Below are 71,744 nucleotides of genomic sequence, written 5' to 3' on the forward strand. Positions count from 1 at the left end.
TTTACTGTGATGTTGATTTTTGGGGGGTGGGGTGGGGTACTGGGGTTTGCATTCAGAGCCTTGCACTTGCTAAGCAGGCACTGTACCACTTAAGCCCCATCCCCAGACCTTTTGCCTTTAGTTATTTTTTGCATAAGGTCTCATGTTTTTGCCTGGACTCATCTGGTCTGCTGTGCTGCTGTTTTTGCCTTTTTGTTTTGGGATCACGGGTATGCACCACCACACCCAGCTGACTGATTGAGACTCAATCTTGCTTACTTCTTATCTAGGCTGGCCCTGACCCATAATCCTCCTAATTTCCATCTCTCGAGTACAGTAGCTTGAACTACAGGCATAAGCCAACACACCCAGCCCGAAGATGGTTTTTAATCAAGGAGATGGGCTCAGAGATGGGAACCAACTCCCCTCAGCCTGCTTTTATAGTGATTCCTTGCTCCCGATAACCAACATCACACTTTCCTGGCCTAGAACAGCTAGGAGAGTTGGCCTTTGTCTGTTCGGTGGGTTGGCTGGTGGTTCTTGCTCTGTTCGTGCCTGAGCTCACCGATGTGGCTGTACCCAGCTGGCTGTGTGCTGGGAAAGCTGAGCATCTGTCTCCGTGTGTCCTTTCATCTCTGGCATCCTTTGAAGAGGGAGAAGGTAACAGTGCTTTTAGGAGTTCTGTTGGTCAAAGCAACCCACAAGACTGACCCAGATTCAAGGAGCAGGACGTGGACTCTACCCTTGATGAGAGGGGCTGTCCCCTCTCAAAGGAGACTGAGCTGAATTGTTATGGTCACCTTGGGAAAGCTGTCGCAGTCAGAGAGTGCTGGAAGTAGCCTAACTGAGTTTAGGAGTCAATAAAGAGGACCAAGTGACCAAGGCCATCCCATCCTACAATATCAGGCGGCTCCAGGAACTGTAAGGGTCTGCAATAGATTTGTCTCTTGCTCAAAATCCTCTGAGGGCTACCTGGAGTTCCTACTTCATCTGGAACTCAGGTGATAGAGCAGTCTCCCCAGGGAACATCGTCTGAATGGTGCCAGTTCCACGGTAGAGGGGAAAGAAACATGGTAGACACTCATTGGCCCCAAAGCCTCTGCAGGAAAGAGGCACAAATCATTTCCACCAGTCACCAGACACATCATCCTTCTTTCTGGGAGGGGCATGAAATATACCTGGGCTGCCAGCCCACTTGTCACTAAGCCCATTTTCCTCTTCAGCTTTTCTCAAAAGCTATCCTTCACTGGACCAAATTCATCTTATCTATCTCCAACATTGCTCCAAGGGCTGATGGCTCACCTCTTCCCTCTGTCCAGAGAGCCCTCCAGAGAGACAAAGGTCACCAGAGCTGAAGCCATCTCTGCATCCCCTGCTGAAAATCTTGTCCTAGCCCTGCCATTGGTCCCAGGATTGAGCCCAGACTCACACCGTGTCCTCGGGAAACCTGGATCTGCTCTGGCTGACCTCACAACCTTGGCTCCTTGGGCCTTCTTGACTCACCTTGGTCTGTAGCCCAGCCTTGGAGCCAGCTCACATGCTCTCCCTGTCCTCCTCTGTACCTTTCTCTGCGCTGTTCCTCGGCTGACTGGCAGTGCCCTTCCTCTCTCTTCCATGTTGGGAAATACTACTTCATAGTCATGCCGTGCCTATAAGCACCACTGTCCCTCAGCATCCCGGGGGTTATTCCCAGCACCCCCGCACACATACCTCAAAATCCATGGATGTCCAGCCCCTCCTATGGAATGGCAGATAACTTACCCAATCTTCCTTAAATCATGTAGATGACTCATAGTTCCTATAAGTGTAAATGCTATATGAATATTTCTACTGTGCTATTTATGAAATAACTAGAAAGCAGGACCCCCAAAATGTCATGGATGGGGAAACTGAGGCTCACTTGCCTCATGATAACCATACGGACCTCTGTGAAGGGAGCCTGGCTGGTAGGATGACCAGAGCATAAGCCTTACACAGGGGAGGTGGGTGGTCGTATGGGGTGCCCCCATGTGCTCCAGTAAATCTGATCAATTTCCCATCCCCCCTCCCACACACTTTTAATTTGCAGTTGGCTGGATCCTCAGATGCAGAAAATATAGATATGGAGACCTGACTGTGATCCTCTCTCTGAAGACAATTTCCTTTTTTGCCTTGTCAGGGCAACCAACTTTCCCTTTTCCTAAACATCTTCACTGTAGTGTTTATTCATTTCCTGACTCAATGAACGTTAATTGAACAGGGAACAATACAGACAAGGTCTCTGCTCCTTTGCTGCTTACAGTCTGATGAGGTAAAACAGGTAATAATAAATGAAATAAATTTAAACAGTGATATATGCCATTGTGATCTAAAAGGATGCTATGAAAACCACCGTGGCAAAGAGGTGACTGCTTCAGATAAAATGGCCAGAAAGGTGTCTCTGAAGAGGTGATGTTGGGTTGGGGCAGCCATGGGACGAAGGAAGAGAATTCCCAGAAGAGGGAACAGACTGATGCAAATGGCCTGTGGTATGCCTTCCCAGGAAGAGAGAGAAAGCCACTGTGGTTCCAGCTCATGGAAAAAGGCAGAGAGTGGTGATTGATGAGGTCAGAGAGGTGGAGCTTACAGATCCTGGAGAGGCTTCAAGACAGTGATAAGCAGCCTAGATTTTATTCTAAGTATAGCAAGAAGTCATGGGAGGGTGGGAAGAGGGGAGTAAAGACGTGATCTGATTTCGTCTCTTTAGAGATTACCAGGGCTGCTTTATGAGTTGCAGGTGAACAAGAGAGAAGTCCAGAGGACTGGACTTGGAGTCTGGAAAAGGGCTGTTTCCACCCAAGTGAACTTTCCAGATCACCAACCCCCCCATGGCCACAGAGAACCTAACCCTGACCCTATATCCTTGCACTGCAGGAGCCAGACTTCAGCCCTTGGTTGGTTACAACACCCCTTGAGATGGCAGGACCCTTGAGGCAGAATTTCAGTTCTGCCAAAAGCAAACAAAAATAAATTAGTCCTTGTCTGCCTGCTAGCCTGAGTCCAGTGGCTCGGTCCTGAGTACCCAAGATGACAGATGCCACCTGACCTCTGGATCTAGCACTCTCGCCCCCTCAGGTTGGGCCAGAGGCCAGTATAGGGTCACAGATGGGAGTCCGCTTGCAGGTAGCCAATGTTCACGGGGTGGAAAATGGATCTCAGGTTAGGGGGCTGCCCAATGGGGAGGGGCTGTCAGGGAGGAGGGCGTGGGCAGGAGCAGAAGGAAAAGTGACAGAAGGAGGGGCAATGGGAAGAAAGGGAGGAGGGAGAGGAGGGAAAGGAGGGAGGGAGGAGGGAGGAAGGAGGGAGAGAGGGTAGGCAGGAAGGAAGGAGGGAGGGAAGAGGGGGAGAAAGGAAGAAAGGAAAGAAGGGAAGGAAGGAGGAAAGAAAGAGAGAGAAAGAAAGAATGAACGAGAAAAGAACGAAAGAAAGAAAGAGAAAAGGAAGTGTCAGAGAGAAGGAAAGCCAGAGGAAGGAAAAGAGCAAGTGAGGGAGAGTGGGGTGAGGGAGAGTGGAGGTGAGGCAGAGGGAGAGGGGTGGGGGAGAGTGGGGTGGAGGTGAGGGAGAGTGGGGTGAGGGAGAGTGGGGGGCACGTGAGTGCAGGACTGGGTGGGGAGAGGGAGGGAAAGAGAGGAAGAGGAAGAGGAAGAGGAGAGAGAGAAGCGGGGTGGGGGTGGGGAGAGGAGAGAGGGAATCTTGGAGGGCCAGCTCGGCTGGAGCGAGGAGGAGCGCGCCGGGGGCGGAGACGAGGAAGTGGGCGCGGGGCGCGGGGCGCGGGGCGCTCATCCCCGCGGCGAGCACAGCCGGCGCGGGCGCGGGCGCGGACGCGGACCGAGGCGACAGGAGCGCAGCCACCGCTCGCGCAGCAGCCGCACCAGGTAACACGGCCGCGCCTCCCAGGGCGCCTTGGCTCAGGATGGGGACGCGGGGTGGATGCAGGCGCTGCGGGGCCGCCTCGGGTTGCTGCTCCCGGATTCCCAGTGGCCGTCGTAGCCCCGATCTCCAGTTCGAGCTCCGGTCCCGCCACTCCCTGGCTGTGCCTGACCTTGATAAGTGCCTCCGCCCGGGAGCCTCAGTTTTCTAGTCTGTGACCCTCAGACGTCCTGCGCGCCTGGAGGGGACGTGGCGAGCAAGGATGCAGTGGGTGTGGGGTCGGTTTTAGGTTCCCTCAGCCTGAGAGGGATAAATGAGTCCACTTGGGCTGAAGCTGGCTCTGTTTTGTCCCCGGGGCTAGGCAGTGGTATTTTCCAGGGGTGATGGATCTGTGTTGCTTGGAGCGACTTTCTGCTCAAGAGACACCCAGGGGCTGCTCAGAAGGGGACCTTCTAGTTTCTCAGGAACCAAGGGAGTGGCCTTAATCCTGGGCTCCAGGATGGCGGTGTGGGACTCCTCTGGGCATCTGGACAGGGATTCACCTGGAGGATGAGTGGGTAAGTGGCCTGTGCTCTGCATCCCACTTTGGCCTCTGAGAAGGGCGGTGACCTTGAACCTGTGAGCCTCAGTTTTCTTCTCAGTGTAAAGGTCCATGCAGGTGGGAGCTGTGGTGTCTCCCAGTGGCAGCTGTCATCCTCTAACTTAGGTGGCCAGAGAGTCCTGGCCTTGGCTGTCTCTGGGGAACTCATTTGTATGTGGGGATCCTTTACCAGAAAAAGCCAATGCGTGGAGCTGGGTGGTGTCCCAGCTAAGCATGAAGCTAGCAAGTCCCAGGGAATTGGCGGTCCCAGGAGTCCCACCCCTCACCCCAAACATATCTGGAGACTGCTGCTGATTCTCTGACTTGACATCTCTCAGGTGGTAGTTTTTGTAAAGTCTCAGGGATTTTTTTTTTTTTCGGTACTGGAACTTAAACTCAGGGCTTACACCTTGAGCCACTCCACCAGCCCCCTTTTTTTGTGAGGAATTTTGTCCAAATAGGGGCTCCCCGAACTATTTGCCCAGGCTGACTTTGAATCAAAATCCTTCTGATCTCTGCCTCCTGAATAGCTAGGATTACAGGTGTGAGCCACGGTTCGGTGCCTGGTTTCAGGTTTCTTATAACAGGAAGTCAGGAACTTCTGCCCACTGTGAGTTCCCTGCTTCTGAAGATTATTACATGCCTTGACATCTCTGAGCCTGGGAAAGAAGGAGAATTGGAAATAGTGGGGAAATAACATTCCTGGGCACTGCGCAGTGCAGGCTGGTACTAGCCTGTTGGGTGTGTGGTATTGGCTACCATCCTCACAGTCCTGAAAAGCCACTCCCATTATACAGATGAGGAAACCGAGCGCTACCAAGATGAGTGGTTTCCAATGGCTTCACTGGTAGGAAGGCCTACTGTGGGATCGGACCCAGGTCTGGCTGACTCTAGGGTGTTTCTGATGGTACCACACTGGCCTCAAAATGCAATTGTGTAAAATGCATACTCCAGGGCCTGGCACCTGGCATGTGCCCACTCCATTTGCATTGGTTTCTTGTTCCCTGTGTGATGGTTGGGAAGGGCTGCTCTAGGGTGAGCCTGCATGTTGGTAGTGGGGTTCAGGTACCTGCGCCCAGGTCACTGCTCATTATCACATAGGAAGCTGAAAGCTTGTGGACTCACCCTGTGCCCCAGCTTCTTTCTTTCCTTATTGCACTGTTCCTGTTAACCTCATCTCTATTTAGTCTCAGCCTGGACTGATTCTCTTGGGTTCACTGGCAGGCGCTTCTCTCTCGATCTGTCCTAGGCTGATGACTAACGGACCCACCCAGACAAGTGTCCCTGGGGAAAATAGGTCAGCTGTGCTCCTTTTCCACCAATGCTCCAGAGAAGAAAAAACAGGATTAAGTTCCAATCCCAAGGATTTAGTGCATCCTTGGGAAAGAAACCCCTGATAATGGGGGAATGGGTATGTGGCCAGCCAGACAGTTTCCATTGCCAAAAATGTCTCAAAAGAAGAGTCCATCCATATGAAATGATGGGGAGATAAACAAAGTCTCTTTCAATTGCCAAGATATCCAACAGCCAGTGCCTAAATGGGCAATAATAACTAACCATGTGGCTAATAAACATGGAGACTTTTAAATGAGCAGAACAGGCGTTACGAGTTGCACATGTGCAGCGTGGTCCCAGATTTATGGGAAGGACATAGGCAAATGAAGGGTAACGATATTTGCCTGTGGGTGATCGAATTGGGGAACTTGGTTCCCAGGGCTTCCCACTTGTGAAGCAATGGGTATATCCTTTGATAATCAGCAGATGTGAACCTGTCTGGCTTCCAGGGCACAAAGCGGGGTGCTGAATGAAAGAAGTCCATGGATGTTCTGTGAATGTGCACCCAGTCTCTGAGGGCCTCCGGGTCCATGATGGAGACAGTGTCTCCGAGAAGTAGTGCTTGCCAGATTGAATCTTTCACTGTCTTCTTGTCTCCTCTCTCCTCCTCTTCCATTCTGACCCATCCTTTATCTCACTGTCAGTTTGAGAATATAGATCTGAGAATGTTGCTCCTGCTTTGAAAGTTCGCATTCCCAAATGGGTCAAGTTCAAAGTTCTTAGATTGGCAGGAGTGGTGTATGATGATGTAGTCTCCGCCCCTCTTCCCCTCCAGGTACTTATTCTACCCACCCTCCATCTATGGCCGTGTGATGGTGCCCACCTCCCAGGTGTGGCACTGCAGTTTCTCCTGCCTGCGTGCCCTCCTTTGATTAGCAGCCTTCTTCCTCCTGGTCCTTCATGATTCTCTACTCACTTAGTTCTTCTGTACTTCATACCACGGAAAGAGGAGGTGCCTGAAGATGGGCACCATGGAAGCTACTCTTCCTGCCTCTTCCACACCAGCCCCTAGGGCAGGGCTGGCACATCCCTGCTTGTCAATGACAGGGCACCTGTGTGTGAGGCCTGGCAGGTTACTTAGAAGAAAAAAAGAATTTTAAATGAGTAACATCAACAACACACATGACATTCGTTGTGTTCTTATTGTGTGCTTATGGCAACTCTGTGAAGTAGGTTCTATCAGTGTCCTCATTTTCAGAGAGGAAACAAAAGTCAGATACATTCACACAGGATTCAAACTCATACTACCTGAATCCAGAGCCTGTGTTCCTGCCACAGTCAGGGAAGGTGGGCAGATTCAACTGCCAGCTCCCTAGTACCCACCACAGAGCCCTGGGTAAGGCAGTGTGTCCCTGCTCTGTGCAGGTGTAATGGCTCCACGGTGACCTTGAAATTGGATGCTGAGGACCCAATGGTGCAGAAGGTGCTGTCTCTACAGAGAGCCTACAGACAGTAGGGTGAACAGAGAATGGTGTGTGAACAGTATCCTCAGTGCCTGGATGGGGGTGCTTAGGAAAGTGGGAGCCTCAGGGCCGAAGGGTGAATGTGCCCAGAGGACATATTCCAAATGGTTCTGGGAGGATGAGCTGGGATTCAGCAGATGGCTCTCAACTGGGGACGATTTTCTCCCCAGAGGACATTTGTCTGTTTGGAGATATTTTCGATTGTCACAACTCAGGGATAGGTAGAAGTCAGGGATGATGCTTCACACTGTACAAGGCCCTGACAGCCCCCACAGCAAAGAAGAGCCCGTCCACAGTGTCCCTGGTGTGGAGGCTCAGAATCCCTGGGTTAGAAGAGCAGGTCTCTCCTGTGTGCTGGGCTCTCAGAGCCTGTGATGGCTGTGTTGGCTAGCTGGCCTCCCTTGCAGCAACCAGCATCATCTTTTCTTTTAACCATAAAATTTTATACTATAAGGCAGGGCATGGCGGTGCATGTCAGTAATCTTAGCACTCGCAAAGTTGAGGCAGGAAGAGTGGGAGGTTGAGTTAAGCTTGGTTTATATAGCAAGACTTGGTCTCAAAAAAACTTTTTATACCATAAAATTTACCCACTTAAAGTATACAAGTCACCTGGCATGGTGGTATACATCCATAATCCCAGTTACTCAGGAGGTAGAGATTAGGAGGGTTATGGTTCAAGGTCAGCCCAGGCGAAAAGTTACCAAGACCCTACCTGCAACCAGTAAGCTGGGAATGGTGGTACATGCCTGTGATCCCAGCTATGCAGGAGGTGTAGATCTTGGTACAAGATGGGCCATGAGCAAAGAGTGAATAGTCACCTAAAGCAGAAAGGGCTAGAGGTGTGGCTCAAGTGGTAGAGCCTAACAAACATAAGACCCAGAGTTCAAATGCCAGTGTCACCCGGTGCTGGTGGCTCACGCCTGTAATCCTAGCTACTCCGGGCAGAGATCAAGAGGATCACAATTGAGGCCAGCCCAGGCAAATACTTTGAGAGACCCTATCTTGAAAATACCCAACACCAAACAGGGCTGGTGGAGTGGGTCAAGTGGTAGCACTCCTGCCTAGCAAGCGTGAGGCCCTGAGTTCAAACCCCAATACCATCAAAACAAAAAACAAAAAACCCCCACCAGTATTGCCAAAACAAACAAACTATACAAGTAAATGGCTTTAATATATTCACAGAAGTGTTCAACCACATACTATAAAATTCACCAACCTTAACTGTCCAGGTCACTGGTTTTAATAAAGTCACAGAGTTAAGCAAATAATACCACCAACTTCAGACCATTCTTTATCCCCAAAAGAAACCATATCTATCTGCAGTCAACCCCATCCACTCCCCCTCCCACCCAACCACTGTTTTCCATTTATATAGACCTGCCTATTCTGAACATTTCATAAGAACGAGATCATACAATAGGTGACTTTTTTTGGCTTCTTAGTCCTAGCATAGTGTTTTCAAGGTCCATCCGTGTTGATACCGCATGCCTTTTTTAGAGCTGACTAATATTCCATGACACAGGTAAATCAGTACCATCTGTTATTCATCCATTCATCAGTTAATGGGAATTTGGGCTATTTCTACTTTGGAGTTTCTAGGAGTAATGTTGCTGTGATCATTTGTGGACAGGCCCTTCTGAGGACAAACTCTCACTTCTCTCGAATATGCATGGCCAGGGGTGAAACGGCGATCATGTAGGAATGCTCTGTTTAACCCTTCCAGAAACTGCCAGACTCTTCCAAAGAAACTACTTTCCTGACAGCAGTGTGCAAGGGTTTCCAGTTTCTCCACATTTTTGCCAACACTTCTCATTGTCTACTGGATGGCAGCCATCTTGGTGGTTTCAATTTGCATTTCCCTGATGGCTGATTGAATCTCGTCTGGGTATTTGCCATCCAGTGTCTGTTTTGGAGAGCTGGCTATTCAGGTCAGAGTCATCTGTGAGGACTTCGTTACATCATTTCCTCAGTTGGACTGAAATGCAATCTCCACAGATATTCTCATAGCCATCCCCATCAGGTGCTGCCTGCAGCCTTGGCTGCTCCTCTTGTTCTGCTCTGCCCAGCTGGCCTCCAGGCAGCAAGCACCTTTCTTCTCCAGTCTTTTGTACTTTGTTTCCCTCTGTCCCCTTGCCCTTCACCCACAGCTCCGGGGCAGCCTCAGAGAGGCCCTCTGCCTCCCAATCGGAAGGCCTCCCTCAGACCTTCCCCTTGCATATCTCAAGGTTTCCTTTGATCATTTTTTCCTACCTGATAAGATCTTGATAAACTGGGCTCCAGGTGTGACTTCCCCTTTCTCTTGCTGTGTGACCTTGGGCAAGCCACTTTCTGATTCTGAGCTTCAGTTGCCCCAGCTGGAAACCACAGGGGCCCGTGACTGATCTTAAAGGGTCTTTCCAGTTCTGCCTTTGTTTGATGCCGTGTGACAGCTCAGTTAGGGGGGAGCAGGCCTGGGACCATCACAGTAAGAGAAGGGTGGCTAGAGCTAAGTGGTCAGATTGGAGCATGAAGCACGGCCAATGGTGTCAGTGCCATGGGGACAGTCTCCAGGAGCATGTGGTAGTTCTGACCTGGTTCCCAGCCTCCAGGAAGAGCAGGGGAGCATCATAAACACCTCCAGCTCCAGCAAGGACTGGATACCTTGGCCACTCAGCACCAGAGTTGCCCCTTTCTCCCAGTAGAATAATCTACCCTCCACACCCTCTCTCTGAGCATCAGAGCTGTACTTTCATTCATTTAGTCATTCAACAAACAATCCCCGAGACCCTGCTTGTGCTGAAGACCCAGAGATAGATAAATCTGACAGCTGTACTTGATGCTGCTACAGGACAATGCACACTTCTTGGTACTCTTGTACCCACTGCCCAGGGGAGCCACCATCTGGATCCTCAGAGCTGGATTTGGAGGGGAGGGGAAGCTGCAGGTAGACAAAAGGTGGCTGGGTGTTTCCAGATGAAGAAAAAGCAGGTGGCAGAGACACAGGGCAGCATGAACCTCCAGGTGTGTTCAGGGCATTGGAAAGCTTAGGTTTTATCTGAGGCTCCAACAGTGGGATGAGGTAACAGAGAAGTCTGCGTGATGGAGACTAAAAAGCCCCCACTGTCAAGTTGAGATTTGGGCTTTGTCCTGTGGAGTATGGGAGTCACACAAGGACTCAGAGCCCCTGGATAGAGGCGATCACGTTTGCATATTCTGAAATGCCTTCTCCAGACAGTGCAGAGGGTGAGGTGGAGAAGACAGCAGGAGACCAGGAGCCAGTCAGGATGCCCTGACTCTTGTCCTTCACCTTGGGCAAGGTGAAAGTGAGAACACCATAGCCGGAGAGAAGGGAATAGATTCCAGCTCTGCTTGGAAGGTTGGAACACCCGTAGGGGGTGTGCACTGAAGTACAGGAGTGTGAGTAGCGGATGACAGGAGCAGCTGGTGCCAGCCTCCTGAGAGTCCCTGCTACCACAGAGGAGGCACCAGACCTGGCATTTGAGCGTGGCATTTTCTAGGTGGCTAGAGATGTGACATAGGGACACAGGAGAGGTGGTCCAGACCCTGGATGTGCAAAAAAGCAAAGGATAGACAATGCGAAGAGTTAAAGAAAGAATGAGACTTTCTGGGTTCCTAGAGGACAGAGGGCATGTTGGGAAGAGTGGAGGTAAACTGAGGCTGGAGAAGGTGTAAGGGACAGCAGCACTTGACCGAGGTGGGCCATTAGAGCAGCAGTCCTGGCTTCGAGACCACTGCCTGCCACTTTGAGATGCAGAGCATTCGGTACCCAGGGCTCGGGTTAGACAGCTCTGCCTCACCTCCTGACCATGCCCCAGTGCCAGAGATGGGTGTGTGACAGCCAGATTCCCCACCAGGAAGGAGTCAGTGCCCCAAACAACTGGCAATAAGTTTGATACCAATCTGAAGTGAAATTCTCAAAGGGATACTGAATCTGGGGAGAGTAGTTCAAAAAGGGAGAAGCCTACCCTGGGAATCACCTGGCAGCTGACTGTTACAGAGCCCAGACGTGTTTTTCTTTTTAAAAAACCAGGCCATCACTTACAGATTACATTTTTTGGGTTTTGGCAGTACTAGGGTTTGAACTCAAGAGTCTCACGCTTACCAGGCAAGTGTTCTACCACTTGAGCCACTCCATCAGCCCTAAGCCAACATTTTATTTTGTTTATTTTATTATTATTGTTGTGCTGGGAGTCCATTGTGCGTTTACAAAAGTTGTTATAATATACCATTGAATTCACCCCCTCCATTATTCTCCTTTATCTCCCCTCCCCCATTCCTAGAATAGTTTCAACAGACCTCATTTTTCCATTTTCACACATGAGTACATAATATTCCCACCATATTCACCCTCCTTCACCCTTTCATTATATCCTCCCCCCTCCCACTAGTATCAACCCCCCAGACAAGACCTGCTTTGCCTTCTTATTCTCTGTTTTTGTAAAAAAGAGAGAGAAAAAGAAGGAAGGAAGGAAGGAAGGAAGGAAGAAGGCATTTTTGTTTGTTTAAGATGGCTATGCAGGGTGTCTCATTGTGATGTTTCCATGTATATGTGTATTATAACCCAAATTGGTTCATGTCCTCTATTTTTCTCCTTTCTACTTTACTCCCCTTCTTATGGTGATTTCAAAATGTGTAAAAGTCTAAATTCATTCTTGGGTAGAGAGTACACCAACCATCTTCACCTTCTTAACATCCTTCCTTTACCCTCCCTCTCACCTGTGACCTCCCCTCAGTGCGACCTGTTTTCATAATAGTGCTACATTTGTGTTGGCCTGTACTTCACTTAGGAGAGAAAGCATGCAGCCTTTGGCTCTCTGCCAACATTTTAAATGAAGAGATTCATTAGAAAGTGAGAGTGGCTTGTTTTAAAGCCAGAAGATTTCCTTTCATATCCAGATCTCCAGCTTCCCTTGGAAACTGTGCTGATGGGTGACTCTGATAGTGACCACAGCTGCTTAGTGTCCACTCCTCTGGGTGGATGTAACACCACACACACACTGTCCCCCCCACACACACAGAGCAAGTGTGGATGTCCCCCATTCATGCACAGCCTGCCACATTTCACTGTCTGCATGGGCTGCTGTCCTACAATGGGACCTGGGACCTCAGCACCAGCCTCGCTCGTCCTGTTCTCTGCTCTGGCACCTGGGTCTGGATCAGAAAGAGCTATTGTCCTGCAGTCCCCAAACTGTGTCCCAGTGAGCACCAGTCTCGGGAGGCTCTAAGGGGAGGGAATGGGTTTTCAAAAGCCCTGCCATCCACAAACTCTTGCTTGCAGAGCACACTGAAGGGTCCAGTAGAATCTAAAGTGGGACCCCAGTACACAGGACATGCCCCTGAGCTCCAGCCAAGGCTCTGTGGTGAAGCAGCACCTGGAACAAACAACCCACCAGGAAAGTGCTGCCTTTAACCTTTTTTACTTTTGGAGTAGGTAAGTCCTTTGTGCTTCACAAACTCAAGACACACATAGAAAGACCTTGCTCTACTCTGGCCCCAACTGCCCAGTTCTCCTCTTCACAAACAGAGGCAATCACTTTTGTCAGTCTGTCCTGGTACCCTCCCAGATTTTCTTTATGAAAACACAAACAAAAGTATACAGTAGTTCTCCCTTATCCACCAGAGATACGTGCCACAACCCCAATGGGTGCCAGACTCTGACTCCTCTATGCAATGTGTTTTTCCTATCCATTCATACCTATCAAAAACTTTAGTTTATTAACAATTAATAATAAGATAAAACAGTAATAATAACAGATTGAAATAAAGTTGCCAGCATCACTACTCTTATGCTTTGAGGCCATTATCAACTAAACAAGCACTGTGGCACCACAACAGTTGATCAGATACCCAAGATGGCTACTGAGTAGCTAGTGGGCTGGTAGCATATACAGTGTGGATACATTGGGCAAAGGGCTTATTCATGTCCTGACAGGACAGGGTAGGACAAAAAAGATTTCATCATGAAACTCAGAATGGCATGCAATTGGTTTTTTAGCACATTGTTTGGTTTTAAGATAGTCTGTGTAGCCCAGGCTGGCTTTGAACTCATCACACCCAGCTTGGCAGGAATTGTTTATTTCTTTGAGGTGGGCATGGTGAGTCATGCTTGTAATCCCAGCACTTGTTTGGCTGAAGAAAGAGGATTGTGCTGCATAGTGAGACCTTGTCTCAAAGAACCAAAAGCACTTGTTTATGACTTCTATTTCCACCTCATATTTTCAGACTGAGGTTGATCACAGATCACGCTGCAGATAAGGGAAGTACTGTATTTTATTTATATTTTTATCATATGTCTATTTGTACATATTCTTATTTTTGCCCCCAAGGAAAATATTATGCTCACTGTTCTGTACCTTGCATGTTGTTTCAGTCACTGTAGTATTAACTCTCAATGTAGAAAATTTTGAATAAGGAAATGTGCACAGAACACAGTAATAGCCAGTGTCAGCATCTGTCAAAAACTATGATCGTCATCCAACCTTTCTTTCTAGGCATAAACTTAAGATGTTGTTTTCCAGCTATAGGTTAACAAGGTAGAGGTTCATGGCTACAGTCATTCTCTCCACATGATTTGAGTACTGCTAATTTTTAAACTTGGATATAGGCATTTCTCTGTATTATTTCTAGTTTCCAAAATATGATGATAACAGCTATAGCTTTTCCATTATGATGTCATTCACTCAACGGTTCTTCTAGATTTGAATATCTAAAGGACATTTGCAACATTCAACCACTGTAGAGAACACATCACCCCACGGGTCCTTTCATCCTTGGACTTGGGCTAAGTGAGCATTTTCAGAAAGCCACATCGCTAGGCCAGAAGCAAAGCAGCCATATTTTGGTCCCCTGGGGCAGGATTGGGCCAGGTGTGGCATAGGACACAGATGCCGCTGAGACACAACTAGTGGAGGGGAGGTGGGGAGATCCTGGAAGGAGGAGTGACAGTGCAGAACACACACAAGTGTGTGGAGGAGGCAGGGGCCCCATCTGGGCCAAAGCTGTGCATCACCTTAGCACAGAGAAGTAAGTGTGGCCCTTCTGGCCCATTTGCCCACTGACTTCTTACAAAAGTCAGATAGCATAACACGGGGACAACCGTGGCCTCCACGTGAATGGAGAGACCCCAGAGAAGGAGGTGGCCTTGCTCTTAGCACCCAGAAGCCTCTCAACACCTTTGTGAGATTGGGATTATTAGCTCCATTTTTTAGGTGGGAAAATTAGGGCTGGAAACAAAGTCACTTACTTACAATTGCCCAAACTGATAAGGAACAGAGTGGGTGTTGAAACCCATTGCGTCTGCTGGGGAAGATGTTGTCTTCATCCTGGGCCTGGAGGCTCAGATGAGCATGGGGTGAAGGGCAAAGTGCCAATCTGAGGGCAGAAGTTAAATGAAGCAGAGTGCAAGTGAAAGACACTCAGAGTAGTTAAGGAAGTAGCAAGGCCAAAAGCAGAGCTGGTCAGATCTAGAACCGGGGGTGGGAGGAGCAGGAGAGAAGGGATTTCCTTCACTTTTTGTCAGTTACTTTTCATCCATTCCTCACCACTATGTGAATTTTGTTTGTTCACTCTCAAACAAATAAGTAAATCTGTGATGGCTTTGGCTGTGGGGGAGGGGACACAGCTCAGGGTTAGAGCTTTCCTAGCATGCATGAGGCCCTGGGTTTGGTTCCCCGACCCTGCCCCCAAATCTGTCATATTGAGCACTTTACTGATAACGATTTCAGTGTTTATTTCTGACAGATGAGCACATGACTAGCTTTCCATTACTCCAAACGGAATGCTACTTTCTTAATATATTTTAAGTTCGAGTTTCTCTGGTTGTCTCTTATGACTTTGTACCAAGGCTGTGTTCAAATTAGGATCCAAACAAGGATCCCAATGCAGCATACCTGAAAGGACCCTTTTTTTTTTTTTTTTAATTCACATGTGCATACAATGTTTGGGTCATTTCTCCCCACTTCCCCCATCCCCTCCCTTAACCCCCCATCCCCTCCCTCTTCCCCCCACCCCCTCAATACCCAGCAGAAACTATTTTGCCCTTATCTCTAATTTTGTTGAAGAGAGAGTACAAGCAATAATAGGAAGGACTAAGGGATTTTGCTAGTTGAGATAAGGATAGCTGTACAGGGAGTTGACTCACATTGATTTCCTGTGCATGTGTGTTACCTTCTAGGTTAATTCTTCTTGATCTAATCTTTTCTCTAGTTGCTGGTTTAAAGGACCCTTTTAAGTCTTCCAAAAACCATCTGAGGTCCACAGAAGGAATTTGCCTTTTCTACTGATGGACTGAGCAGCACCTTGGAGGCCAGGGATTTTCTAAACAACCTGACTTTTACTAACCACAGGAGCCACTCCCTTAAGGTGACAAACTGTTCTATCTCAGAGACCAGACAGGTGGCATCACAGCCTGCTGTCACTGCCCAGTGAGCCTGTGCCTTGCCAGAGGGGCTCCTAGCACCCGGCCCTGACTCAAAGGCCTGTGTTTCATGAGTGCAGTTGCTCCTCCATTAACAATGTAGGTGTGTCCCAATAAACCCATCACAGGTTGGGAATACTGTCAAGTGAAAACTAGGCTTAACACACTCACCTGCCGAACATCGTAGCTTAGCCCAGCCAATCTTAGACTTGCTCAGAACACTTGACATTGGCCATGGTTGGACAAAATCACCTCATGCAAAGCCCATTTTACCATAAGCTCTTGAATATGTCACGGAATTTATTGCGTTTTGTATGAAAGGGGAATAATTATTGGTGCACACTTTTGTACCATTGTAAAATAAAAAAAGTCATTAGTTGGACCATCATAAGTCGGGGGCTGTCTATACCTGGACAAATTTAATCTTCCCGTGAAATCTCCTAATTATTAAAGGTTGGCACTTTTTAAAAAATTTATAAAGATCGTTTGAACCTACCAATAGTCTTCAGTAGACTGAATTCAGCCTGTGGCTACTGCTTTTGTCATTGCATCCAAAAATTTGAAAACTAAGGGACAGACATGCTATTGAAAGGGAATGACCCCCCTGTCTTTGGAGGTGATCAAAGAGAGGTAGCCTGGCCATCCACCTAAATGCTGGACAGGGGTTCCTGCACACTCAGTGGCCACTGGGCCATTTCCTGTCCTCAGACTGATCTGTGAGTGGTTCAAAGATCATAGTACTCCACTTCCCACTCCTTCTCACACCTACACCTTCTTCTCAGACCAGCAGCGCACCTGAGTGCATTACAACAGTCAGGCTAAAGATGCATTCACCTGCTGGGTACAGAATCCCCACCCTTGAGCCCACCAGAGACCAGAGATGATTTGAGAGTCTGCACAATTCAGATTGCAGCAGCGTCCCACCTTGTCACTGGCTAGAGACCTGCTGCATGAAAACAGAAAAACTCTTCCAGGTGGACTGGCCTGTCCCACAATGAGTTTTACAAACCCTGTCTATATGGCAGGGTCTATCACAGTACTTCTGATCTCATCTGTTGGTAACAGTGGGCAAACAGATGAGGACCCTGTACTGGTGGAATTTACACTCACCTGGCAGTGGCTGACAGAAAAGCAAACAAGGACATTGATGGTGTTAGTGACAGGTAGCCTCAGTACCCTGCAGGAAGTAAAAGTGTCTCAAGAATGCATGTGCAGAGCCTGACTTCTGTTGAGATGGCTTGGGGGGATGGGCCGATGCTTTGGGAAACTGGGGGGCTGGGATGGCAGGAAGTCTCTGAGTAGGGGAAAGGGAAGTTGGGTTCCCACTTTGAATCACTCACTGATTGATCTGAGGACAGGAAGTAGCCCAGGAGCCTGACTAGAAAGGTCACCACAAGTGCCTGTCTGCATAAGCTAGGTGGGGCTTTCTCAGTAGAGCAAGCTCACAAAGGCTCACTCAGCCTGACATCCCCAGGACCTCCTGTCCTGCATGGATTCTGCTCTGAGAACCTGGTAACACTCTGCCTTCAGGATCGGTGCCAGCCCTGTAAGGACCCCATCACCTCCCAACCCACCTACACCCTCGCTTCCTCACCATCACTTCCACCATCAGCAACGACATAAACTAGACACAGAGTGGCCCCCACCAATGCCATTTCCTCTTGCTCTCTGCATCCTCTCCCAGCCCCATTCCTTGAATGTCTTGCCCTTGCAGGAAGGAGCGGCCATTACTACCTTCCAACCCCCACACAGGCCCATCTGGCCTTGCAGCTGCCCAGGCTTACCCTGGCCCAGCGCCTGGAGCTCAGACTGTTTCAGATGAGAGCTGTTTACCTGTGCTCACTGCCTCTCCTCATCTGGTGACCTTGGGTGTCTTCACTCACAGAAAAGGCAGGACTGAAAATCAGCATTTCCAAGAGACCAGAGTGTTGGGGGAAGGGAACGCCACTCATAAAAGAGCCACGATGCTCCTACCCCCACCATTGACCCTCACACTTCATCTCCTCAGAGTGGTATTTTCCACATTTACAGGTGGTCACACAGTGCAGAGGTTTTACCAGGTGCCTGGCCACTCAGTGAGAAAGCTGCTAAGCCATCACCCAACCTGAGTTGGGCTGGCACCTTCCCATTCCACAGTGCTGGCTTCCTTGGGTGAGCAAAATGCTTCCCAGGTGTGAAGTGGGCCACCTGAGATGGACTTGGGTGGTCAGTGACACAGATATAAGCAAGCACCCAGTGGCACTTCTCCTGCGAAAAGAAAGTGTCAGCTGAGTACAGATTGTTCCTAACATCCCCAACCCTTGTAAGCAAGGCCAGTGTCCCTCTGAACTGGCCTTTCAGGCAGCAGCAGGTGACACATAGACTTTACTATTTATTGTTAGAGTGATCTATTTGGAGGAAGGTGATCCTGGTGATCTTTATAGCAATCAACCAATTCCTTTTGCAATAAAGTCAACCTCTTGAAGGAAAAAAATATTAAGTAAAAAAAAATAGAAGTGGTACTATGTGAACTTGGAAAAGATCATGGAGGTGGTAGAGGATTAAGTTTTGGGGAACACAGTGAGGTGGGGGAAGCAGGATGGGGTAAGGTACTAGGAGTTGAATGCCCAGAGGGTGGGGCTCTTAATGACTCTTTGACCAGTGGTGTGGCCTCCTCATGTCCTTGGCCTCTCTGTGCCACATTTGCAAAATGGGGCAAGGTTGACTGCCCTGACTGCTCCCAGAGTTCCCCCTGAATTGAGGTGACAAATATGAAGGCCACAGAGTGGGGGATGGCAGAGCAGGGTGCATAAGATAAGGAGCAGGTGTAAATGTTCCTGGCAAGGTTGGCTGTTTGCTGCTGATATCTTTAAGGTGACCCAGCCTGCTGCAGGACTTTTCCCAGCTCTACCTTGCTGGAAGGGTGAAACCTTCAGGGATGGACTAGAGGGGGGAGGGGAGACAGAGGAAAAATAATCTGTGTTGGTAGGACTACTCTGATGCCCAGGCATGGATGATGGTGAAGATGATAATGATGATGATAAGGTGGTATCAGTGGCCTTGATGGTGATGATGAGTCCACTCGGAGGACCTGAGGCTCTTTGGCACAGAGACATGAAGACTCAGCAGACATGGAGCTCTGTAGGACTACCTGGAAGAGGGGGTCTTAGACTTGTTCCCCAGATCTCAGAGCCTTTTGGAGACCTACAAAGATGCTTGCAAAAAGAAAACCACAAATTGCAAGTTATAAGTGTCTAAATGAACAACCACAAACAGTAACTCTTATGTAAAAGAGTTATATACAAATTATACTTTCTGTAGAATGTGTAGAAGTTACAATGTGTTTATTGTGCAATGGGCTGTGGCTTACAAAAGAAAAGAGTGTAGCGTCCTGTACATGTCTTTAAATGACCATGATCGATAGGTAAGAAAGTAAGCTCCCTCCATGGAGGTGTGTGAGTTAGAAGTTGGGGTTTTGCGCTTGCAAAGCAGGTGCTCTACCACTTGAGCCACACCTCCAGTCCATTTTGCTCTTGTTAGTTTGGAAAGGAGGTCTCAAGAACTATTTGCTTGGGCTGACCTCGAAACTTGATCCTCCTGATCTCAGTCTCCTAAGTAGCTAGGATTACAGACATGAGCCAGCCATAGGCACCGGCTGTCATTGATTATATGTAGAAATCACCTCACTGATTGTCAGCTGACTGAAATCAAGAGACCTGGGTTTCCTTATCTGTTACCAGTTCTCTGGGTGCTTTTGGGCCTGTTCATTGAACATTCAATAGCTCCCTATTGACTTCCCTAAGTCCCAACTTCTGAGCACTCCATCCCTGGCTCCCTTTTCCTCCTGAGATTCCACTGGAGAGGTTGGCAGAAGCTAGGTCATGCATGGCATTACAGACATTGCCATTTTTATCCTAATGGCAGAGGACATTTGGGAGGGACCTTACGTGAGCAGAGACTAGGGCAGTATGATTGCAAAGCCTGCGCAGTGATGGGGGAGGGGTCCCTGAGAGCTTTGAGCTGGAAGGCAGGTGACTTCTTATAAAGGGACTCTAGGGCTGGGTGAGCCTGGTGCCAAGCATCAGCCCGGAGCCCATCCTGCCGCACTCCTCAGCATGACCTGGTGACTTGCTTCCCTTCCCTTCTGTGTTGTTCCTGCTAACCAGCAGAGTCTGCCCCTTCCCTTCTCCACCTGGCAAATTATGTGGCTATTAGCTTTTGAGTAAATGGCACTTACACAGGATAAGAGATTGAAAAGGTCCCAAAGGGAATTTGGTGGAAGTCTTTCTCCCACCCTTTCACAAGTGCTCTTCCCAGACCCTTCCCTCACCCATGGTAACATGCACAGGTACACACATACACACTCATTCCCTCCGTGAATGTCACACTTGGCACACCTGGGACATCAGCCCAGATGATCTAAATTAGTCTTTTTGATGGCTTCCTTATGGCCTATTGTGTGTGTTCTTACACTCCTTCCAGACTTTGTACAAACAGTGCTGGGGGAATCCCAGGGCTGATTCCTAGAAGTGCAGTTGATAGGTCAGGAGTCTGAGTGGGTTTTTTTTTTAAATTTTTCATTTTTGTTAGGATATATTCATTGTACAGGGGGGATTTATTGTGGAATTCCAAATAGCCTTACGCTGTACATTGGTTAGATCACCCTCACTGTCTCTTCCCCTCTGCAATCCCCCCCTTCTGACTTCAAGCAATTGCGAGAGGTTTTGTCATTCTCTTTTGTATAGGTATATGAAGTCCATCAACCATATTCCCTCACCTTCATCTCCTCCATTCACCTTCCCCCCTCTCACAAGTACCCCCACTATGATACCTGTTTTTCAGTCCTATCTTCCATTATTTATTCTGAGGTCAATGTTCAAAGGGGGTTCTCGATGTACCCTGATGTGAGTCTGAGTGGTTTTAATGTTAATGGATGCTGGGCTCAGTGGCTCAAGCCTATAATCCCAGCTCCTGAGGCAGGAGTTCAGGGCCACTTGGGCAACAGCAAGATCCCTGTCTCAAAAGACTGCTGATGGTAGTGATGATGATGGTAGTGATGGTAATGGGAGTTTCCAACCCAAGAAAATGCTGTTTTTTTCAAATGCATATGAAACAAAAGAATACACATGTACACACACACACACACACACACACACACACAGAGCTGTTGCCCACCTCCACTCACAGGGCTGAACCCATTCTTCCGAGTCTTCACACCCTCTTCTTGCCCTCACTCTCAGCTCTTATTTCCCATCCCTTGGCTGGGTCTGAATTGCTGAGGGGTCCAGGACCCTCAGCCACGTCTTTCTTATGCATATCTCCAGCCTCTGCCTCAAATTTCCATGTGAATCTAAGGAGCCCCAAACCTCCAGCTCATCATGGAACATTTCTCCAATGGGGAAAGCTGTAGGTGGGGAAAGAGGGTTCCCTGGGAAAGGAAAGTGTTGTCTCCATTGTGACCCTTTCTCTGGCCTAAGTCACCTTGGTCACTACCTCATGTGGTGGTGGCCACTTGGGGGTGGGAATGTCTTGTCTTCCTTCCTTAAAGAATGAAAGTCACAATACTGAAACAACTTCCTGCTTCTTGGGCCTATTTTGGGCAATTTCTTGAGGCTGATGCTGGGGTCATTTTCTGACGCCCCCTACACTGCATACCTGGAACATCTGATGTAGCCAAGTGTAGAGGGAAAATTCTGACTATATGGGTTGTGAGTCTGCCTTCTGGGGTCCTAGTGACATTAGTGTCACTGGGATAGTCAGCAGTGCCATTCAGGCTCACAGCTGACACAGCCCCAACTCCTGATGGGCAGCAGGAGCTCAGAGACTCTGGCACCCCTCCAGCCCTCCCGTCACATCATTCCCTGCTCATGCTCCCCCTCCCTCACCAGAAGTTTCCCACAGCAGTGAGGTTAAAAGCCACCATGTTCTCCTGCAGGCATCTGCAGGGGTGTTCTCTCCACCTGGGATCTGCTTGATACCCATTTTCACTCAGTTACCTCATTCGCATCTAGACAAATGTCAACTCAACAATCACCTCCTTGGGGAAGCTTTCAGTATCCCCCTGACCAGCTCGGGTCCCCTCACCATAAACTGTGTTGCTCCCCCCACTTCCCCTCATACAACTTAGCACACTTGCAGTTAAATAAGCAATGTTACAGTGCCTTACTGAAGGCTGATCCCCTCCTCAGCCTGTGCTCAGTGCTCAAAACCATGTCTGTTGTGCTTACTGCAGTGACCCAAGACCCCTGCACCTGGAAGATGCTCAGGAAATATATGTAGCACGCATGGATGTGACTCCTAGCCATGTGGCCTTTGGGAAACAGTCAAAATACCATTTGGTGAGAACCCATGATGAGTCCCATGCCAGGGACTAAGGTTTTCACTTCCATTACTTTGTTTATTTTCACATCCATCAAGTGAAGGAGGAGGTGTGGTCGCTCCTTCATCACCCATGGTCACAAACCTCTGATGTGACAACAATGGAATTATAGCTCCCATCTGTCCAGTGTCAATGTCCTTGCTGTTCGCCCTGGAGCTCTTTTCTCTTCTCAGACTGTGTGTTTTTCTAGAATAAGGATCAAGCCATCTGCACCAAGGGTGAAGCGGCTCACCTGAAAACCACATTCCTTTCTTATTGGAATTAGGCTCTAAAAAATGTTTCTCCCTTTGAAGCCAGGGAGAAACCCAATCCAATGAGCTAAGGCTGGCTCCCCCAGTTGCTGGCTGCTGGTGTACCAGTGCCAGCTCCCCACGTGGTCAGGCCCCAGGATGAAGTACTTAAGAATCAGAAAGGGGAACTCAGCTTCTCTTCCCAGTGAAAACAAAGCACTAGGCCCAATTTGATCAAATAGGGAGGGGGCACCGCGGCCCCCACACTGCTTTTCCAGAGGGTTACCCTCCTGTTGACAAGAAGAATGAGTGCCTATAACATTTCTCCTGGGAGCTTTAGTGGGGCAGGGAGGAACAGAGAGAGAAGTGGGACATGAGCCAGCTGAAGTTTGCCCTCCCAGACAGACAGAAGGACATAGTTTTCCAAGTCTCATCTCAAGAAATTTCCTGGGGAGACAGTTCCAAAAGATCCCCCCAGGAGGAGAGCTTCCCTGAGGCCCTGAAAACTCAGAACTCCACCCAGCAGCATTAAAGAACCCCCCTTCCTGTTCACCCCAGGAACCATTAGTCTGTACTCAAGGCAGGAATGTGTGAGAGGTGGAAGTGAGAGAGGATGGAGAAACTATCTCTGGAAGACTACCTGGGGGAGGTGACAGGAGGCCAGATTGTGAAAGAAGAAGGAATAAAGACAAAGCACAGGCAAAGTCACAAAATGGCACTTTTCAGAAACAGTAGGAATCAGCTGTCACTATCGTTGTGTTTCTCAGCATTGTCCTAGGGCACAAAAGGGCACTCCTCAAGCAGGAGCTGAGTCTGGTGAGAGTCAACAGCACTGGGTCACTAGTAGCCTTCAATGCCAGGATCTGTGCTAAGAGCCAAGCAAGGCTAGTAATAGAAAGTGACCAGATCCAGCTTCCCAGCATGGCCAGGGTTTAACACAACTGCAGGAGACCCTGAAGCCTCAGCTGAACTGCTGCTGAGGACAGAAGGAGCACTCCTGGAGGCCACCTGGGATGACAGGAATAATGAGCCATTGAGCTGCTCTTAGGTTAAGACCAGAGCCTCCCTGGGCAGTGGAGGGGAGGCACTGCAGGAGTAAATTCTCCAAACACACCATTTCCAAAGGTAGGTAGAAAGGCAGAGCTGAAAAGACACAAGAGGAAGTAGTGAAATGTACAATTTGAAACAGCTGTGGGTGGAAAGGGAAGTGGCTGAATGAATCTAAGACCATTTTCACACACAGAAAGGGAGGGAGGGGAGTGAAGAGGGAGTGGAGAGGGAAGGAGAGAGAAGAGAGAGAGAGAGATGCACAGACAGGTGGACAAGATGTCATGCACATCGCATTGTTTTTTTTTTTAACTTTCCATGAATTCTAGGAAATGTTAAATACAAAATGTGGGGAAAATAAGCCCTGTCTCACCTCTTCATTCAGACATGCTCACCAGGCCCATCGAGTCCCACGAGGAGCACACCTTAGGATTCCAAGGGAGGAAACCACATGCACACGCACACGTACTCTCTCTTTCTCTCTCCATAGCCCCTGTGTTTGTTCTGCTATACAGACAACAGAAAATGTTGAATGAAAGGAAGGAAGACGGATGAACAGTGAGATCGCATTGGAAAGACAAGTCGAATTCTGATCGAAGAATGGCGTTAAAGACAGGCCAAAGGAGTTTGAATCGAGCATGGTAGTCGGCTTCTTGTTACCTGAGATAAACAACTCATACAGAGGAAAGGGTTATTTTGGCTCACAGGTCCAGGGATTTCAGGCCATAGTCACTTGGTCCTGTGGCAGCACACTACATCATGGTGGAAGTACATGACAGAAGAGGTCTGTTTTCTGCTGGCAACTGGGAAGCAAAGAGAGAGACAGAAAGGGGCCAAGTGGGGTTCCAATATCCCCTTCAAGAGCACACAGCAATGACCTAACTTCCTCCTGCTAGAGCACCCCCTTAAAGGTCCCATCACATCCCAGTAGTAACAGGCTGGTGTTCAAGTCTGTGATACACGAGCCTTTGAAGACACCTATCCAAACCATAACTCTGAGTGTGAGTCCACATCTTCCCATTTATTAGGAGTTGACATCACTTGTCACGACACCAGCTGATCTCTTTGGGCCTCACTCTCCTTAATGTTAAATAGAGAGGATTCTGTCCCACTTCTAAGTGTGTTGTGAGGATTCACTGACATATATAATTTTTTGGTGGTATTGGAGTTTAAACTCAGGACCTCAGGCTTGCTAGACAAGCATTCTACAACTTGATATGCCCCCAATCATTTTGCTTTGGCTTGTTTTTCTCATAAGGTCTTGCACTTTTTTCCAGTCTTTTTACACATCTCCTGAGTAGCTGGGATTCCAGGCAATGCCACCACACCAGCCTGGTATTTTCTTTAGTATGCAAAACATGACTTCACCCAGGACTGTCATACAGTACAGCTGCAGCACAATTCATTGAACCTCTTCTCCTTGCTGATGGAAGCTCACATTTCTGTTCTTCACCAAATGCAAGACTTCAACACAGATATCCTTGTCCATGTATGCTTGGTTGTATGGCCACAGACTGGGCTCCCCCAAAAGTCAATTAAGTCTCGGTACCCTAGAGGGACATCATTGTATACTAGGAATTTTAAAGGAAGTCAAGGAGAGAAGTCAGGAGTAATATGTAAGTGTGTATGGAATAATGTCCTGCTTGTGTACACATAGCGACCAGAGAAGTTATGGTCACTATGTGTCATCAATAGTCACTTCCATTCTCAGGGCTTGGGCAGGTGGGCCCAAATAGCCAGCTCTTCCTGTATGCCTCAGGGACATGTAATTACTGTAATGAGCATATCATTGCTTTGGAAGTTTGAAAGGCAAGTTCAAGAAAGTGTCTTTTTATATTAATTGTGATGGTGACAATAATGATTCTTTCTTGTAGGCATAAAAGGAGCCATTGAAAGTTAGTCCACAAGTTAGTGCTATGACCCTCTAGGGAGCTCGCTCTACCCACAGGGCGATGGGGCAGGACAGCTCTGCACAAAAGCACCTGCCTTCAAAATGGTCACCTGAGGAACTGGGCTGTAAATAGAAACACCACAGAAGTGGTTCTTATGAAAAGTTCATGAAGATAAGAATCACATCCATTCACAACACCTGGAACAGCACCGGCACATTGTGGGTTCTCCGAAAAATATTTGTTAAAGAAAACAGAAGTGAGAGAGGGCAGGAGGGAGGAAAGGAGGAAGAAAGGGAAGGAGGCAGGAAAGGAGGGAGGGAGGAAGGAAGGAAGGAAGGAAGGGAGGTAGGGAGGAAGGGAGGGAAAGGAAAGGAAGGAATTTCTAATTACATTGAGAGCTAGTTCACTCAGATTCAAAGACTCCCCTAAACAATAAGTAAAATACCAGCCCAATGCCAAAATGTCTAAACCCAGCTGTTAAGGAAACTCAGAGAACCTTTTTTAAAATCACAAATAAGGATTCTAAAAACTCATGCCCTATCGCTACCCCCTCCAAAGTTAATTAAGTGTGGCACTGAGGCCCATGCTGTTTGGGCTGTTTATGTAATGAAAAGATCTTCTAAAAATAATACCCAGAAGCTCAGCTTGCAAGACTGGGTGACTGAGCCAGCTGGAGTGGCAGAAGGTGATCAGGAACCCTGATCCCTGCTCCAACAGTGTCTTATGATCCAATGACACATTTCACATTCAGGTTGCAAAACAGCTCCATGCAAGAGGCTGGTAGAGGCTGCATTTATGTCCCATGGGGATTAGCTTGCTTCTGAGAGGGGTTCTGCTGTCAACTTGATCTCTACATACTCTCAGACCTTGGGAAATTGCCTGCTGACTGCTCTCTGGTAAACCAGGATGAGCTTGTGTGAAAGGGCCAGGAATCAAGCAAGGCCTTAGCTTGTTTCTTGTCAGCTTGGAGCATAAAACTCCACCACTCAGAGGGCATCTTGGAGGTGATCTGGTGACCAGGAGGCCTAGTGTGTGCAGCTATTTTATTGAAATGATAGTTGCAGGAGGAAGGAAGAAGAAAGGGAGGACAGAATCACCCAAATACCTGAGAAGGTGACACAGGGGTGTTAGAATAAACCATGTTCAGCCTCATCCAAGGACTGTTATGCAACCATTGGGAGGATGGGAAAGTTCTGTACCAACTGACCCAGATGTGGAACCACATGTGCTGCCTAATAAGACCAGTAAGATTTAGAGAAGGTTTTTGAGGCAGGGCGGAGTTGACAAGCTACAGAGCCAACAGGTGACAACCCTTAGGCTAAATCTAGCCCTCTGGTTGGTTCCCAAGAGCTAACAATGGCTTTCAAATCATTGGAAAAAAAATCAAGAATATTTTGCAACACGTGAAAGTTATATGAAACTCACATTTCCATGTGTACCACGAAGTTTTCCTGAAGGCCAGCCACTTGCATGGTCTGACACGGGTGCCTCCATGCCCTAATGGCAGATCCGAGTGGTTGCAACAGACCCCGTGCAGACTACAAGCAGGTAACACATCCCACCTGACCTCTTTCTGAAAAAGTTTGTCTTCCCCTGGCTTGGAGTATGACGTGTGATGACATTTTGTAAAAACCACAGCACCAGATACTGTTCTCAGCACTTTATAAGAATGAAGTCACTGCATTTCTTCATTCATTCATTTTCTCATTTATTTATAAGGTGTTTAATTCCTATCTATGAGCTCAGGTACCAGGAACCAGCAGGGAACAAACAAATGCAGGCTCTGTCCTCCTGGAGTTTAATTCTATGTCTAGATCCATCCTTTTTCAGTATAAATGTTCCATGCTCTTCCAGCTGTTTCTCACAGAACATAGTGTCCCCTTCCTGTATCATGTCTGCCTCAGTCTCTCCAAAGCAGAGGTACCCATGGCCCCCAGGCCTGCTGGTGTTTTGCCAGGTGATGGAGATCTAGAAAGACTCACCTTGAAACAGGTTATGGTCTCAGTCCAGTTCTAAAGGGCTCAACCTTCAACCTTTGCATTTTTCAGCTCCTGTTTTCCAATGACCCAGGAGAGGGGGACCACTAGTTCCTGACCTTGTCACACAGATGGGAACAGGTGCCAGCCATGGGGAAAGATACGACCGTGTCTACATGTGATTCCTCCTGCATTAAACCAAAGCCACCTCTAGACTCATGCCCCAGTGCCTCAGCCTCCATGCAAAACCTAGGGAGCAGAGACCTACCCTGGGCCCAGGAGGAAGCTGGCTCCTCAGGGGACCAGCTGAGGACTGGAGTGTGAGCCACAGGCCTTTACTTCTTCATTCCTACTCATGCCCCACACCTAATAAGGACCGCTTAATTTATTTCTAGAAGAATAGCATTGGGCCAGCCATTGACACTTCCCCAAACTTGGACACTTTTTTTAGACTCTGTTGGGAGCCTGGAGGCCACTGGTTGGAGCTGGCATAGAAGTGGCCAAAGGGCAGGGGCAAGAGCTGTTGGATCCCAGGATGGCATCCAATGGTACAGCCTCTTCCTTTGGCCTGGACTCTACTGCATTCAAGGTCACCATCAGCGTGATCCTCACCATCCTCATTCTGATCACTGTTGCGGGCAATGTGATCGTCTGCCTGGCCGTCAGCTTGAACCGCCGGCTCCGCAGTCTGACCAATTGCTTCATTGTGTCCTTGGCAGTCACTGACCTGCTCCTTGGCCTCTTGGTGCTGCCCTTCTCTGCCATCTACCAGCTGTCCTACAAGTGGCACTTTGGCAAGGTCTTCTGTAACATCTACACCAGCCTAGATGTGATGCTGTGCACGGCCTCCATCCTCAACCTCTTCATGATCAGCTTGGATCGCTACTGTGCTGTCACAGACCCTTTGCGGTACCCTGTGCTGGTCACCCCAGTTCGGGTGGCCATCTCTCTGGTCTTCATTTGGGTCATTTCCATCACTCTGTCCTTCCTTTCTATTCACCTGGGTTGGAACAGCAGGAATGAGACTGGCAAGGGTAATGACACTTCGTCTAAGTGCAAAGTCCAGGTCAATGAAGTGTACGGATTGGTGGATGGGCTGGTCACCTTCTACCTGCCTCTGCTGATCATGTGTATCACCTACTACCGGATCTTCAAGATTGCCCGGGAGCAGGCCAAGAGGATCAACCACGTCAGCTCCTGGAGGGTGGCCACCATCAAAGAACACAAAGCCACCGTGACACTGGCCGCCGTTATGGGCGCCTTCATCTTCTGCTGGTTTCCCTATTTTACTGTGTTTGTTTATCGTGGCTTGAACGGAGACAGTGCTGTCAATGAGGTGTTCGAAGCCATTGTTCTGTGGCTGGGCTATGCCAACTCAGCCCTAAACCCCATCCTCTATGCCGCCCTGAACAGAGACTTCCGCACTGCGTACCAGCAGCTCTTCTGTTGCAGGCTGGCCAGCCGCCATTCCCACGAAACTTCCCTGAGGTCAAACAAGTCCCTGCTGTGCAGGAGCCAAAGCCGAGAACCCAGACGGCAGAAAGAGAAGGCCCTAACTCTCCAGGTGTGGAGTGGGATGGAAATCACGGTCCCCCAGGGAGCCACAGACAGGTAACAGATTGTGTGCAGGATGAGAGTCCTGTGGGGGCTTCCTAGGCATGACAAGGTCAAGGTGACTACTATGTAGGTGGCTCTACTTTGTGTGCTGAGAACCTCTGTGAGCACTTTGCAGCCATTGTCTCATATCAACCTCCCAGTGGCTCCCCAAGGTAGCACTTTTTACCTCTTTTCCAAAAGGGTCACATTAAATGTCTCAGAGGAATTGTCAAGGGCCACTCAGCTGGGACCTGAAAGAGGTCTCCTTACTCCTGAGCTCTTGGGGCCCTTCTTTCTAGCCATGTTGTCCTTCTGATCAAGAGCCCTAAGGTTGAAGCCAAACTCTGCCACTTAGAAGACATGAGTGCTCAGCTGAGCTGCTCAGGAGAGCACCAAAGCAGCCATGTACTTCTGCTGCCATCTGATAGGGCCACTGTGGAGCTAAGAGAGAAACTCAGGTCCATTGAGCATTTACTAAGCACTTGCTGTGTATCAGCTCTTCTCTTGGAAGCACTCAGATCAGTGGGGAAAGAGGACATCAGAGTTGGGAAGGTGGGGCCTTGAAGGCCAACCCAGCACTACGGATGCTGTACTGTGGCTCTTAGGGGAAGATGCAAGTGGCCAGAAGCAAGGGTGGGGCTGACCCAAGCACATTCGGCTGCTTTTTTTTTTTTTTTTCCAATACTGGGGATGGAACCCAGAGCCCTACACATGCGAGGCCAGTGCCTTACCACGGTGCTACAACCCAGTCTCAGATCTGTGCTATGCAATGAGAGCTGTGGTTACCTCTTCTGAATTGGATCAGCAGAGTAAACTGGCAGACAGGGAAGAGGCTGACACCCTGGTCCATGAGGACCAGGTTAGGCTATTTAAAAAGTAAAAGCCTGGTCCATGAGGACCAGGCTAGGCTATTTAAAAAGTTAAAGCTTGCTTGTAGAACATTGGGTGTGCAGAGTGCAGAAGGTACAAGAGGGAGGAAATTCCAGGAGTCCAGCTCCAAGAGGTGTGCAGGCTGAGAAAATCAACAGTATCAGAATAACATGTAGAGAAGGTTGCTGGTGACAAAGCCACTGCAGGTAATAGGGGAACCCACAGCACAGACCTGAGTGGCACCAAGGAGCAGGAGCTCTGAGCTTCAGCTGCTGGGACAGTAGTGAACGGCTGCTTGTAGAAAGCATGGTACAGCATTGTACCTTCCTTTCTCTTCCTGCTTTCTGTCTGGGGACAAGACACTGACCCACAGCCCCGCATCACTGCCAAGGTTGGGATGTCTGCCTGAACCGAGAATTCTGAAGGGGGCTGAGCCAGCCTGCCCTAGACAGAGTGATGGACACAGTCAGTCCAGGGGAGACCCTGGGAAAGAATGGCCAAGCTGGCTTGTCCTGCTTTCTCTGCAGCCGGGTTCTCTATCTGCCATTTCATCAGTCCTACTGTCTCCCCTTAACCCAGTCCCACTTCCCCTCTCCCTTGGGCGAATCACCTGCCTCCTCCACAATCTCACTGTCCCCACCCTTTTCCAGATCTCTCCACACAACCAGAGCTCAGTAACTTCTACTGCATCCTCACACCTGCATAGCACCACCCCACCCCACCCCCATTCATTTCTTATGGCTTCTGGAACAAATCACACACATTTATTCTATTGCAGCTCAGGACATCTGAAATGAAGGTGCTCGTTTGTTTGTTTGTTTGTTTGGCAGGGCTGTCTCCTTCTGGGGACTTCTGGGAGCATCCCTTCCTTCCTTGTCTTTTCCAGCTTTTAGGCAGGTGCTGTATCACTTACAGCTTTCCAATGCCCTCTGCACTCCTTGGCTCTGTCAGTTTCTCACTCCCCTCATGTCAGCCTTGCCTTTCCATCCTCATACCTCTTCCTCTTCTGTCCCCAAATTGCCCTCTACCTCCCTTGGAAAAGGTCCCATGGACCTTATCTGGAAAATTCAGATCTTTCCATCCCAAATTCTTTAGCTTAGTCACACCTGCACAGTCCCTTTTGCCATGTAAGGTAACATTCTCAGACAATTGGGACACGGATCTACTAGGGGGGTCATTATTTAGCCTGCTACAAGTCCCAGCTTGCTACCTGGCATTAGAGACCCTTCCTGATTTGATCCCTGCATCACTTCCACTTCCTGGTTCACTTCCTGTCACCCTCCCCAAGACAAGCCCTCCACCACCCTCTGCCCCAGCCAAAATAATCCATTTGGTGTTCATTCACTCAAAAGCATTCACCATGCTAGGTGTGGTGGTACAAGCCTGTAATCCCAGCACTCAAGAGCCCAAAGCAAGAGCATTGAGAATTCAAGGCCAATCTGTGCTACCTAGGGAGATCCCTTATCAAAAAAAAAAAAGCATTTACCAACGACTTGCTAGAAGCCTATTGCCAGTGCTATTTGCAGTATAGCCGCGAGCAAAATGGAGGCCCTCTCCTCAGAGAAGACCTGTGGTTCCCAAAGTGTAGTGTGCGGATCAGCAGTGGCCTCCCAGAACCAGAGTAGCTGGTGTTGGGCCCGATGGCCTCACATATGGCAGAGCTAGGATTCAAAACCAAGCCGGACTGACCTCAAAGTCTGAGCTCTTTCCATAATGAAATGGTGTCTCGACTTGAACTTGGCCCTACTTTTAGCCAACACCTCATGCTAGTCCTATAGATATCAGAAGGGTAAATCAAGGCACAGGGAGGCAAGTGACCTGTCTGGGATACAGAGGAAGCTAAGGAGAGGCTGGAGCCCCTGTCCAGTGCTCTTTGAGTCCTTCTCCACTCACTTCTCAAAATCTCCCAAGGCCAGGAGATAAAATTCACAAACACTGGTCCTATCAGTGTGGTACTTCCTCATTTGTGCACAGCCTCTGTACTCATGGCCCTGGCTTGGCTGCACCCTGGTGCCTGGAGGGTTGGCACCAGTCAGATGTCTCCCCTCATCCTCCCAACACTCCCCTTGCCAAGGAACCGCAGTTGCCCCCGGCCCCTGACCGGCCCCTCTGTAGCCAGAGAGACTTTTCCAAAAGTGAGTTGGATTATGCCCTGTGCTTTCTGTTGCTCTTGGAATGAAATACGAAATCTTTATCCCAGTCTCCAAGGTTCTGCCTCGTCTGGCTCCTACCACTGTTACTGTACCAGCTTCCTGTCATGCCCACACTTTGGCCACCTCCCAGGCTACACATGGTCCCATTGTACCCCATGCAGCCTCCTCTCTTGACACATTCTACTAGTCTAATGTCTGCTCCTCCTCCCCCCAAGATCATAAACTCCTGAAGAATAGGCCCATGTCCTGATATCACAGATCTCAGTGCTGTGTCTGGCACAGAATAGGCCCAGGAGTTTTGTCTAATGAACAAATAAATTCCTTTTCCTAGTTTCCCAAGAACTCTGAGAAGTGAGTAACTCCACCTCCACAATAGAGACTGGAAACCAAGTCTCACATAGAGAAGTTCCTGGAACCTAGGAGCTCAGAAATTACCGGTTCCCTTTTCTTGGACATCACACTGGCCTCCTCCAGCACTGAAGTGTCAGTGTCAGTAGCAGGCCTCACAGTGGCATCCAGGGCCAGCTCTGAATCACAGAAGAAAGTGTCAAGCTCCTCCCCACCCAGTTCCACTGATACCTCTGTACCCTTAAGAAAAAGGAGCACATCCAGGTGACCTAATGATGGAAAGGCCCTTTCCCCAGGGGACCAACACAGGGCATGCACAGGAAAGGCTCGTGTCAGCCCTTCCTAGTCCCCTGCACTTGATCCCTTTGTGCAGAAAACAGCCAGTGCAGGAGTGTGGGGGAGGGGGTTGCATACCTTCTAGACCCCACAGGAGTTGTGTAGGGCAGGGGTGGGCAAACACTTTCCACAGTAGGCCGGCTAGTTAGTATTTTAGGCTTTGGGTCCCAAACAACTCTGTTATAACTCCAGCCATGAGTCACATAACAAGTTTTCCCAGCCTTCAGTCAGTGCCCAACCACATATACCACATAAGGTGATGACAGGACAGAAAGGTCCCAATTGCCTAGTGTTCTTACTGTTCCTTTTCTGTGTTTAGGTACACAGGCACTTACCATTGTGTTTACTGCCTTCTGCACTCAGCACACAAACAAGCTGGGAAGGTTTGTAGCCTAACTGTGCACGAGATCACCATCTAGAGTTGAAAGAACCTGCCATGACATCGACACAATGCCATATCTCCTGGCGATGAGTTTCTCAGGTGTCCCTGTCACTGCATGACACATGACTATACTCAAGTCTGCCATCATGTCACAAAAGCAGTCACAGACAACACATAAATGTAAGGGGTGGCTGTGTTCTGGTAAAACTCTATGGACATTAAAATTTGGGTTCCATAACATTTTCATGAGTCATGAAATGTTTTACTGTTTTTTTCAATCTTCTCCATCCAACACGGGTGATGAGCTATATAGAGTATATGGACTATCACTTGCCACCTTGGCGTAGGGAAAAGAAATGGGTACCAATTCCAGCTCCCGGCTCCATGACCTTGGGCAGGTGCCTTTTCCTCTTTGAGCCTCACCTTGCCTATCTGCAAAATGGGGATTAAAATGTGTCCCTGGAGGATTATGATAAGATCTAGCACCAATTTATAAAAAGCACCTGGTTTCCAGTACACACTTGGTAGGCGGTAGTTTTTAGTTTCCCTCCCCACCCCAACCCTCTCCCCCACAATGGTTTCTTTGCAAAAGAGCAGCTGAAAAGATTGGGGCGGGCTTTGTGCAACTGTGTCTCAGCTGTGCTGCTGAATCACTCAAGTCAGGTCCTTAGCCTGAGTTTGTGTCTCTTATCCGAAAGCCGGGAACTTGGATTAGTCTCAAGAGACTAGTCCAACACTAAATATATATAAATGCTTAACAAGGGAGAGAGATTATGCCCACGCCCCCAACTGTGCTGTGTCGAGAATCTTCTGGCAAGGGCAGTGAGGGACATGTTTGTCATACTAATGACTTGCTCATTAAATAAAATGTTCAATAAAATGTGCCCTTGTCATGACAAGTTGTAGGTGCTGAAGCCAGGGGCAAACAAGAATGCAGGCTAGGCACAGGGAGGCTTTGCAGAGAAAGCCCCGGCCTTGGGACAGATGGCCTGGCTCTCTCAGGCCTCTGCCTTCTCTGGAGGGGTGTCTGGCTGTGTGACCCCAGATGATCTGTTCCTTTGCTGAGTTCCAATTTCCTCATCTTTAAAAGTTCTGACAGCTAGCCTTGTCCCTGAAGAAACAGCCAGGATTCATATAGCTCTCGCCTTAGGGTGACACTGGTACTTATTAAACTCACAAGGGCTGTTTGTGGCAGAGTACTGGGGAGCCTGCTGGGCATTGCAGGCTGTCTCCATCCCCTGAGGCTCTCCTGAGGCAGGAGGACCAGATAGGAAGGAGGCTAGATGGGAAGGGAGGGAGGACCATCCCAACTGCCAAAGAGCCACCAATATGTCCACTTGCCCTGGGTCTGACTCACGCAGAAGGCTGTGTGGAGTGCAGGGAGGACCTTACAGACTGCTTGCCACAGGCCTATGGATGAGACTCAGACCTTCCTTTGGTCACCCAGTGTCCAAAGGATTCAGAGGACTTCCCTTCCCAATTTGAATCCAGAGACAATTTGAATTGTTATCTAGAAAACAATTCTTATTGAAAGGGACTAAGCCACTGAAAGTCAGAGAAGCCCCATTCTTGTGGCCAATCCTTCACCCTTCTGGTCTTTGCCAGGTGCACATGTGGTCCCAAGACCATGGTGAGGAGAGGCTGCCTGGGCATGGGCTCGCCCCCCACCATCTTGTCCTTGCCCATGTTGGCTCCTATGCAGGCTTCAAGGCTCTTGTTTTTGTGGCTGCTGCCTCTCCTTCAAGTTCATCTACTCAGTCATCCTTTTACCAATTCACCCTCAAGAAGGGAGAAGCCAGCCAGTCTGGTCTGCTGAGGCCTCCAAAGTGACCTTCCCCCGGGGCCAGCTGACTGACCTGGACAAGTTACTTTCTCTCTCTGAAACTATGTCCTTCACTGAAAAGTGAGGTTGAGCACATCAGCGCCTCCCTTCCTGGGTGCCAAGAAGAACCCATGGAGTTGGTACACGAGCTGGGGAAGAAGCTTAGCATCCATACCAGGGTATGCCCAGGTGGAAGGACCTTTGTTTCACTCTGGATTTCCAGGGACATGGAAGCTCGACCACTTGCAGCTATGACTCCAGCAACTCTGGAAGCCAATGGTGGGCACTCCAGGATTCTTCCCAGTCCTCACCTTCAGCTTTGGGCAGAGTTCCCTGGGCTGTCTGGGCCCCTGCAGACCTATCCTGTATGCTTCTCTGCCCAGGCTCCCAAAGAAACTAGTGGCCCCAGGGACACAGCTGGCCTGCTCCTGGGCTCTCCTGGCACTGTCAAGAGCCACACCCACCCAAAGCCTCTGCTGCAGGCCCCACCCCTGGCAGGCAGCCCCAAGATTCAGCTTTGCATTGGGACTCACTGTAGATTCCCGGATTTGGGGATCTTCTACCCCCAGTGGGAGCAGAGGAATTGGGGTACAAGGGCAGTGAGGGATGTCCCAACTGCCATTTCTGTTCCCCTGCAGGGGTCCTCCCTTCTAAGCAGCATTGCCCTGGGCTTCCAGACAGGAGGTGAGGCAGAAGCCCCTGTGCTCTCAGACCTCCAAACTCCTCTAGTGACCCCCCACGTTACCTCCCATCAGTTTTTGACACCTAAGAAGAGAGTGTTTGGGGGCAGGGCCTACTTGAGCATCTAAGTCTCTGCCCCCTGCCACATTCCCACTCCCCCCCCCCCCCGCCACCAAGTGGTGCCACCCCTCCCTGGAGGAGGAAGCTGGCTGATGGGCCCTCGAAAACCTCTCCACTCTGTGTCTGTCAGGGGCTTAAGGCTGTTTCTGCCTCCTGTCCCCACACCACCAGCAATGGTGGGGACAGTGCTGGTGACATGAACACACAAAGGCAGGGTCCCCAGAGGGTCCCTCACCATCTCGAATTAGTATCCTGTCCCACCCCATCTGAGAAGCACCTCGCATTGCGCACACACCAGCCGGCATTCAGCAGCTGCCTGGTAATGCTGCTTAGTGACCTCCAGTGAGCCATGCGGACTCAGACTGCTTGGGAGCTGAGTGACTTAACCTTTCCATGCTCTGTGTCTTCATCTGTAAAATAGGCACGTTATCCATTCCAAAAGGTGGTTGTGAGGATTGCAGGAGAGAACAGACTGAGGATAATGTCTGGTACACAGTGACACCCACTCTCCCCCAACCCCCATGACTGTTGGTCAAGGCTGCTTGGGAGTGAGGTGCACAAGGAGACCCATGATTGGCCAGAATGTCTCACCATTGCTGTGCCTCACTGATATTTCTGAGCAAAATATGCATGCAAATAACATTCAGATTTCTCTCAGACTGTTTTCCTAGAAACTGAATTTCTGGAAACGAGTTACTGGCTGGGGTAGGGGGAGGAAGGCATTTTGAGCATTCTGTGCACTTGCCTGTTTCCTGGACAAGCAGTGTGGGCTGGCCTGCTGCCAGCCACATCTGAAGTTATCGCTTCCCCTGGAAGTGTCATGTGAGCAGCTGACTAAGGCCTTGGGTAGGGACCTCAAGGAGAAAAGGCCACTGGCCTTTGAAGAGGGACAGAGGAGCAGGAAAGAGAGGGAGGAGCCTTTGAAGGAGCTGAAGAGCCATGGATGGGTAAAACTCTGTGCCACATCCAAGGCTAGAGTCATTCAGAGACCATAGAACCAACAAGAGTCTCAGAGCAGAAACCAGCCTGATGATGCAGGAGCTGAGCCCAGGATGCTAGACCCAGCAGGTCTGGATCCAATGCCAGGTCTCTCCCAAGTCTCAGTCTCCCCATCTATGAAATGGGTGTAATACTTGCCTGCCTGACAAGGATGGGAGGAAATGAGCTCTGGGACCAGGTTTGAAGATTGCCTCAGGGACCTTAGGTCCTTTTTCCATAAGTACAGCTGGCAGGAGTGGTCTGAGACTTCAGGATTTCCATCAGCTTAAAAAAATAAATTCAATTTTAAGAGACCATGAAGATGACTTCATTGGTGAAGTCATCCAGTCTTCATTGGCAGTGATTGGAGAGTTTGAGCAACTGGGCAGGGTGAGCACAGGCCATGACTGGGGAGATCAGAGTGTGACCCAAATTCCAGAGCAGAGCTGAGCTCCCCTGCGTGCACTGTAAGGAGAGAGCGGGCACAGAGCTTCCAGCTTTGCAGCTGAGCCCACCTGGACTCCTCGAAGCTGTGCCCCTTCCTCATTTGCTCTGAGTTCTTGCGAAAGTGACTAAAGTTCTCATCTGCTACAGACAGTATGCTGACTGCCTCGTGTACACGCATGGGTCTGTCAGGTGCCTCATCCGTGCAGGTTCTCATCACTTGGGGATTCAGCAGTTCGAGGTCAGCAGCAGGAAGTGGATGAGATGGAGGAGGGGAAGGGCCGAGCAGGAAGTGGGGATAGCTACTCCTTCACTTTTTCCAGTATCGTGCCCCGCGTGTGGTAACACACCCCACACTAGTTACTGGCTGTGACCACAGGCAATTCCTAACTTCTCTGGGCCTTCATATCCTCTATAAATTGAAAAGAATGTTAGTTCCTCCCTGTGGGGTTATGTGACAATTTCGGAGTTAATACTGTATCTGTCGCCCAGTAGGAGCTGGCTTTTCTGTGGCTGCTTTCTGAGCTTAGTGCACTGGGTTTGGACCTAGCAGGTGCAGCGAGGAGTCTCATTCCTCCCCCCAGCTCTGTGCTCAGGCGGACCCTCAGCTATAGAGATGCAGGAAGAGGTGCCTGCCTAGCAGGGCGGAGGGGGGTGTCCCAGGCAGGCACACAGCACTGATCAACATGAATGCTGCATTTTCCCTGACATTTTCCCTTTAAATAGGGACACTTCTTGACAAATATGGTAGCTTCTTTCATCACTGTGACACAATGCACAAGAAAGTCAACTTAAAAGAAGGAGAGGTTTATTTTTGGCTCATGGTTTCAGAGATTTCAGTCCATGGTCAGCTGGCTAATCATGGAGGGTGGAGCAAAGCTGCTCACATTGTCATGGCTGGGGAACAAACAGAGAGAGAGAGAGAGAGAGACAGAGAGAGAGAGAGAGAAAGGGACCAGCCTCCTCAAGTCCCCTTCAAAGACATGTCCCTCAGTGACCTAACTTCCTCCTGCTAGGCTATACCTCCTAAAGGTTCCATCACCAACCAGCAGTGCCACAGGCTAGTGACCAAGCCTTTAAACACATGGGCCTTTGGGGACATGAAGATCCAGTCTATAGCAGAGAGACAAGCTTGTTTCCCCCACCCTCCCCTGAGGCACTCACTGTCCCATACGGTCATGAAATCTTGGAGAAGGGCCAGTCCAGGCTATCTATCGGCTGAGACCCTTCCATGGTCAGTGGCTGACACTCCCCTCCCCCACAGCCTTCAATAGCTCTCCAGTGCCTGCCAGATTACACCAAGACTCTTCAATCAAGACCACCCTGTCCTGCCTACAGAATTCCCTTCCGCCTCCTCTCCTCTGCATCCCCTTCTTCTCCATCAGAGCTCTTTCTTCCCTGTTCTCTGGGCACAAGCCCCAGCTCATGCTGTTCCCCCTGCCTGAACACCCTTCCCACAGTCTCAAACGTTACTGGTAGCATTTGAGGCTACCAGTAGCCTCAACACAAATACCACCTGCTCCATGTACCCAGAACCAGAAATGGCTTGTGTACCATACAATCCTAATGACTCACCCCCACTCACACAAGAGGCACATACACCCATGCATACTGAGGCACCGGTGCACACACACAGGAGCACAACTCATGTCTCCACTTGACTGTGCTTCCTTACAAGCGCACATCTGCACACACATGCAGTTTTGTCTTTACACCACGTGCTTGGCCCATGCATATTATCACCTGCATGTTACTGGACACCAGTCACCCTGCCCAGGTGTTATTCGTGCTTCTTGTGCTAGCTCTCATTCCACCTCCTTCATTCAGTCTACCCCAGGAAGCAGCATGCCATCATGGAAAGGAGAGCCCAGGCTCAAATTTGAGCTTTGCTGCCAGGTACCCAGGCATCTCTTGCCCACCTGGAGCCTTGGTTTCATGGTTAGTAAAAGGCAGACGCATACCTGCTTTGTAGGGCAACTGGGATGGTTGCAAAGAAAAAGAATATGGCACAGCAGGCTCAGGACCTCAGAAAGGGCTACTTCTCATCAGTCATTTATTCATTCACCTGCTGGAGTCACAGCCAACCAACCCCTCCCCACCAGTTCTTGGTCCAGCGCAGGCTAGGCCCACAAGGGTTTAGGGAGGCATGTCCTGGGAGATACCCGACAATGTCTACTTCTGGGATCTAAATCCCCACAGGCCCTCACAATCAATTTCTCTTTTCATAAGGGAAAAGTCAAAGCAATTAATGATTTGCGACTGTGGGTTTCAAGTAAGTCCCAAGAAGTTCTGGGAATGCCTTTCTTGGGCACATATTACCTTATTTGCACAAATATGAACCCATGGTGTTTGCAAAACACTTGCAGGAAGTCCTTGCCTAACCCCCAACTCACTCACACCACCTTGCTCTTGATGCCTGTCACTGAAGGACAGAAAGCAGGTCTCCTGTGTGGAATTCCAGCTGGGTGGCATCTCTGCCCATCATGCCTGCCCCTGACCCCACTCCTTCACCACAGACCCTGGTGGCAGACAAATCCTCTTCATTTGCTTTGGGGCCATGAAAGCAACCATTCGTGAGCAGAAGGCCCAAGTTTTGTCATCTCAACATATTACATAACACATTGGTTTGAGGTGGAACCCTGGTCTCTGGATACCTCACTGTCCTGAAATTTCTACTACATAAGACATTTTAAAACAAATTAAGTGTGGTCAGACAGAGGACCACCCTGGATTTTGACAAAAACTGAAAGCAGTGAGAAAGTGTGTGTGGCTGCACAGAGGACTGAAGCCATCCACTTCTGCTTTCTTACCCCTTCACTTCCACTTTGTCACAGGACAGAGGATTTCCTGGTGACCCAGTTCCCAGGATGTAGGTGTAACTGACCCTCTGGGTCTGGTGGTTCACCCTGGGGTTTTGGATACAGCACAAGCAGGGATCAGTCCCAAACTTCAACACACTGTCCCTCAGCTGTTATTTTTTTTTGTGACCCTCTGAGGCAAAGCACTGATGGCCCTGCCCATTGCCAGAAACAAAGGGGAAAGGAAGGGAAGGAGAATTCCCTTGGAATTTCAAAACCCGTCAGGTCGCCCATCTTGTCTTGCTTCTCCAGAACAGAAAACAGGACTCCAAGTTCCACATCTTAGACTTTCTCCCAGTCACCTTAGAATGCCATTGGTGCTCAGGTATTTGGTTCCTCGCTGTCTTTCTTGGTGAAGGAAGATGTAGAAAACCAGCACAGAAGTGAGGACAGCCAGAGTCAGCCAGGAGAGCTCTGTGCTCCTGCCCGCCTTCGAATTGGGAAGGTCAGAATACAAGAGAAGTGCTGTCCACACTGGGATTTATTGGGGCTTTCACTCACCAGTTCACACCCAGGAAGACCTCCTCTGACCTTGGACAATGGGTAGAGGATGAAAGATCCAATTCCTGCCATTATGACTCTCTTGGCTTAGTCTGGGAGACAGGTAAACCAGGGAGATATGTGCTGAGGCAGAGGAGCCAGGAGGGAGCCAAGAATCCTGGGAGACCTCAGAGACAGCTGACCAGTGGAGGTGATGCCTGAACAATCTTGAAACAGGAAGTAGAGGTTGACCAGCAAGGAAGAAGTTAAGGGAATGTCGAGCAATGGGACTAACATTCCAAAACACAGACTTAAGAAATGGCAGGACAGAGGTACAGGTGATGGTTCTGTGATCACCTGTATGCGAGCAGCAGAGGGTAATAGAAAAGGTCACTGTCATTCATTGTCTGTTGTCCTTATTGTAGTCCTGGGAGGTGGCTGTTATTATTTTTACAGATGAAAGCACTGAGGTTTAGAGAGGACGTGAGCAAGGCTTCTTATACAGAGTGTGATGCTGGCTCCTGACCCCTGGTGGCTGAGCAGATTTTAACACCCTCAAGGTAAAAGATTCTGATTCAAATAACATTTGTTTGGGAATCTTATTAGTCTGGACACTGTTAACGACAAGTAACAGAAACTCAGTTAAAAGAGGATGAAAAAAAGAGAGGATGGGTGGTGGGGATAGGTAATTAACTCAAGAATAGCATGGTGGGACCAGGTCACCAGGAGTTTGTGTTTCTCCAGCTCTCAGCCAGCTTCCAGGGGGATGCATTCTCACAGTGCTGACTCCATTCTCACATTCCCCCACGAGGCCTCCAGTACACCAAACCTATCTTTTCAGACCTAATGGAAAAGTAGGTCCCTTTCCTACTGTTCTGACAAGAAAATTCATGCTTCAGTTTCCTTGGCTGACTTGGGTCAATCTACCTTTGAGCCAACTATCATGAAACCAACACTGGAGCCAGATCAAAGGGAAAGAGGTCAAGTTTATCTCACCCACATGGGCAAAAAGTGGAGGAGGGTGGGTCTCCATGAATCAAGGTGCTGTTACCAAGAGAAGAAAAATTGAGGCTGGAGGGGGGGAAATGGCAGGTGTTTATGATAAGCATGTGGTGTGTGGCAGACCCTCACCCTGTCCTGTTCTCTCCCAAAGCCTCCTTAACATTGCCTGGCTCCAAGTATGGGACTCAGGGCAAACATGGGCCATGGGCCATGAAGGGAGTTGAAGAATCCTAAACCTTCTAGTAGCTCTGTAAGGGTGCAATAGCGTCTACCCAGTGTGGGAATCCCAGTGTGGTTTGGTGATAAGCTGTGTAAAGGAGGGAGGGGCTCCATGCCACTAGACTTTCTGGTTAGCACACATGTTAAAATACCTTGGATAATCACTTTTTAAAAACAGAAATTCCATATGATACAGAGGAAGAAGAGAATGAAGGGAAAAGTCAATTGAAAACAAAGCAAGAAAAGAAGGGGTAGAAAAGATAGGACAAATGTAAAACATAAAAACAGATGGAAGAAATAAAGTGCTTGGTTAATTTCACTGAATGTAAATGGAATGAATTGGCCAGTTAAAAAAATACATAAAAAGCCAAGCATAGTGGTGCATGCCTGTAATTTCAGCATTTATGAGGAAGCAGGAGAATCACAAATTTGAGGCCAGCCTCGACTGTCTAGGCTATTCAAGCAAGCCCAGGATACACAGTGAGATCTTGTCTCAAAAAAAGCAATTTTCAGATTTGATTTTTAAAAGCCAAATGACTGTTTTTATGAGACAGACAACATAAAAGTCAACAAAGATACTATATTGACAGAATAAGGAAGAAAAATCCATGTACAAAAAGAAATCTTGGTAGTTATATTAACATCAAAGTAAACTTGAAGCAAAAAGTATTACTAAAGATAAAGACCACCATATTTTGATAAAAGAGAAAATCTATCAGAAAGATAATAATCCTAAACTTACATGTACCAAATAACCTAGCTTTAAAAACACAAAGTGTTGGGAGAAATACAAATTAACAAATAATTACAGGACAAAATATGTGACAATATTTAAACATCCAGTGTATAAAATCAATAAGGGCATATAATATCTTGAAAACACAGATGAAAAGATTAATTTAAATGAATAAATAAAACACTGCTTTCCAACAAGAGAACATCCCCTCTCAAGCTGGCTGCACACAGGGTACACTAAGGAAGCAAACGGCAACACATTTCAAAGCATTTTGTTCACACAGAACAATTCTCTAACTACAACAGAACTTAGTAAGAACACCACCAAAACCTTCACACTTTCACAAACACGTTTCTCAGTAGATCATGGGTTGAAGGAAAAGTCACTATGAACATTAGAAAATATTTTCCAGTAAACAAGAGCAAAAATATTGAACGTCGAAACTTACAGTTTGCCTCCAAAGCTCTATTCAAAGAGAAATGCATAACCTGAAACAATCATAATTTTAAAATAAATTTGAACCTTAATGATCTAAATATCCAATCAAGAAAGTGAAAAAGAACAAGATAAACTCAAAGACAGTGAAAAGAAACAGCAGAGACAAAGGCAGAACTGAATGAAAAAAAGACAAAGATTTAATGAAGAGAAAGGCAACAAAATTCTGGCAAGACTTGCTAAAATAAAAAAGTAAATGACAGAGAGAATATAAGGAATAAAGACAGGCTATTATTACAGATGTCGCAGAGATTAAGAAAGATAGTAACAATGTGTTATATTTTATGCCCATGGCAAGGAAAAACTAAGGTGAATGAAAAAGTTCAGCTACACTAAGAGCTCAGTAGGGAAAATCCCAGAAATGGTCTTTGGATATTAAAACCAGGAACAGGACTGAGGAGAATGATGGATGGGAAAATAAAATACCAGATTTCATATGACACACAAAAGCCAATTCCAGATAGGCTAAGCAGTTAAATATCAAAACAAAAAATTTAACTTTTAGAAGAAAATAAAGAATGCCTTTATGACATTCTTAGAATTTCTTAAGGACCAAGAAGGCAAATCCTAAAGGACAAGTAGAGAACCCTGACTAGTAAAATTAAGAAATTCTCTTTTTTCAAATAATAAGCCAGGCAGTTTTTCATACCTCCATACCTCCATTGGGAGGCCGAGATCAGAAGGATCAACATTTGAGACCAGTCTGGGCAAAAAGTTTACAAGACTCCATCTCAACCAATATCAGGGGGTGTGGTGCACACCTATCCTCCAGCAATGGCAGGACGCTTAAAATAAGAGGATCGCAGTCCAGGACAGCCTGTGTCAAAAGCAAGATCCTATCTCCAAAATAATCAGAGCAAAAAGGGCTGCAGGCATTAGTTCAAGCACTAGAACAAGCATCTAACAAGGGTGAAGTCCTGAGTTCAAATCCCAGTGCCACAAAAAATAATACTGTAAAGAGAGTGACAAGATAAGCCACTGAGAGACCTGCAACACAGTTCAGGTGTCAGCGTTCAGACACACATAAAGAACTCTGCATCAGTAAAACAGGGAGAGGGAAAGGAAGACAGGAAAAGAGAAAGGAAAGAAAGTATGGGAAGGAACATAAAGAAATGGACAGAAGACCTGACCAGATGTTTCAGCAGGGAGAAAATGTGAATAGCCAATAAAAGTAAAAATGTTTTCAGCCTCAACAGTAACTGGGGAAAGCTCAAACATTAAAAAAAAAAAATAAGATTCCATTCCACCAGATTAGCAAATTTTTAGAAGTTTGACAAGGCCAGGTGTTAGTGAAGAGGTAACACCTGCATTGTTGATGGGAGTGGAATTTGTGCAATGCCTTTGGAAAACAATTTGACCAAGACTGTCTGCATGATTTCACTTCCTGAATCTACTTTGAAGAAACTGTCATGTGTGTACTGGGAGACAGGTTCCTGGATGGCCTAAGCAGCACTTTTTGTTAGGGTGAAAAACTGGGAACAATCTTGGTGTCATTCAACAGGTAGATAGACTGAAAAATGGTCATATGATTGACATTTTACAACAGGCAAATCAATGACAGGTCCCCCACCCCCATCATCATAATTTAATTTCAAAAGTATGTTAAACAAGAAGTGAAAGTTAGCTATAAGGCCGGAGTTGTGGCTCAAGTGGGAGAGCATCTGCTTAGCAAGCTTGAGGTCCTGAGTTCAAATTCAGTACCATTACTGCCCCCCCAAAAAAAAGTTAGCTACAGGGAAAACAATTATGAAACATGATTCCATCTATATTAAAGTAACATACAGGCCAAATAGCATAGTGTCTTGTCTAGGGAAACAAAGGTTTGCTGAAACAAGTCTGCTGCCAATGAAGTTAATTTCTTGACTTAAGACATGGTCAGTCACATTGCTATTTTAAATATTCTTTAAACCATATATGTATGGTATATACATATGTATATATGTATATATATATATATACATATATATATGTATATATATATGTATATATATATATACAGAGAGAGAGAGAGAGAGAGAGATTCTGTGGATAATTAATGTCCTTCATTTGAAAATACCTAATAACTGAATTGTCATGTACAAAGTGATTTGTCCAATAGAGGAACTATTTGAGATATTTTTTGTCTTCTTTTTGTTACTGTCTGACATTTAACCCAGAAGGGGGATATTTACAAAGCAGTATTATTATAAGTGATTTTAAGCCCCTTAGAGCCATGTCCCACCTTGAGCTCACTTTTCTTTGGTCATTTTACTATTATCAGTGAGAGGCACCTGCTCAGAGCCACTGGCTCCATCTGGAATGTTAGTCTAAGGACAAATGCCTGACTGCCTGCCTGGCTGGCCAAATATGTACACAGCTAGCATGGGAAAGGACACCGGGAGCCTCTGAAACGCCAGAGGCCTGACCTTGAGGTCCAGGTTGAAGTGAGGTGTGCTGAGGAGAAAGGGCAGCTAAGCCCACTGGGAGAGCTGGGCTCCCGCAGAGCCTGGCCAGTGGCTGAGCTGGAACGAACACGCCCGTGCACTGAAGGAAGCTGGGGCTGACTGTGTCCTTGTTCACAAAGCCTTGCAAAGGCAGGCCTCCACTCCACAGGTACCAGACACCCACAGGACAGGCTTTAAGAGAAAGCTCAATGCTTTCTCTTAAATGTGTTGCTGTAAAGAAAAGTTCAATGCTGTTCCCTCCCTCTGTATGGAAGGACGAGGAGCAGTGAGCTGGTGGCCTATGTGGCCACAGTAGACGTCAATGCAGGGCAGACTAACTTTGTATGGCCCTCCCCCAGCCTTCCCCACCCCATGCAGACGTGCTGTAGATGCTCAGAAATCACTTCATCAAGATTTGGAAGTAGAGGGTCGGGGCTGCAGCTCAGCCTGTGGCTGTAGCCTCCTTGCATAACATGCTTGAGGCCGCAGCTTCCATCCCCAGCACTGAAAAGAAAAACGGTTTCAGAAACCGTAGCCCCTACTACGTGTGGCATGCTTTTATACGTACTTTAGAACACTGGTTTCTTTGAAGAGTTGGGAGGTTGGATCTTTTTTACCTCTATTTAGGATTCAGAGAAGCTAAGTAACTTCACCAGGACACACAGCAGGTTGGAAGCAGAGTTGGGATTTGATAACCAGGCTCCTGGATGTTCCTCCTCATGGGTTGATACTGCTCTGGGAAGCAAAGGGCCTGGCCTATCCACCCTACCCTTCCCAGGGACCAAGCTTAGTAAAAGCAAAATGGAGAGACTCATCTCTGGGCCACAGACTTTGCTCACCCTGTGTTTGCCTCCTCAGGAAGCCGGGGCTGTCCTGCACCACGTGCTCCAGCAGCCTTCTGAGCTGTTGCAAGAGCCTGTGGGGGCTTCGGCTCCTCCAGAAACACTCGGAGGAGAAGCCGGGGGAACCACTGTCTGAGAACACAGAGAGGATCCCATCTCAGGAAGCAGTGAGGGTGCTGCCCTCTGAGGCTGTCTAGACCTGGCCCCAGGACACTGAAGACACCATTCCTGGTCACCCAAATTTCACCTCTGGAGCCCTTGGGACCCAGCACCCAACGCCATTGAGGACAAATCTTAGCCTGAGCCTGGGGACTTCCTGAAACACAGCAGGGTGCTGTGATCCTTTGCCCCAGGTGGGCCAGCCTATTCTGAGCTCGGCATTCCCAGACAGGAGCACAGCCTCCTGTAGGCTGAATTCCATGGGTTCAAAGGTCACATTGGTGCTGGTCCAGGAGTCATGAACAGAGGCAAGACAAATGGGGACATGTGCACAGGTATACATGGAGGAACACATGTGTCCTCTGAGCAGGGCAGAGAGTGTTGCTGTAAAGCATCTACCTCTCATTCCCTCATGGGATCTGCAGAATGGAGGAAAAGGAAGGGAAGCAAAGGAAACTGTCTTCCACAAACACCTACTATGTGCCAGGTACTTCACCTGCATGAGCTCTTTATAACATATGCTTAGGGTAGGGATCACCATGCCAACTACACAGAAAAGGAAACCAAGGCTCAGACAATAATGGAGCCTGCCTAAGGCCACTCAGCTAGATAGTGTAACTGGCACATAGAGGCACTCAAATGGTACTTTTTGTATGGATCAAGGTTGGTGGGAGGATGGATGGATAGATGGATGGATGGATGGATGGATAGGAGGATGGATGGATGGACAGATGGACAGATGGATGGCTGGCTGGATGGGAAAGTGAGTGAAAAGTCAGGCCTCATCCATGCTCTTGAAACTATACTATACTGCCTCTCTCAGAAGAGCGGTCAAGCTGTTTCCTTGACTCAGCCTGTCCTCCCTAGCGAGACCCCTTCATGCTAGTATGACCTTCACTGGTGCTTCTCATCAAGAAGTGGAGTGCAGTGAACTTGCTGAGAAAGCGTGTTTGCCTGACTCCAGGGAAGGACAGGTAGAGGCTGGGGAAATGCAAAGGTGTGCCCTCTTCTGGCTGCATGAACTTGGGCGCATCACCTGACCCCTCTTAGTCGAAGGGGTAAGCGTCCTTATTACAAAATTGTTGAAGAGACAGGAGATGGAGGTGTCCAGAGCCCCAGAGAGACGAGGGTGTGGATGAATTTCTCTGTCCTCAGGGCTTCTCAGTGGCTCTCTTCACTGAATACCACCCATCCCTGACACTGATTCTTTCCTTGACTTCCAAGACCCTCTCCTGGATCCTCCTTCCCCTGTCCACCTGTTATTAAATGTGGTCACTCCCCAAGGTGCGGTCCTAAGCCTTGTCTTCTCACTGTAATGTTTCTCCCTCTGTGACCCCACTATACCCCGACTTCAGTTATGAGGCACAAGGAAATGACTTCCAATTTATAACTGTAGGCAAGCCTTCTTCAGAGAGCTGGAGATGCACTACTGCCTGTGCCACACCTCCATCATGTTTCAAAGGCACCTCACCTTTAGCATGTCCACAACCATACTTTCTACCTTCTCCCTATATCTGCTCCTCTCCCAGGGTCCACTTTTTGGGCAAAAACCCCACTCTGTCTTCAAAGGCTGAAAGTCAACCTTGCCTTGCCGCTCATGGTCAACTAACTAGAGTCCTAGCCTCCTCATATACCTGCCGTCCAACTGACTTGTCACCTGTTGTGATACCGCTGGATCTAACTGCTGTGGTCTCCATAGAGACAATTGGAATAGCGTCTTACACTCCTCCACATTCCCCACTCCCCCTCCTCCAGTTCACTGTCCACCCAACACCCACCGTGGGCTGTGCAAAATGCAAATCCAATTGTGTCACACACAGGATAAAACCATCTTTAGCACGACCCACAGGCCCTGCATGGTCAGCCCCTGCTCGCCCCTCCGGCCTCCTCCTGCACCATCCTCCCCTCCTCCTCCTCACAGCATCCCTGGTTGCCTTTCTGTTTATTTATCCCACTTTGCCATTTCCAGCAACTTGGCCGTGTACAGTGGGTCAACCATGTACTTACAATGCACAGTAGGTCATTCATATACTTACAACACTCTCCTTTCTCTTGGGGCCAGTTGATCCCATGAGATCTCAGCTCAAATACCACTTCCTTAGGAAGTCTCCTAATCCCTCCATCCTAGGTGAAGCCTCTCCCTGCCACGCACTCAGAACTTTCCTTGGAAACCATTGGTATGTTCAAAATGCTACAGTCACTTGCGTGGCTCCTTGAACATCATCTGCCTTCCCCACTTGAGTGCTTTCTATTGCCCACGATGGGGTCCTAAAAGAGATCATGGCTTATATTAGGACCTTAATGAATATTTATTAGATGATGAGCAGACAAAATAAAGAATGTAAAGAATGGTCAAAGCTGACACTTTAAGCAGCTAATCTAATAAATACGAAGATGTGACTTTTTGCTGGTGACTCCAGAGATGGTCAGTCTCTTAACTGAATTCCTTCTGGAAGTCCCAGAAATCCCCCTTTGGCAGTTTTCCCAGAAGTCTGAGTGAGGCAGGAGGGCTGCTAACTCAGACCTCCAGAGCAGACAGCTTGTCTGCCTGATCACTGATGCCTGGTCAAGGCTCCAACCCAAAGTGCCCCCAGGGCCATCTGCCACTGCAGAGGATACCCTGCAAGTCTGTGTTTGAGCTGCCCCTGCCCTTCTGGAAGTCTCCTGGAGTCTCTGCTGGATGCAGAAGTGGGGTACATGCTGCTTGGAGTGGAAACATCTGTGGTGGGACCCTGAATTCATGTTCTATACTACCATTGTGTTCCAATAAAGCTATCAAAACAGATGCTGCCTTGGGATTTTATTTTTTAACTTCCTGATGAGGAAGTACTCCCAACTTGTGTCTTGATTTAGAATAGAATGTCATAATAAAATTCTGGGGTAAAGGCCAAGTTGAAATTTGCTTTGAAAAAAAGAAAGTCTTCCCAGAAGTCATGTTACATTCTTTCCAACACTCTGGAGATTGAACTCAGGGCCTAGGGCCCTGCCCCCAACACTTCATTTCATCTTAAAAGTTTCCCTCAGAAGCCATGGAAAGTGAAAACATAGGTAAGGGAGAACTACTGTTAAGGTCATGTTCTTAGATTCTGGGAGAACATAAATTTCTGGAGAGACACCATTCAGTTTGCCGACTTCATTAAAGCTGGAGAAACAGGCCTTGAAAAGGGAAGTGACTTGCCCAAGGTCATACAGTTTTCTGACCACCGAGTAAACCAGGCACACAGTAAATGCTTTGTAAGTGTTTGTGAGGTCATGTTTTCAAAATTGTCAGATGCAAAGAGGTTTTTGTCACATAGGAGGAAAGGACATTTTAAAATCGATCAGTAAAGCCCATGATTGGTGGACGAGGTGTGTGTAAGGAACGGGTTGAGAGAAACAAATCAAGATTTTATGCAAGGAATAAATCCTAGAGATACCAATGAAAAGTTTTTGAGAAGGGTGAAGGGAGCTGTCCAGAGTTGAGGACATGTTTGATAACTGCTGCATCAGCCTGAACAGGGTCTCCCAGGATGGGAGGGAGGAGGCTAGAGGCTGGGGAATTCTCAACTTTGGACCTTCCAGAAGAAACCAGTAAGTCATACCTTGGTGAAATTCCACAAGAAGCAGAGAAGAGATGGTGAGTAAATCAAAGGTCAAAACACCTTTTATTATGTGTCAGGGGAGAAAAGACTGAGCTGGCTGAGAGGAGGCATGGGAAAGATGAGGGTAGCTAGTTGAGTCAACAGGTGACCACAGGTGGGGCAGTAGCTCTTAACTAAACTACATAATAACCAAAGGTGTGACTATAGGTCAGCCACCAGGGCTGGAGCACCAGAACTAACAATTGCCAGAATCCTGGTCTGGCAGGTTCAGAATCCATTAGTGGGAATCAGAAGAGACCCCAAAACCAGAATTGGTCAGTAGGCAAAGGTGGAAGGGGTGGGAAGGAAGAAGGAGTTGCCAGAGGCTGGCCAGAAATTACCACAGGAGTGCCAGGGAGGCCCTTTGTGAGCATTCTGGAGGTGTTGACAGCCTCATTAGGAATTGTGTCTCATCCTATAAGTAATGTGAAGCCTTTGGAATGTGTTCAGCAAGACAGGGCTAAGACGGTAAGGTCTGTGTTATGACTACAGCCTTCAGACTCCAGATTGAGGGTACAAGGGGCAGAGATACCACAATGGGCATTAGTCCACAGTGACTTCGCCGGTACTCACCACAAACCTCCAGCTACCTGCCGGGAATCCAAAGGAACCACGCATTCCCCACTTTCAGAGAGATGTGCTTATACCAGACATTATTGGGGGATTAGGGAAGGAGCAGAAGGGAATGAGTGGAAACCACAAGGCCGGAGGATAGTGCCAGTGTGGAGTGCGGGAGGCTGTGAATCCCAGCAGCATTAAGTTGTAAGGAGAAGAGCTCCAGATCCACACAGGAGCACGTGATGGGCTGAAACCCAGTTCAGATGCAGGACAGATGCTGGAGAGTTGCTCAGCAGCCTGGATCAAGGGAACCCATTTGGAATTCCATCTGTGTGAGATAGAGAACCTGTTCCTTCCTCTACTGAGCCCTTGCACAATACCGGGAAGTTCTCTTCCACTCAGCTCCATGTGGTCTTTAGGTCTAGCATTTTAGGGAGAGATTATAGATGAAGAACCAGGAGGTCACACCTTTAGATGGTGGGACCTGCGGGACCTCATTCAAACAGGAAGTGATTGCCAAAAACACCCATCTCTCATTGGAATTCCAAACCCCCACCCAGATTTCAAGCATTTCTGTGAAAAATCAGCAGCCGTCTCTCCTTACTAACAGCCTTCAGGGGCCTGTAACCCATTATATTAAGGATCACTGCCAATGTCAGCACCATGTTCCTAACCTCCCCACTCAAAAGTACACTGTGCTTCCCATGCCCTGTGATGCCACCCTCCTAGCCAGAGCACTGGCCTGACCACACCAAGGCCCCTTAGTCCCTGGGGCTTTGTCAAAGGCCTGTCAGGAGTTCCAGGAATTTAGAGTCCCAAAGGGACTGCAGTCTGAGTTATGTGGCTCCCAGAAAACCTTCACCTTCACCTTCAGCTGACATTTAAGATCCCTTTCCTGTGTCCATCCAGACATCACGTCAGCCCTTTAAAGAGCTCATTTCTTCCAGTGGCCATCCCTGTGAGGAAGGGAAAAATGACCTGTCCCAAATGAACAGCCCAAGTAAGTGTAAGTGGCAGAGCTGGAATTCCAGCTCTGTCTGATTGTCTCCCAAGACAGGGTCTTTTCTTTCTTATTCCTATTTTGACATTGATTTTTAAGGTCATAAGTGATTACGGAGATAACATCTCTTTTAAAAATTGTAACATTATAGAGAAAATTGGAGTTCATTTGACCAGACGTCCCACCCCAACCATTTTCCCCAGCAATTTCCTCTAAGGAAACTGTAACACCAGTTTGCTACACAATGGTTTGGTCCAGCTTTGTTTGCTTTGTTAAAAGTTCAGTGAACGCAACAATGTCTTCAAGTTCCAAGAGTCTCCCTCATTATTTTCACTACCCGAGCTTCTTCCATCCCATCAGCAGCCCCAGCTATGGACATTTCAGTCAGTTTCTAGTTGAGTTAGGATTTTTGGTGCTTTGGGTTTTTTTGGCAGTATTGGGTTTTGAACTCAGAACCTCACCCTTGCTTGGTAAGCATTTCACCATTTGAACCACACTCCCACTCTTTTGTTTTTAATGTTACCTTTTTCTTTCTTTCATATATACATATATCTCTCAAAACATCATTATGTTTACTTTTGTAACTATACAAATAATACACTTGTAATGTAGGAAAATAGCAAGATACAGATAAACAATGGTCTTATCTACACCCTTCCATATTTTTCCCTCTGGACATACATATGTATATTTTGTTACAATAATTTATGTGCCTCAAAAAAAACCTCCTCAAAAACAACAAAAAAATTCAATCATAAAAATAAATTCAGACTGGCATTAACTGTATAGCAGAGGTGTCCATTTATATTATATACTAATCTATCACACTTTCACTCTTTTTTTGACTCTTTTGAGACAAGGTCTCACTAGGTAGCCCAGACCAGCCCCAAACTCACAGCCTCCTGCCTCAGCCTCCCAAGTACTTCGATTACAGGCATGCATCACCACACTCAGTTTGGGTGGGGTTTTTTTTTCCTTTGCTGTTTAAACAATTATATGCTGATCATTTGATAATGTTTACTTGTGTATGCAGCAAGTGGGATTTTTTTGTTGGGGTGTTTTGGGGGATGTTTATGGGTTGTCTATGCATGCTTAGCATAAATACACAGTCCCTGACTTACAATGGTTTGACTTATGATTTCTTGACTTCACAATGGTATGAAAGTGATACACATTCAGTAGAAACTGTACTTCAAATTTTGAATTTCAGTCTTTTCCCAACCTTGCCATTCACAATAGGGTCCCCTGTAAGAGTCATCAGCAGGTACAGCCCCCAGTCCCCAGTCAGCCGTGGAGTCACAAGAGTGAGCCACCAACACTCCACAGCATGCTATATTGCTAAGCTGGGTGTACAGTAGGTTACATGACTTCATTTTGTTAGGGCTTAAGATATTTTCAAATTATGATCAGGAAATAGCCCCATGGTAAACCAAGAAGTATCTGGACTTTCAGTGTAATTCTGGGTCTGGAGGATACATGGTGCCAAAGAGGTATAGCTCACACACCATTCCACCAGCAATACTGGGGAAGGCCTGTCTCCCCACAGCCTCACCAACCCACCTGGGTCTAGGTTCTCTCAACTAGAAGTTAGAATAGTCTTACTAGAGAAACCCTACTTCCATGGAAGGAAAGAAACTTTAGGGTGAAGAAATTCTCTGGGATCTCCTTGGGCTCACTCCCAGGCTTTCCGTGTGTTCTACCCAGTGTTGAGGGAGCCAACCCTGCCCAAGACAAACAGCTCGTAGAGGCTGGATCCACCAGCTATGGACCCAGTAGTGCTGTGTAGCAGACATCCACATTGCTCATCGCGTGACAGTACACGTTGGTTTGGTTTAGCTTACAAGTCCATAGGCCAGCTGTTCTAGGAGGGGCTTTGCTGGGATGGTTTGGCTTTGCACCATGGGTTCCTCATCCTCTGCTGGGATGAGCAGGTCCACCCAGGCATGTTTTTCTCATGGATATGGCAGGGTCACAAAGGGGCAACATAAGGGTACTTCAAGGTTCTGGGCATCTCACCTGCAAACACACCATCGGCCATAGCAAGCGCATGGCCAACCTACAAATGGAACAAGCAAATCCACTCCTCCTGTGGCATGGAGGCAGGGCAGTGGAGGACCATCTACTCCGGCAGAGGCAGAGGCTGGATATGAGCTGAAACTGCCTGACCTCACAGCTCTGCAGAACTGGGCCTCAACAATGAGGAGACCTGGGACTCCCAGGTGATGAGAAATTTCCCAGAGTTCTCTAAGCCTTCTGTTTCACATCAAATCTCCCTACCTATGCCACGTTCACTTTCTACCCTGGCCCACCAAAAGATCTGGAAGATTCAGAGCTGGCTTGGCATGGTCTGGCCGGAGACTCTTCAGTGCCGTTCACACTGCTGCTCCCTCAAACTATGGCCACCTAAACAGGGCACTTGGTGATGCTACACAACACACACACACACACACACACACACACACCACACATGCACACACACAGGTGCACACACACTCACACACATGAATGTCTGTGCACAGATATGCCACACACATGCACATACATACACACATGTGCACAGACATTCACACCCACACACACAGCCCCCACACACACATGAGCTTGCACACAACCTGGCTCTGCTTCCTGGTCCAGGCTCATCTTACACCCTTCCTCTTTGCCCCATCCTCCAATCCTGCTCAAAGACTCCGCCTTTCTAGCCCATCCCCACTCCGTGGCCCTGTCCTCTGCAGAATTCCCTTCCCAACCTGCCTTTCCCACTTGGTTATCCTGCAACCCCAGTTTGGGCATCACCTCCATTTCCAAACTGTCCCTATCCCCGTTGCCAGAATACCTCATCACTTCCTCCTCCAAGTATATCCTTCCTTCACAAAGACATACTAGACCTGTCCCTGGGAACTGAGGCATCCATGGCCCTAGTTCCTGCCACAGACACCTTCAGAGGCCACCAAATCTCCCTGGCACGAGACAAATAGGAAAGGACATAGCAGCAGCTTACAATCGATATTCTCTGGTTGGCCTGGTGTGCTGGCCATGCCACTTGCAAACACGTTAATATACAGTCTGTGGACAGGGCTAAGTTCTCTCAGGCAGGTGCGTCCAGATTCTCTTTTTCAGGAGAAATATAAATCTGGACTTTAATTAGTAATACTAAACGAGTCCATGTTTGTAATGCTCTTAGGATAGTGCCAGGTGCACAGTAAATGCTGTGTAAGTGTTCAAGTAAACAGAAGGAAGAGAGAGAGGGAGATGGACAGATGGACAGAGGGAAGGAGATTTGCTGAGATAGGTAGACAGATGGATGGATAGATTGATGGATAGATTGATAGATAAATAGATAGATTGGTTGATAGATTGATAGACAGACAGATAGATGGACTGATGGATGAATGGATGGATGGATGGATGAACAGATGGATGGATGAATGGATGGATAGATGGACAGATAGATAATAGACCTTTTTGAAAGCACTGTACAACAAAACCAACCCTTTCACAAGCTACAATTGATGGGAAGTCTGCCTATTGTTGGCTTCAGAGACAGAACTTCCCTGTTACCTAGGGAGAAGCCTCTACAGGAGGAAGTGGGGATGGGTGTTTGTTCTCCCACACCCTCCACTGCCAGCCCTCCTTCTCTCTTGCTCTTTGGGCAAGTTGAAGAGGGTGAGCACACCACAGAGGAAAGGAACCAGAGAAATGTGGGTTGCTCTGTCACAAGCACTCAAGAGAGAATCAGAGAGACTCCTGGACCTCAGAAAGGGTCTTCCACGTGCCCCTCCTCTGGTCTCTGTGGCCAGAACCCTAGGTCAGGCCTCACCATGGCTTTCTTGGACTCCTAGCCAGGCTTCCAGTCCTCATTCTCGTTGCCAGTACATACAGCCACCACATTGTGCCCACAAAGATGTCTTAGAATGAGTGGGTCTTGGTGTCTGGATGGCTGTGAATTTTGTCTGTGTGAACAAGTTCCTCAGCTGCTTTTACCCCAGTGTCCTTGTCTATAAAATGAGAATAGTTGCAGTATCTCAAGGTTACTGGGAGACTTCAAATGAGATCATGCTTTAACAGAACAATGAACAATGCAGTAGAAGAAGTTAGACCATGATGGTACATGCTGAATAAACATTGAACTATTACTGCCAAAGTGCAAGTCATTTTACCTACTCTTCTGCTTAAACACCTCGTGACTCCCATCACCTGTGGATGCAAGGAGGGCTCCTGGGATAACATTCACAGACCTGCCCAGTGTAGCCCATGTTACCCTTCCATGCTCCCACATAGACACCATTCCAGCCATGAGGTGGACATGCCCTCTGCTGAGCAGGGCAGTCTTGCTTCATCAGTTCTGAACCTTCCAAAACCCAAGACCTTATAGTCTAGTCCTCCTCTGAAGCCAAGAAAATCCCTGCCACCTTGGAGATCAGATATGCGTGCCAAGTCAGGGCTGCTCTTGCATCATGCAATATCTCCTGAAATGTAGGGACCTGGTTCTGAGTTAACTTCACACTCTTCTTCCAGGGAGCCAGTGTTCATGTGATCTGGGGACTAAGCAAGATGGGACAATTCAGAGACAGACACAGACTCCTCACAGCCTCACTTTCTCATGAAATGGTGATGCTGGGGACATTTTTCTTAACACTGTAAGGACATCCTCTGAAGTGTCACTTGTTGAGTATATGAAATAAACTTCCATTAACAGAAGAGAAACCTTGTTTATTACACATAGAGTAATCAACACAAGGGTCTCACAGAGTATGAGACTCCAAGATGCTTGAAGTTTTTATCACATTCTAAGCTATGTAAAGGGACAGGGGCTTAGGGCTTCTGGCTGAGTGGAGGTGACACAGTCATAGGAAGGTGAGGAGAGGAAGGTAAAAAAAGACAATAAGGAGTCTCTCTATGACCAGCTCTGTCTGGCATGGTGTTCCTTATCCTATAAGCCAATCTTTCCTGATTGATTGCCAGGGAGATTCCCAGGAAGAGAATACCCAACAAATTAGTTCCTTTTTGGTGGATCTGTCATTGGGCAAATAATAGAACTCCAGAGAAAGTCTTTCCCTGTACTTAGGGACAGGAGAGGTCAAGGAGATCTTGCCAAAGTGAGTACTTCAAACTAAAACACCTTAGGGTATGTTTCCTGAGCCATAAAAATGCCCTTTAAAAAGCCCTTGTTGCTAATGGTTCTGTTGAACACCTAGATGAATCAGAAAATGCATTTATCTGCATAATGATAGAAGGAAAATTTGAAATTCCTTAGGTACAGTCTGAGGTGACAGGTGTTGAGGAAAGGGGTGTTCTCGTCCCTCCAAAGGAAGAAAGTGTAAGAGCCACAAAGACTACAGAGGGAAATCAGCCATGCACATCCCCAAATGACACCTCACGTGTTCATTATGTAGTTGTATTTATTGGTGTGATATGAGCACCCCTCTTCACTCAGAAAATAATCTCAGGTGAATCCATACATGTTTTGTATAGGGAACTTTGTGAGAGGACTCTGGGAAGGAGGTGGGGTTTCACATCTGGGACCACATAGAGTACAACTCAGGGGGTCCTAGAGGATGCAGGTGGCTGGAGACAGCAGAGTATGGGAACCTGAGAATCAGAGCCTTTGGGAAGGCCACCAGACTCTTTGAGAAAGATATGGACTTCCTAAAGTGCAGTGAATAAGAGAGATCAAACCAACCTTGTCCACATTGCAAGGATCCATGAGGCTCCAGTTGTCACTTCAGTTACACAAAGTTAGTAAAATGTACCTTGTAAGTTGTGGTAAGGATTAAGACATGGAGAATAAAACCATCTGTTGGCTCATAGATATTGACAATAATAATTTGAAGTGAATTTTCCCTGTGGAACTCCAAGAAGTACCTGCTTCATAATACCAGAAACAAAGTGATAAAAATTTCCAAATTCAGGTCTCATTCAGTATAAAATGCTGAAGTCCTACATGGATTTAATCAGGTGTTTCAAATGATTTGCAATCATGTGAATTCATATTCCATATGAGAAGTGGAAGGAAGTGGGCCCTCTCAGTTCTTGGACCCTGTCTATATCGAAATGTGTCCTTGAGGACAAGCCCAGCTGCAGCTGAAGTCTGGCTTAAGCCAGCCAGAAAGGGTGGGAGCCCTGAAACATCATGGAAATAAACTCTAAATATGTCAACTCAGGTTGCCAGACCCAGAGCTGGCAAAATGTACACTGATCTCACACTTGTGACAAAGTAGATAGCACCTTCCTGAGGAGACTTTTTTAAGTTTTCTGTTGTGCTGACCCTTCTGTGGATTTTTAAATTGCTATATAACTTACATACCATAAAATTCAGCCTTTTAAAGTGCAGTATTTAATGTATTTAATATATTCACAAATTGTGCATCCATCACCAGTACTTCTATCATCCCCAAAAGAAATAGCATATACATTAGCAGTCACTCCCCTAGTCCCTGACAACCACCAATCTGCTTTCTGTCTCTGTAACTTTGCCTATTTTGGACATTTGGGCACACACACATGTAGTCAGAGCAATGTTGGGATCCAAGGCATCATCTTCTGATATTCAGAAACCCAGTAATTTGTATCCTCATGCTTACCAGTAAAAATAAGCTACCGTCTAAAATTAAAATGATTTTATATGCTTCTCACTAAGTTACTTGATTTAGATATACCCCAAAAGAAATCTTAAGAAACAATAACTACCAAAAACAAGGGAAACATTTTGCTCAGTATTTTTAGAGGATTGACTCCACTGTGACCATGGAAGTGAACCAGTAAGTGGCTTTGTTTCTGTATACAGTCTTTCCTCAGTATCCTCAGAGGATTGGTTCCAGGGCCACCACCTTTGTCATCATCATCCCTGTGGATGCCAAAGTCTGTGGCTGCTCAGTTTCCTTATATAAAATGCAGTGTTTGCCCAGAACCCACACACCTCCTCCATGTACTTGAAATCCTCTCTAGATTGTTTGTGACACCTGATATGCTGTAAGTGCTATGTAAATAGTTGTTTAGGGAATAGTGATGATGCATACTCTGTGCAATATAATTTTTTGAAAAAATATTTTTGATCCACAGCTGGTTGAATCCACAGATGCAGAACCTGTAGATATAAAACGTCAAGTGTATACTTTTTATTAGGAAAAAATCAACTTTTGCTGGGCACCAGTGGCTCACACCTGTAATCCTAGCTACTCAAGAGGCTGAGATCAGGGGGATCATAGTTCAAAGCCAGCCTGGGGCCAATAGTTCTGTGAGACCCTATCTCGAAAATACCTAGCGCAAAAAAGGGTTGGCAGAATGACTCAAGTGGTAGAGTCATTCTAGCAAGCATGAGGCCCTGAGTTCAAGCCCCAGTGTCGACCCCCCCTCCACAAAAAAGAAAATCAAGTTTTTCATCCAGCAATTTAAATTAATAGTGTGCAAAGATTGAAAGATACAGATCTGCAGCATGCCAAACCATTTACCTGGACAGCACACCTATGCATTTAGGTTTAGCTCCAACCATAGCAAAGTACTGGCCCAGAAAATCCCTTTTCTTCCTCCTTTCTATTGTTAAAATGATTTAAGGGAATAAGGTTAAAGGAGAATGGCGTGTCCTCTGAATATCACACAGGGTCATAGCCAGCAGGTCTGACCAGTATTGACTGATTCTCTAAGGGACTATCTCTTTTTGTTTGACTTACACTTTGCTGTTGATTAGGGTCCAGACTCTGCAAAGTTAATGTTAACTTGCAAAAGATTGATACGTTGCATATGCTTTTCTTTGGGCCCAGTAAAAGATGGTCTACAGATGTAGATGGGTCTTGTAGGAAAAATAATGCCTAAGGTTATGGTGTATTGTCCTCCAGGCTATGGACAAGTGGAGTCTAATTTAGCAAACCTCTTCCAAGACAGTCTGCCAGTGATAGTCCTTGTCTATCTCTCCCATGCTGCTTTGAATAACCCTACCATTCTGTTTACCTCCTGCTGGACAAATTAACCTGGTCACATGCTGACCATACATTTGTTTGAGTCACCTGCTTAGTTTTTTGAACATTGCATTGGGTCAAATCTTAGATTCTAAGCACAGCCAGTGGAATGAGTGCCCTCTGCTGGCAGGGCCGTTTTATGCCTTAGACACCATAAACTCAAGCTTTTCACTGGACTACAAAGATATTTGGGTAGGGTGGGGAGAGAATCAGAACTCCAAAGTACGAGAAGAAAAATGCAAATTTAGAAACAGAATTTCAAGTGTCTACAAAGTATACCTTGTGAACCACTGCTCAGCTCAGCTCATAGTTAATACACCCTGACTACACTCCCAGCCCTGTCATAACTTTTGATGTTGAAAATCTCTCAAGACAAAAAGAGAAAGCATGGTTTGTGTATCATTTTTATGGCATGTAAAATGGAAATAAAAACAATTCCATACTTGGGGGTGTTCTCTTGATAAAGGCAGTCGGTCCCACCTGCACTCTTTCTGAGATGAGGAAGACCTGGTCCACCTGTCTACCTTGACTTCCTGGATCTGGTGGGAGAGAGTGGACCCGATCCAGTCCCTCCCCTGAATTGCTGTGTCACCAAGATACTGTGGCATCTCCCTCTGGTCCTTGCTAGTGCCTCAGGGCAGTGGGGATCTGAAAGACAGTCAGCTATACTTTTGGGCAACAAGAACACCATCTCCCTTTTTACACAACCCACAGACTTCATGAATTGGAGTCCCCTTCTACCGTCTGCTGGTACCAACACTGTCTAACCCAATTGGCTTCACTGAATCCCTGTGGCAGGCTGTGAGGACCTGGCACTAGGAAATACTTAGGAATTAAAGACAGCTCTCATTTATTCTTGTTTCAAGCTGTCTCCTGGCAGTTCCTTCACCAGTTTGTGGCATTGGTCACCCCAGTGGGCAGAGAAGAGATCATGATGGAGACTTCATATCTCCATAATCACAAGGTGATAAGTTGTTTCTTAGAAGATTCTAATTTTGATTTTGCTCATCTGTTTTGGTCAGCCGTGGAAAGCAAGTGAAGTACTTGTTGAAGAACAAGAGGGGTGGGAAGAGAATTAAACCTCCCGGCCTGGCTACTCAGAAACTGTGCTCAGGCCCAGCATGTCGTATTTACAAAATCAAGTTCCATTTTTGACTCAAGATCAGAAGACAACACAGACACGCAGACGTGGGTGCTCAGGGCCTTTGCTAAGGAGAATGAGCATCCATTCCTCTCTGAACCACCAGACCTGTAGATCTGAGTTTTGGCTCTAACCTAGATTCTAAGAGACACTTGGGGACCTGTAGCTTGTTCAATTTCCCCATCTGTAAAACAGGAGTGACCAATAGTACAAAGATCAAGCAAAGAATAAATAAAATAATGCATAAAACGCTTCCAGTGCCTACTTGGTAAAATATTTGCTAGTAAATTTTGCTGGTGAAAATCACACTTAAAACAAATAATTACTTTGCATGTCAGCAAATATTTCTAAGTTTTTTAAAGAAAAGAATCCTGTGGTTTGATGTTTGATGAGGGTCCTTCCTACATAGACATGCTAATTTGGAAGGGCTCATTCTGAGGCAGGCTGGAGGTAGGGAAAGTTTGGGACTCATAGAAAATATGACTTAATATTTTATGTGTGTGTGTGTGTGTGTAGGTTGTCCATACCTGGCCCAGGGACAGCTTGGACCCTCACCTGGTCCATGCCCCGCCCCACTCACTGGTTACCTGCTTCCTCCCTACCTATAGATTAGCATACATTTTTTAAAAACCTGGAAATGAGAGGCACGCTCTCTCTCTCTCTGCTTCCCAGCTTCCACCTGGGTCCCACCATGCTCCCTTCTGTATTTCTCTTCCCTAACTTTTAATAAATTCCATTTACAGCCACATGTCCTACTATGGATTCTTGCAAGTGGGACACAAGGACTTTGGAAATCTTCTGATCACAAACTGCACCAGTTGCTGTTAATAACTCCACTTCTCATCAACACAGTAAATATTTCCAGACCTCCAGGCCCGCCCAGAAATGACTCTCGAATTCAATTGTACTTTACCAGTTGTCAAGATATGACTGCTTTGCAGAACAAGTTTCTATGTAAATATTGACAGGGTTTGATTGTGTGGTCTTATTTTTCTTTTGTATTCTGGATCAACTGTTTTGTTAGGCTTTGTTTTGTTTTGTTGGTAAAAAAAAAATTAGCAGAAAAGGTGACAGAGCAAGGGGGTGGGGAAGAACTGAGCTGAAGGTAGTACTTGTCTCAGTGATCATTCTTGAGGCTGTTTAAGTGTTTATCCAAAATTTAAATAGAATTCATGAAAATGAAAGTGACTGAAAATCCTTTCTTGGACAAGATCAGATCCATCCTTCTTCCTCCAAACTGGTGGTCTCAGAAAGCAAAAGCCACTCGTTCAGGAGAAAAGGTCAATGTTTCTTTTTGTACATTGCTGCATTAGGATTGTCACCCTCGCTGCTGCTAGTCATGTTGTCCCTCGTATTTACTATCAAGGCAGATAGCTGTAATCAGGGCTGTCCCACAAGTGAGCAACCCCTCACATTTTAATCCTGACTTCTATGGTGAAGCCTTTCTGCCCAAAGCAAAATGAAAATATCTGTACTGCCAGCCTCCTTTGCTCTGGGATGTTGACATGTGACTTTGACTCTCCCCATCCAACTGGAATTTAGAAATAAGTCCTCCCCACCACCCCTCCACTGAAAGCAATGGCCCAGGCAGCTTTACGTGGTTCCAGGACACTGCTAGGCACAGACTTCCCAGGACAGCCAGCCCAGCACTGCCACCAATCTGAAAGCTGTGAGTTTTCACAATTTGAAAGCTGGGAGCTTTCAAATAACCCGTATGCTGATTAGTCTCTCCCTGTTCATAGCTAGCCCCTGGTCTATAGTAAGTGCTTGATAAGTGTTAATGAAATATATTGTTTTCAGGGAATTTTCTTTGAGGTATGGCTTCCTTACTGACTGGGAGGTCAGGGGCTACGTTCTTCAAACCCTGGGTGCCTGGAACCTACAAGTGCTTGCCCAGAGTGGGCCCCAGTGACTGCTGAGACCAGGGAGGAGGGAGCCCATGTGTGACCCCATCCTTGACCCTGGGCAGGATATTATTTAATCCCCTCTGTCTCTTCCTGTCTGTTATGGTTTGGATATGAAGCATCCCCCAAAAAGGTTCATGCATTGCAGGCTTGGTCCCACTGGGGATCTAATGAGGGCTCTGACCTAATCAATGGGTATATTTGTATATTCAGGACATGATGGCATTGTTGGGAGTTGGGGCCTGCTGGAGGAAGTAGATCACTGCAGGTATGCTTGGGAAAACATATTTCATCCCACACCCCTTCCTATCTCTGCTTCATGGTCACCATAAGGTGTACAGACTCAATCATCATGATATTCCACAAAAGTGTGCTTCAGGCCCAAAGCAATGGCTCCAGCTGTCCTTGAACTGAAACCTCTAAAATTGTGAGCCAAAATAAAGCCGTCCTCTATCTAAATTTTTTCTCTTGGGTATTTGTCACAGAGACAACAGTCTAACACACATCTGCCTGATGTTGTTTTTATTCTGCCAACTCCCTCGGGTGCCTCATTCTGCCTGCGATGGTTAGAACAAGGGGCTCTCTCAGGTTCACCCTCAGACCTACGTGAGAGGGACTCCCGCTTTGGAAGATCCTGTCCTAGCCTTCCAACTGCCCCTATGGATCAGGAGTCTCTGGACCTCAAAGGATGTACCCACCTGGAGTCCACTGCACCAGCATCCCGATGTACAGAAATTGAGAGCCAGTATTTCCTAGGTCAAATGTTCTTGTATTAGTCAGCTTTATATCCCTGTAACAAAATACCTGAGATAATCTACTTATAAAGAGAAAAGGGTTATTTTAGCTTACAGCTTTGGAGGTTCCTTCCAGTCTGTGTTTGTGCTTGTGGTGAGGCAGCATATCATGGCAGGACAGGTACCAGAGCAAAACCACTCACCTCATTGCCAGGAAGCAAGGAAGACAAAGAAGCCTAGGGTCCCATAATCCACTTTAAGGGCACCCTCCTAATGACCTAACTCCTTCCCAGTAAGCCCCATCTCTTAAAACTTCCACTACCCAGTACCACCCTGGGGACCAAACCTTCCCCACATGGACCTTGGGGACTTTCAAGATCCAGACTATAGTTGTGGAAAAGCCCAAATCTAGGGCCTGCATAGACCTCCTCCCCAGGCCTTCCTTGTTAATAGTGTGCACATAGCTAGGCCCAACAGTGACAATTTGTGGGGACATGTAAATGGCACTTTAGCCCTCAGGAATGTTGAAAACTTGTGATATATGGGATGGAGCCAGGATAGGAGACACAGGGATGACCTCATCCCATAGTGTAGCTCTCCCCATTCCACCAGGTTCTAGTACAAAACCCCAGGGAGCCTAAAGATCCTGATTTAAACTTGGCCTTCCTGATAGTTTTGAAGACACAAAAGACTCTCTATACCCTCAAGTTCCAAATCTATGGGTTCAATCAGCCAAGGATCAAAAGTATTTGAAAACTTTGCACCTATGCTGAACATATCTGGACTTCTTTCTTGTTATTCCCTAAGCAATACAGTATAGCAATAATTTACATCATATTGAAGATGATATGTAATCTAGAGATTTGAAATAGACAAAGGATGTATACAGACGGTACGCAAATACTAGACTGTGTCATATAAGAGAATTGGGCATCCCAGGATTTTGGTATCCTCAAGGGTCCTGAAACTAGTCCTCCATGGATATTGAGATGACTGTATGTTTTGTCAAGGACAAGGGATGGAACATATTTAGTTTAATAATTTGTGTATTACTCACTTCATGCTGTGTAACAAATTACCCCCAAACCTAGCAGCTTAAAACAGCACGTTTATTATCTCGCAGTGTCTGTGGTCAGGAACCTGGCCCTGCTTAGCAGGGTTTTCTGGTCACAGTCTCTCAGGAAGCTACAGTTGACTCTGCTCAGGACCCACAGTCTCATCTAAAGGCTTGGGAGGGGAGGGCTGGTTGCTAGGCTCACTCAGTGATTGTTGGCAGCTGTTGGACTGAGGGCTTTTCTCCATGGCTCCAGCCAAAGGTCACCCTCAGTTCCCTGCCAGGGACCCTCTCCACATGGGCAGATTGCTTCACCAAGGCATGAAGCTAAGAGGCAAAAGAGTCTGCCAGGAAAACTTTGGTGAACTACTCATGGAATGGAAATGACACCTTGTATATTGTGATGGCTATAGATATAGATATATAGATAGGTTTCTCTCTCTCTCTCTCTCTCTCTCTCTCTCTCTCACTCAGCCTTTATCTGTTTCCTGACATAGAGCTCTTAGAACTCTTACAATTTTGAGATCAATAAGGGTGTCTTTTGTATGCTAGTGAGGTAACTTGTGGCTGGGGATCCCTAGAAGTTTCAGGATGGGGACTAGCCCCTAAGAAGACCAAAGCGTGATTAGAGGGCTGGGACTTTCAGTCTTATTCTGGAGAAGGGAGAGGTACTGAAGGTTAAGTTGGTCACTAGTGGTCAAGGATGTAATCAGCCATGCCTGTGTAATGAAGTCTCCATAAAAATACCGAGTTCTGAGAGTTTCCCAAGTAGCGGAACATATGCAGGTTCCTGGAGAGTGTTTTCCTTACACCTTGCCCTGTCCACCTCTCTATCTGCTGTTCATTGGTTTCCTTTATGATACCCTTTATAATAAACCAGTAAACATAGGTCAGTGTTTCCATGAATTCCATAAGCCCTACTAGCAAATTAGTCAACTGGGGAGGGAGTTATGGGGGGCCAATATACAGCTAGTCAACCAGAACCTGTAGCTTATGACTGGCATCGGAAGTGGGGATGGTCTGGGGAACTGAACCCTTAGCCTGTGAGATCTGATGCTACCTCCAGGTGGACAGTATCAAAATTGAATTATAGAACACAGCTCATGTCTGCTGCAGAATCTATCCCTATCTGCTTGATAGGGAGAAATTCCAGTACAATGGATGACCAGATGGCACAGAAGTAGTCTGTGTTATTGAGAGTAAATCAAAAAGTGGTGGGGGGGGGCTTGCTTTTTCTTACAAACATCTCATTCTTTGTCTGTTTGCTGCTGCTGGAATGGAACACCACAGACAGGTAAAGACCACAGACTTACAAAGAGATCACACCTGCAATCCTAGCTACTCAGGAGGCAGAGGTCAGGAGGATTGAGGTTCGAAGCCAGCCCAGGCAAATTGTGACACACTCTCAAAAAACAAAACAAAACAAAACAAAAACCCCATCACACACAAAAAAAAAGGGCTGGTAGAGTGGCCCTAAGTTCAAACCCAGTACCACACACACACACACACATGCACACGCGCACACACACATGCACACACACACACACCCAGTACCACACACACACACACACACACACACACACACACACACACAAATGCAAGTGTGGCCATGGTTTCCAGAGCCTGAGGAGTCCAAGACCACAGCACTGGCATCTGCTGAGGGCCTCATGCTGAATCCTAACTTGGTGAAGGGTATCACATGGTGAGACAGAGCAAGTGTGTGGCCTTGGGTCTCCTCCTCCTCCTTCTTCTCTTCCTCTTCCTCCTCCTCCTCCTCCTCCTCCTTCTCCTCCTCCTCCTCCTCTTCCTCCTTCTCCTCTTCCTCCTCCTCCTTCTCCTTCTCTTCTTTTTCTCCTCCTTCTCTTCTATCTTCTCCTCCTCCTCTTCTTCCTCCTCCTCTTTTGGTGAGACTGGGTTTGAACTCAGGATTTCACGCTTGCAAAGCAGGCACTCTACTACTTGAGCCATACCTCTAACCCATTTTGCTCTGGCTATTTTGGAGATGGGATCTTGCAAACTATTTGCCCAGACTGGCTTTGAACCACAATCCTCCTGATCTCAGCCTCCCAAGTCTCTAGGATTACAGCATGAGTCACAGGTGCCTAGCTCTCTTCCTCTTCTAATAAAGCCACCAATGTCATCAATGCCACCTCTTAACCTCTTCCAATCCTAATTGTTCCCAAAGGCTCCTCCTCCAAATCCCATAAACATATGAATCTGTGAATTAAGTTTCTAACACATGAACTTTGGGGAACAAAACCCATAGTCACTTTTGTCATGGTCTATGATTAGAAGAAAGTCGTTGGGTCAGCCATGATTTTACAAGGGCATGAATACCACAGATGAGGCCATCTTAGAGGCTGCCTCCCCCAGTGACTTGACTCATGACTTCTAGGAATGTAGGGATATGAGACATAGTCCCCCAAGGGCCACAAACCTTTAGAGCAAAGCTGCCTTTTCCTATGAAGCCCACAAACCACCTGGTCACCATACCCCAATGTCCCACCCCAGGGCACCCATAGGACCTGCCAGGTGCCTCCCTCAGCCAAGCCCAGGGCTGTGCTCATGGAGCTGATGCCCAAGAGCCCACTGCTCCCCAGAGCGCTACCCAGCATCCTGGACAGATAAGTGAAGCCCAGTTCAGAGAGAGCTTCTCTGAAGGACAGAAATTACCACCTCCAGTTCCAATTACCAGCTGAGCTAATTGCAAAAGTAATTACAATTGAAGGGTCTGATTGCCAGGCTGGGCCAGGGAAATGGCCCCTCCCTTCCCGCCTTCAGGGAGCCTCCTGCTGCCTTCTTCCCCACCCCTGGGGTGGCCCCTGCCTTTGGGTTTCTGCCCCAGCTTTGGACTCCTAAACCACCTGGCCCACCCCTGAGCCACTAACATCAAGAATTATGTACAGAGGGCTCTTTGTCCCCCACCACCCAGCTCCTGTCCCTCTGTCCTGTCCTCTCCTCCCCGCATGAGTCTCTTCACTGAGCCCTAGCAACACAGTGTCTGCCTTGCTGCCCTGTCCTCCTCCTCTCAGAAAGTTCCTCCATGCTCTGTCCACTCCCCAGCCTCTGGATTCCACAGATGGCCTCCAGCCCTGTGTCCATTCCCAGGTCTGCGTGGCCCACTTGGCCCAGGACACCCAGCCTCACCCAATAGGCCCTGGGTGAGCCTGGCCTATTGGCAGCACAGGACAGGTGCTCATAAATACCTATGGAAAGAATGAGGGTCAGCTAAGGGAGCCCCCCCCAAGACATCCTTCCATCACTGCCTCAAAACAGTGCCAGCCTCCCACTCCTCCCACAAGGCCCCTGCCCCACCAGAATAGCCCTCCTTGGGCTATGCACCCTCAACACAGTTACTTTCTAGAGGCTGAAGCTGGGGAGAGGCTTGTGCTTACCCTGGAATCATATGGTCAAGGAATGCTGGAGTCCCAGTTCCCCACAATGGGACCTGGAAGTGGGTGGGTGGGTTCTCTGTGGGCAAGTCCTCCTGGCTCTGTCTGGAGCCATGCAGCACAGCCAGGGCAGTGTCTTTTAAACCACAGAACCAAGCCAGTGTACTTCTCACCTGGGACTGAGGGTCCCACTGACAAGCATGGGTTAGTTATAGGTTAATTCATCATAGAGAGCTCCTTGTTCTTGCTCCCCCCAGCCCGTCCCCTGACCACACCTAAGTGTGACTTCATTACCCTGAGTGTGGGGTTCTGTCCACCACTCTCTGTTCACCATTTTGTCCTCTGTGGCTGCGTCTGGGCTCCCCAGGGCTTCACCCACCCCAACTTTCATGCTGGTTCTACCTGCTCTATGTTCTCATGAGCCCCCATCTTTGCTCTTTCTCTGTCCAGGGGAAGAGCAGGGTTTGGTAGAGCCCCCAAAGCTTGTACATTTCTGGTATACCTCTTTCCAGAGCCCTGGCAATTGAGGCTCCCTGAAGCTTTGGGGTCATGCACTTCACAGAATATTTGTCTCTCCTTCTTGACCCAATCTGGTCCCCACTCTCCTCCAAGACTTGCCCCCACCTCTTACCTTTCTTGGGCCTCCTTTCCATGACCCATCCCACAACTCCCCATTTGTTTTAGCGAGACTTCTATTACTTTAGCAAATACCTGAGATGACCAACTTCTAAGGAGGAAAGATTTATTTTGGCTCATAGTTTTGGAGGGCACAGACCTTGATCAATTAATCCTGTCGCTTTTGGGCTTGTGGCAAGGCAACACATCATGGCAGGGAGTGTGTGGTAGAGTAAAGCTACTCATCTCATAGCCAGGAAGTAGAAGGGAAAGAGCACAAGAAAGACCAGGTGCCAACATCTTCTTCAAGGGCATGCCCCCAATAACCTAAAGCACCCCAATAAGCCCCACCTCTTAAAAGTTCCATCACTTCCCAATGGGAACAAAGTCTTTAACACATGGGCCTTTAGGGGACCTTCAAGACCCAGACTATAGCACAACTCCCGCTTGGGTTAAGGTTCCCATGATGCCCTGGGCTTGGTCTAAGTGTTCAATCTCCCTGCATAGTGGGTGCATCTGACCCTCCCACAGGGTTTGAGGCAAGGGCTGTGTCCGTTCCTTAGCATTCAGCCTGGAGAATGCAGGTGTCTCTGGAGACACAGGAAATGAATTAATGAGTGAACATTTTTCCCATCTAGAATATGCTGCAGCAGGCTGAAATATTCGGATTCCAAAAGCAGGGCTGTTCTACCAGGCAGGTCCCAACCCATTCACAACTACCAGCCTGAAATTCCCAGTTTAACTCCCAGCATCCAGGGAGTCCAGGCAGAGACACCACTAGGGGGCAGTGCAAGACTGTGAATGTCTATCCTGGCCCCTGCAGGGGGCTGAGGACTCAGGCAGATCCAAAATCAAACCCCAGCTCTACTCTTTCCATCTGGGCAGTGTGAATACAGGCAAATTCCTTCCTGCCTTTTGCCGAGCCAGGTTCTGCAACCTGCAGGACTGTTATGATGCCTTTGCAGACTTTCTGGAAATGATAACCTGCCAAGTATAAGTTCATTATTGGTGAATTCATCTTTTTAATTGTCTCAGTCCACTGTCTGATTTCCAAATGATGCCACAATAACCCAATTTTAGCTTTGGGGGAAAATGCTGAAAATGCCAACCCCATAACCAGGTTAGGAAAAGCTCTGATTTAGTCTCTATCAAAGACATCCTGAACAACAACCAAAAAAACATCCTGGGCAGTTCAATTTTATTCAAAAAGGAAATGAGGAGACAAAGGAGCAAAGCTTTCTGAGTGCCAATTGAATTAACAGTTGGGAGTTTCTTACGTGGGAAACCAAAGACACAGTAGAGCACTGACTCTAGTTGCAGGACCCTGGTCCCTGTCCCTAAGCTGCCTCCTTCACCTCCTCTAGGCTGAGAGCTCCTCCAGGCTGCCTCTCAGGAGCTCTGATGCCTCGCACATGAGCTAGCACACAGTTGGCAATCAATAACTGTGCACTGCGCCACACTGAAGAAGGTTTGGGGAAACACTCTCTGTCCCATCATCTGCTTGAGTTTCTGCCTGCATCGTCAGGAACCACTGGCTGCAAGCCCTGAAAACTGACTTCAGTCAACTTGACCTATTGGAAAGATGTCAGGGTGCTGAGAAAAATGAGAGGAAAGCCAGAGACTGAGTTCAGCAAACTCCGTAGCAACCCGGGGGGCCCAGATGGAGAGAGCACTTCTACTCTTAGCCAGGTTGCCAGCACGGTGATGAATGATCTGTGGTGGTCTCTCACTGTGATTCAAAAATCACTGGAGTCTGGCCACCCTGGCCTGGTCTGGCCTGGAGAACACAGGACAACCCAGGATGATGGCACACATGAGCAGGAGGGACAAGGTCCCCCCCAGGGAAGGGAGCAGAGAGGCTAGGTAACCTAAAGCCAGTCAAGGTTCATGACACAACCTGGCCCCCATCATGCCCCCTCTGGTCCCTGAGCCCAGCTCTCTAGCTCAGAGCATGGAAAGGCGAGAATGTGGGAAGAAGCAGGCAAGATTTCTCCTTGGGATTGGGAGCCAGCTGAGGCACACTCATGGAGGACCAAGCAGAGTTAGCAAATGAATGAGTAGGAGAGTAAGCGAGGTCTTCCATGAGAAAGCAGCTCATCACAGCTTCTACTGTGCAAACTCTGGCTGGTTCTTGGCTTCTCTGGACCACAGTTGTATTATCACTAAAGATTTTCCTGAGCAATCTTTACCCATCCTGAAGTGTTCCACCTACAAAGAATTCCAACGCAGGGGTCACAGAGACACAAAGATTGAGTTGCCACCCACGACCACCACAGTGCTCACTCCCTTGCAGACACATGCATGCACACATGTGGGGGAAGAGGCTTCTACCCATCCTAGGTCGTTAAATAGCAGCTTTCAGACCTGGGTAGCTGCCTGGAGTTGGTTCTCTCATTCACTAGCCACGTGGCCCTGGGCAAGTCATGAGAGTTAAAGTTTTCTGGGTATCTGAAGCTCTTGCCCCCAGCATTCTGCCTGCTGACCCACACCATAGAGTCCAGGACGACCATCCAGGAAGAGCTGCCACAGTGTGGCCCTTCCCTACCAGTGGACACTCAGCCAAGGTGAGTGTCAGGAGTCCTACTTACACTCAAAGGTGATACCTCCCCAAACCACACATTATTGTAATGCCAACTATTATAAAATTGTCCTAGAGAGAGATGAACATTCAAGCTCAGTAGAAATTATTGATTTCCCCATGCCATTTATCCAAACCTGGACAATCTAACCAGCTCATAAAGGCCACAGATTTCTGAGGATTTCCTTTCCTTTCTCTTTTGACTGGACAGTTCTTACCTGAGCAATGGTGTTCTTGGAGCACCATGCTATTGGCAGCAAAAGGAATAAACCCACACACCAGCTTTCAGGTCTTTCCCGCCTCCCAGTACCATGGCCATGGTCTTCCTTCCAAGTTGTTTCAGGCAACCACACAGCACAAGTTCCAGCTTCCCTACCTGAGACCTCTATGTCCTCCCCTCCCACTGCCAATCCCAGATGGTTTAGGTTTGTTGTTATGGCAACACCTTCACTTCAAGGTATCAATTTTTGCATTAATTACAGTAATACAAGATGCTGAAACAAATAGATCCAAACCAAATAAGGACTCAGCACATCAGAGCTTGTTTCTTCTTCATATATGGCCCCTTAGCCCTAATCAATAGGGGTTTTCTCTTCATGACAATCCAGGGACCAGACTTCCACCACTGGCCACAAACTTCTCTTAAAGACAAAAGTCATCTCCTCTGGGTGTAGGAAAGGAAGAAAATGAGGAGGGACTCACTGGTTCCTTCAAAATTTCAGCTCAAAAAGGGACCCATCACTTCTGTCCACATAGGCCAGAACTCAGAACTCAGCCCCTGACCACACAAACCCCAAGAGAGGCAGGAACTGGGAAAAAGAGAGAAACGATTTTAAAAGAATAGCCAGCAGTCAAAAGGAAGGCACGTCATTTTAGGGAGTTCCTGCTGGTCCTCCACATGCCTAGTGGCACATCCACTGCCACCCATCCATTCTGCAAATGTACACCCAGCATCTACTATGTGCAGGTTTTGTGCTGGGGGCCAGCCATAGAGATGAATCAGATGCCACCCATGTTTTAAGAGTTTCCAGTCCAACAGACAAACCAAAGAAACAGATTATCACATCTAGTGTGATTCGAGCTGATGG

At 47.7% G+C, this 71,744-nt stretch overlaps 1 protein-coding gene across 5 annotated transcripts; it reads left to right on the forward strand.

Moving 5' to 3' along the window:
- The first annotated feature begins 3,688 nt into the window (after nt 1-3,688).
- Hrh2 (histamine receptor H2) lies at nt 3,689-48,887 on the forward strand. Of its 5 annotated transcripts, none has more exons than XM_074058688.1 (4): nt 3,691-3,872; nt 23,787-23,937; nt 27,237-28,775; nt 45,966-48,887. In XM_074058688.1, the coding sequence occupies exons 3-4, from the start codon at nt 27,700-27,702 to the stop codon at nt 46,144-46,146; spliced, it is 1,257 nt and encodes a 418-aa protein (XP_073914789.1). In that variant the 5' UTR covers nt 3,691-3,872; nt 23,787-23,937; nt 27,237-27,699; the 3' UTR covers nt 46,147-48,887. The 5 variants fall into 5 exon arrangements, 4 of the variants coding, with proteins under 4 accessions (XP_020026666.2, XP_073914789.1, XP_020026662.1 ...); XR_002212862.2 differs by lacking the exon at nt 23,787-23,937 and adding an exon at nt 40,689-40,792 and having other exon boundaries at nt 3,692-3,872; nt 45,966-46,097; XM_020171077.2 differs by lacking the exons at nt 23,787-23,937; nt 45,966-48,887 and adding an exon at nt 32,787-34,061 and having other exon boundaries at nt 3,689-3,872.
- Nucleotides 48,888-71,744: the final 22,857 nt, after the last annotated feature.

Source organism: Castor canadensis, chromosome 16 (assembly GCF_047511655.1).
Source record: "Castor canadensis chromosome 16, mCasCan1.hap1v2, whole genome shotgun sequence".
Classification (NCBI taxonomy): domain Eukaryota; kingdom Metazoa; phylum Chordata; class Mammalia; order Rodentia; family Castoridae; genus Castor; species Castor canadensis.

What these genes read in the sequence shown, in the direction of transcription:
- Hrh2 (XM_074058688.1), top strand. Translation starts at nt 27,700, where the DNA reads ATGGCATCCAATGGTACAGCCTCTTCCTTTGGCCTGGACTCTACTGCA. An exon ending in CCCCAGGGAGCCACAGACAG is followed by an intron (nt 28,776 to 45,965) that starts GTAACAGATTGT and finishes TTGCCTCCTCAG; the next exon opens with GAAGCCGGGGCTGTCCTGCA.